At 38.1% G+C, this 60588-nt stretch overlaps 2 protein-coding genes across 5 annotated transcripts; one reads left to right on the top strand and one right to left on the bottom strand.

The window, feature by feature from the left end:
* Nucleotides 1-24600: 24600 nt before the first annotated feature.
* On the top strand, nucleotides 24601-25537 carry LOC117330167. Its single transcript, XM_033888388.1, has 2 exons — nucleotides 24601-24605; nucleotides 24982-25537. The coding sequence occupies exons 1-2, from the start codon at nucleotides 24601-24603 to the stop codon at nucleotides 25535-25537; spliced, it is 561 nt and encodes a 186-aa protein (XP_033744279.1).
* Nucleotides 25538-31609: 6072 nt separating this feature from the next.
* Nucleotides 31610-51216, bottom strand: LOC117329680 (protocadherin-9-like). Of its 4 annotated transcripts, none has more exons than XM_033887754.1 (5): nucleotides 48134-51215; nucleotides 37944-38144; nucleotides 34921-35217; nucleotides 34163-34320; nucleotides 31610-32158 (listed from the first exon to the last, which is right to left on the bottom strand). In XM_033887754.1, exons 1-3 carry the CDS (start codon nucleotides 50789-50791, stop codon nucleotides 35209-35211), a joined length of 2868 nt encoding a protein of 955 aa, XP_033743645.1. In that variant the 5' UTR covers nucleotides 50792-51215; the 3' UTR covers nucleotides 31610-32158; nucleotides 34163-34320; nucleotides 34921-35208. The 4 variants fall into 4 exon arrangements, with proteins under 4 accessions (XP_033743645.1, XP_033743646.1, XP_033743647.1 ...); XM_033887755.1 differs by having other exon boundaries at nucleotides 31610-32155; XM_033887756.1 differs by having other exon boundaries at nucleotides 38060-38144.
* Between the last annotated feature and the right edge of the window lie 9372 nt (nucleotides 51217-60588).

Raw genomic sequence — 60588 nt, 5'->3', positions numbered from 1 at the left:
CTGAACTTAAGTTGCTTCATTTCAACTTTGCATTATATGCATGGATGTAAGTGACCTCGTAGTGATGATATTTGTAGGACGTAAGCGGCCCCGTAGTGATAATCGTAGTATATGTAGGCTGTAAGCGACCCGCGACCTCGTAGGGATGATAGCGTTATTTGTAGGATGCAAGCGACCTCGTAGTGATGATCGTAGTAAATGAAGAATGCAAGCGACCTCGTAGTGATGATCGAGTTATTTGTAGAATGCAAGCGACCTCGTAGTGATGATAGCGTTATTTGAATGCAAGCGACCTCGTATTGACGATCGAGTTATTTGTAGGACGCAAGCGACCTCGTAGTGATGATGGCGCTATTTGTAGAATATGCAAGCGACCTCGTATTGATGATCGAGTTATTTGTAGGATGCAAGCGACCTCGTAGTGGTGATGGCGCTATTTGTGGAATGCAAGCGACCTCGTAGTGATGCTCGAGTTATTTGTAGGATGCAAGCGACCTCGTAGTGATGATCGCGTTATTTGTAGGACGCAAGCGACCTCGTAGTGATGATAGCGTTATTTGTAGGACGCAAGCGACCTCGTAGTGATGATCGAGTTATTTGTAGAATGCAAGCGACCTCATACAAATGTAGTGATGATCGCGTTATTTGTATGATGCAAGCGACCTCGTAGGGATGATAGCGTTATTTGTAGGATGCAAGCGACCTCGTAGTGATGATCGTAGTAAATGAAGAATGCAAGCGACCTCGTAGTGATGATCGAGTTATTTGTAGAATGCAAGCGACCTCGTAGTGATGATAGCGTTATTTGAATGCAAGCGACCTCGTATTGACGATCGAGTTATTTGTAGGACGCAAGCGACCTCGTAGTGATGATGGCGCTATTTGTAGAATATGCAAGCGACCTCGTATTGATGATCGAGTTATTTGTAGGATGCAAGCGACCTCGTAGTGGTGATGGCGCTATTTGTGGAATGCAAGCGACCTCGTAGTGATGCTCGAGTTATTTGTAGGATGCAAGCGACCTCGTAGTGATGATCGCGTTATTTGTAGGACGCAAGCGACCTCGTAGTGATGATAGCGTTATTTGTAGGACGCAAGCGACCTCGTAGTGATGATCGAGTTATTTGTAGAATGCAAGCGACCTCATACAAATGTAGTGATGATCGCGTTATTTGTATGATGCAAGCGACCTCGTAGTGATGATAGCGTTATTTGTATGATGCAATCGACATCGTAGTGATGATCGCGATACTTTTACGATGTAAGCGACCTCGTTGTGATGATCGCGTTATTTGTAGGATACAAGCGACCTCGTAGTGATAATGGCGCTATTTGTAAGATGTAAGCGACCTCGTAGTGATGATCGCGTTATTTGTAGGATGTAAGCGACCTCGTATTGATAATGGCGCTATTTGTAAGATTTAAGCGACCTCGCAATGATGATAGCGTTATTTGTAGAATGTAAGCGACCTCGTAGTGATGATCGCGTTATTTGTAGGATGCAAGCGACCTCTTAGTGATGATCGCGTTATTTGTAGAATGCAAGCGACCTCGTAGTGATGATCGCGTTATTTGTAGAATGTAAGCGACCTCGTAGTGGTGATCGTAGTATATGTAGGACGCAAGCGACCTCGTAGTGATGGTGGCGTTATTTGTATGATGTAAGCGACCTTATAGTGATGATCGGAGTATATACAGGCCTCAGACCACAATTATACTTCCGGGTCGTTGTACACGAATGTAGTACATATTGAAATTTCAGGACTGTTGCTAAATATTTTTTCCTGACTTAGCTGTTACAGATATGGACATAATTTTAGCATAGATTTATAGTGCAATATTTAATCTAGTTGCAGAATTTTGTTTTGACACCATTTCCATGTTTGTTTGTGAGGCAGGACACGGGGAGTTATAAGGCTGGAGTAGTAATATTTTGTGATTTTCCGGATTTTCCTACAATATGGCAGGGTGGTTACACTTAAATATAAATATCTTTGTTAAATGCCGGTCATGGGGTACTTTCCAGCTCACTGTATGTTCAGCTTGAATAGTTCTACACGTGATGGAAAAACCAGATTTTTTGCAAACTTCTGAAATATTTTAATTTCGATATTTCTTTGGTAGAACAAAGAGGGAAATTAATTGTGGTCTGAGGCCATATATAGAATGTAAGCGACCTCGTAGTGATGATGGCGCTATTTGTATGATGTAAACGGCCCCGTAGTGATGATCGTAGTATATGTAGGATGTAAGCGACCTTGTAGCGATGATTGCGCTTTATGTTGGATGTAAGCGACCCGCGCCCTCGTAGTGATTAGCGTAGATTATGTAGAATGTAAGCGACCTCGTAATGATGATCGCGTTATTTGTTGGTTGCAAGCGGTTTCGTAATGATGAAACAGGATGTGAGCAGCCTCGTATTTTTAATATAGGATGTAAGCGGCCTAGTAGTGATGATCGTGCTACTTGTATGATATAAGCGGCCTCGTACTGATCATACAAGATATAAGCAGCCTCGTAGTGATGAACGTGCTATATGTAGGATGTAAGCGACCTCGTCTATATGATGTAAAGCGGTCTCGTAGTGATGCTATATGATATAAGCGACCCCGTAGTCATGTTATAGGATATAAGCGGCCCCGTAGTCATGTTATAGGATATAAACGGCCTCATAGTGATGTTATGGTATGTAAGCGGCCTCGTGGTGATGATCTTTCTATATGAAGGTGTAAGCAGCCTCATCTTCCCTCCCCTATGTCTCGTTTAGCCTTTCAAATTTACTTCAACCCAAAAGGCAACAGAGAGAAACACACACTATAATTATCTTATAAAAAAAACCTGTTTCTCGCAAAGTAATAAAACCAGGCAACTCAAAGTTTACAGTTGAATGTTGTCACCTCGGAACTCTCTCAGACACATTCTATCGCGTGCCATTTTCACACAGCCGATTTTTAAAGATAGAGTATTGAGTAAAGACCATTTTGATTTTATCGTCCTACTTCGGTAGAAATTTAATGCATTTCCAATGTACACTGAAAATAAGGATACCGTGCTGTCAGTGAGGTAATAAAATAGCAGGGAAAATGATTTATAAAATTTTGAATTGATTTTAAAAAAGATCTTGATATAATCGTTAACTGAATATTAACACAAAATTGTGTTTATGACATTTTCGATTTATCCCACTCCTAAAATGAATTTCAAAATTTAAAAAAATAAAACTAACAAACAAAATAGAAATGACATGCTCATATTTTTAAGTGCAAATAGAGTCAATACAATCAAACAAAATCCTGGTGCTATGTTGATGCATGAAGTTGTAGCGTCACCCACAAAAGGGTTAATTTTGGGTGTTTAACTTCAATTAGGAGGAATTCCCCGTTTTTCACGGGGTAGTAAAACCGATATATCACTAAAGACGATGAAAGAGGAGTTTATGTCCACACTGATAATTGTCGTCTGGTTATCGTGATGGCTGAGAAATTACAGGGAAACACAAGGTGACAGTAATTTAGTCAAACAAATAACAGGCCAATGTCTCACGCCATCGGGTTCACTTAGACGCTTTGTAAAATAAACTGCCTCTGTGACCTTTACTACCGGAAGTGGATGCTGGGTTAATTGCAGCTGAACCCATCACCTTTTTAACACCGGAAGTCGGCGGAATTTTATGAAATGGATTTCTTACTTTGTAACTCAAAAGTCAGCTTGAAATGATACATGGTCGGTCTGCACGTGAATGTACTATGCATCTGTCGTTTTGCATATCGAAAATTTCAAGCTTAACCCACTGACACAAGTAAAGATTCCCAAATTGGTCCGTGGCACGTGGTGACAACAGTTAGTTGATAGCTCCTGAAGAGAGAAAGAAAAATACGATTAATACATACGGAATGTATAGAATCTCATGAATCGAATGGTATCAGTTTTTGTTTTCATTGCAACCGATTTTGGTACAAAATTTAGGATTGGGAAAATGATTCATTTTCACTTCTTTCAGTCCAGTCTAGAATATTCACATATATCATCAACGCTGAATATGAAGGATTATAAACTACATTGGTCAAAATGTGGTCAAGGACGCGTTTGTCTAAAGATTATCAGACTTGGGCGATTCTGTACCCGTACTTTTCCATCTTGTGTATGTATATTACAAAGCATGCTTAGGGTCAGCATGACCTCATGCCCTGCATTCAAGCGTTGTGATGACCAGGATATTAAGGTCAGCGCCGGGAGGAGACTCCAAACATTATTTATGGCCGGGGAGGTGTGTTTTTTCCCAAACACCGCCCCTCTCGGATCGGCTTACAAGATAAGTAACTAATGGTCACTTTCTTTGACCATTGGTCATTCACAGACTAAACATTGGCGACGATAATCTTCGGACAGACACCGTCGTAATTTCTCACTTTTATCGTTAACTTACAAAAGTGGACAATACTGACCACTGATCTCATTACCTATCTCCTCTATCTGTAGAGATTAGATCGAATGACCACTGTATACCTGACCTCCGGCCAATGGTCAGTTCATGGGTATTAATCTGGATACTGTGGTTTATCGTTGGACCATGGTGCTAACGAGCGGGTTTCTGTAATCCCATGATGACCGGGATAAATAATACAGGCACGGTTGGGAGCAAAATATAATACAACGTTTTAATGACTTTTGAGGTTGTTAGAAATTTGAGACTAGTGTATTTTTTGTAGCGAACAGTTCCCGCTTCATATTTTCAATGCTGACGTTGTATAATAGTTTAATGACAGCTGTCTATAGCGTTTGCTGATAAATGTTGTCATCTTTCAAATATTTTCCACACTGTAATTTGTTTCGCTCATTTAAATTTAAATTGTTTTTGTCTCTTTTGTTGCTTTTGTTATTGGTGTTGTTTTTATTGTTTTAACATGTACGTGTGTTCCGGTATCTCGATCCTTTGTTCCTATATGGCCGTTTTGGTATAGTCTTAGTTCTGGATTCGCTGCTGTTGATCGTAGTACAATGTATATGTAGGACGTAAGCGACCTCGGTGTGATGATCGTAGTATAATATATGTTGGATGCATGCGACCTCGTAGTGATGATTGTGCTATTTGTATTATGTTTTTCTCTCTATGTCGTTGTTGTTCTGGATTCCGCTGTTGTTTTTCTCATATTGATCTTGTTCTGGAGTTCGTTGTTGTTTTTCTCTCTTTGTTGTTATCGCTGTTGTTTCCATCTTCAGTATGTCGCAATAAGAGTTTTGAGGGGTGATAGGTTTCGGCCCGTACGATGTATGTATACTACACATTTTTGTCAGCGCGCTCACGAATTCATTTCTCAAGGGAATTTCATTCACTCGAACTTATCCTTATCAGCACGCTTGTAACGCTATGTCTCAATGGAATTTCATGAAACTTGATACACGAGTTTATTGTGGCAATATCTTGGACAAGTTCGTTTCAGAGTGATTGTCCTAACTTCAGTTCACTCAAATTTAACTTAATCACCGCTCACAAGTACACTTCTCTACAGAATTGCAGACAATACAAACATTTTCTAGCTGCCTTGTTTAAGCATCAAACAGGAAAAATTAAGTATACATTTACAGTTTATAGCGAGGAGATTGTATCACTTATGATACATTGCTTTTGTTGTTTCGGTATACTTTTGTTTTCATCATTGTTTATCTTCGTTGTAGTATTCTCTTGTCTGACCCACGTGCTTTTCTCTGTGACATGTGACAATAAGTTTCTATATTTTGGGTTCCTTTGTTTTACGGTTCATATATATCTGTCGAGTTTCGTATTCAGATTTTCATATTGCTTTTTCTTTTCCTTTTTTTTTTTTACTATCCGTGTCTTTTTTTCTGTTGTTTCGCAATTCCTACTTTCCAATGCCTGAGTCTCATAGTTGTTTTTCCTTTAGTTGCACCAAATCTGTTATTATAACCGTATACCTTTTTATGCAAAACTTTCCGCTTTGTGTTTCATTCTTCCTATCGTCTATATTTAAACATTAAGCTTCCTAGAATCTTAAGTTGATGACATTATGTGAAATATATATTTTACCGTGAATTCGGAGCCATTGTTTCAATTCTAATTCAGCGTTAACGATATTCATATTGTCTTCTTCATCACCAGAGACGCCAAGCAGGCAACAATCGATACACGACCCCCCGGAAAAAACATTCTTGTAATTAAAATCTTCGTGGATTAGTATGTTTGTGATTGCACGCCAGAACACCCAGTTTGTTTACACATATTGCTAACAGGTGTCAGATTTGTATGTTACATTGTACCTTGAAAATGTGGCTCTTTTTTCAATAAATCTGTATCAATCGGACTCTTTACAACCTTAAGCTATCAACGTGTTTGCAACAAGCATATTTGTCACGTTGTAGCTCAATCTGGTCCCATCAATGGATTACATATTGACACGACACACAGATTACCCGCGAAAGACGACACTCGTCGGCTTTATACAAACATTTACTTTTCTTTACGAACAAACAAACAGACAATGAGAAGTTAGCTGTTGTACGATTAGTAGACAGATGTCACCACTGTCCGTATCTTCTTAAAAGTCGATAAAACCGACAGAAAGTTCAGCTTCAGTATCAGAAGGCAAAGGACCAGGCCTAGGATTCACCAGCGTTCCTTACTGAAGGAAACTCTATAACTTCATATTTTCCCATAGGAAAGCATTAATGGATTTAGCTAAGGATCTTTCTTTAAACTCTGTAATGCTTTCATATGGAGAAATTTACGTTAAGAATTTTGCATAAGTTAAGGATATTTATAAAACTTGGACCAGACCAGGGGTCCATTGACGATCCTAGCTAGACTGGCCACCAGACCCTAAGTTATTTTAAGTTAAGAATTGCCAAGCTAAATTCTAATACAATGTACTAGATTATCTGCCCCTAGTTTAAAACTTAGAATCAGACAAATCCTAGGGACGAAAATCATGAAGCTAAATTTTATTTATTATTTCATATTCTAGAGACAGGGGGCGAGTCTTCGTCCTAGCTCAAACTTCCCAAAGGCAAATTATTATAAGAATCGAGGGGGAAATCTTAGTTAAGGTTTTGTTTCTTAAATTTTGTTATGCTTTCCTTTTAGAAATAAGTTAAGGAATTTCCTTCATGTAGTATTGAAATAACAAGGGCCTGGTCATATAGGGTTTCTGCACAGGGGTTTGTGGTGTTTATGAATTATTATATTTTTTTATTAATATCTTTTTATTCCAGCAAAATATGTATATATTACAAATGTTTATAAATTATATGAATTTATAAGTAAAACAGACCGGTTTGTACAGATACATATATTCAAACAACTTAAACACGGCTCCCTGTGTCCTGTAGAAGGTCTTGATCGAGTATTACACGTATATATATGGAATCAGTCATGAATTATAAAATGATGCAGTTTTTATAACCATGGACAGCTGATGGGTCTTGGCCCCATGACAGTGACACCAGAGAACGGTCTACTAACACACTTAATCTCTCTGTTTTTCTGAACGGTGTACTTTCTAATTACTCCAGAGAGGGAAAATCCCTCTCCTCTTATGATGTCTTTGCATAATCAAATAATTTGCGCTCTCCATTCAACTTTGTTTATCTCGACACCGATCGATAGATATATTATAGCTGTGATCTCAAATTTCTGCTCAATTGGAACTCAAGAACAATACTGGGTATAAGATGAGTCGTTTGCTTATGAAACTGACTGGATTTTGATATCTTTCACGACAGCGAAATATTATCAATCCTCCACAGAAGTTTTAATTCTTTTAGTGTGTTTCTCGAAATACCAATCTTGGTACAATGAATATCAAGATATACGGTGCTATTCTATGCTATGATGATATGATATTAAGAATTATTCATTTTCATAACGGACCATGAAAGTGTTGATCTCATGATGTACTCTGTTCTGAGTAGACTTGCACAAGTTCCACCATCTTGCGATGAGTGACAGACTAGTAATTACGCTCTACAATTACAAACTAGCGTGCACAATTGAAACTTAATGATTAAATATTGTTTTTATCGATCTCTTTAGATGATGGATTGAGTTATCTTGAGACAAAATCCACATGAACTCCTTCATTTAATTTGTCTTAAGAACACCAACCCTTGGTATGGAACTCACAATAAAGAAAAATCGCAGAAAACAGTAATTATGTTCCAATATTGTAACCAAACTCTTGGAAAAGGATGTTTGCATGCCAGTGAGTGGGCACTCGAATGATGAATTTATCGGTAGTTCGGCAGGTCGATTTTTTGTTTGCGCTGCAGTGCAGTCGAACTTAAGATGAATAAGTTTTTCCAGGAAAAATATATATTCATTTTTATTGGTTGTGCTGTGACATTTTTTTCTGTTTATGAGAGAAATGCCAGGTCATGAATTACACCAGGCCGTTCTAAATATAGCCACACGGACACAATGAGGAATTGTCGCTTATGGTTTTCAGCTCTACCATAGACAACCGTTTCCTCCTTGGAGATCTCCATTATCTTACTTTATCAATATTATTACTATCACAGTATGTTAAGAGACATTTTCATCTTTACCAGCCGGACACAGACGCCTGTGTCCATGCAGAAACAAAAAAAAGTTAACATAGACGTCTTTAGGACCAAGTTGAAACTCAAAATCGATAAAAACGAGCGCAAAATCGTGCGTCGGGGATCTTCCTGAGTCGATAAGCACGCGACGAGGGAATTCCAATCAATTGATTATTAGGATAACATGTTGTTGGTTATTTCATTTAGGGACAATATTTTATAGGATTTTCTAATCTAGCCAAGATCGACATTTTCAAAATGTTGATGAGTCCCAATGCTAAAAGATAAACTTGTAAATATTACTCAAAATTTGAGTAAGTCCCCTTGGAGAATCACTGAGACGCCGAGGGAACAGCAGCCAAACTGTCTATATCCATCTATGCATGTAACGTACATGCAATGAGCTTTATCATTACCAGGTTAAGACTGGAATGAAAATGGGCGATATATTTCATATCACGTGCAAGTTTGTAGAAACGAAATTCTGCATCACCTAGCACTTTCCATTTTGCTTAATAAGTCAAAGGACACTCTCGTTAGTGGTTCCATTTGATACAGCTTTCTGGCGGATTCAACTTGATACAGCTGTTGCTGTAGGTTCCATTCCGATCGACTCTTAACTCCTTCTGGTTCGCGACACCCCTTTCTACAACGCTGTTGGTAATCATTCCACAAATCGCACATGTTTGGCTTCGACGTGTCTCCCATGTGCTCAAACTGACAGTCATGTTTCCTCGTACCTTCTGATAAGGGACTATCCCCCGGGGGCCTAGAAGAATGAAAAACGCTGAACACAACATTAGGGATTGGTTTAAGCCTGTAGTATATACCGTCCTCGGAGATGACTCCTGTGTCTGATGTATCTTTACACTTCCAACACTGTTCCTGAAGGAAATGCGTAAGAACTGCACCTGCTGCCCCCATCACAGGATTCGAAATAGACAGCTATTTGTTTTCATTTTAATTTGATCTCTTCTTTCTTGACACACTTTTTTCTTCTTAAAGTCTCATTGTCAATATGTCACATTTGATCTTTGCATTGAGTGTTATACCTGTAATTTGATGCTGGGGTAGTAGGGTTGCACATTAGTACATTCAAAAAAACAAACAAACAAACATACAAACAAACAAACAATCAAACAAACAAACAAACATACAAATAAAACTGTAACAACCGTACCTTTCATCTAGGCAGGCGGCCAGGTTTCGATTCCCCTTTCGGACGGGAAAAGGTATATGGTCATCTGCGCATGCCCGACCAATTGGTTTTTTTTTCTGTGCAAATAGGAGTGATAAACATATATCTTTATTACTTGTTGTGCAATTGTTGCAAGATAAACAAGGCTGACAGTACGATGGCGGTGTGATGGGCCGGGAAAGGTACCCACCAAAAGTGTCTGCGACATGAAAATTTAGCGCAATGGCACAATAAACTTGCAATGAAGTTGGCCCCATTGAGGTAGGCACCGAACTTTAATGACCAAAAACTGTTGATATGGCTTTAAATCGTAACACCCTCCCACGCTTTGTCGGAAATGTAGCATGAGTTTATGGCTCCGGCAAATGATTAACTTTTTAATGACTTTTTCGACCAACAGCAGCACCACCCCATCCTTCACTATGGTTGGATGACTGTTCTGTCGGTGGCTGTATTCATGTGATTGTCGCCCATTTCTCGACTCTTTCTCTCCTTGACCTTTACTCAGAACCTCAGATAGTTCGGTCAGTTTCGCTTTCTACGTAATTTTCTCAAAAAGTTTCAGGACCACTATCACCCGCAGTTTTAGAAAAAATATTTGCCAGAAAACCTGTCCTGTACAGTAAATTCAGTGTTTTGTGGTTTCGTGCAATGTCTTCATAAACACACGGACTCAACGGGGGACTGGATGCGCGAGTGAAAATGCGTCCGTTCTTGAATGATGTTTCATTTGGGAATCAGAATTTTGTCATTCTTTAAAACACCTTTTCCTTATCGCCAGTGAAATTTAACACTAGAATTTTAAACAAGTGTTCTGCCTGGATGCCCATGCATAAATCATTGCACTTATCCTAATTGCATGTTGATACTAAGGCAAGCAAGTAGCTGTCCGATAACACGCAATCCTGGGTGTTCCAAACCCAAATGGTCGAAAATAAAATCGAAATTTTCTGGAGACTAGAATTTTATCTTTCCTTTCAGACAACACGTTTTTACTTTAATTTGGCATCATGCGGTAATATTCCATGCAAATCGTCTCCAGAAAAATGTTCTGTTTGAGATCATCTACTGAACTAAATACATAATTATGATCACTTATTACATCTGGTATACATGTTACTTAACACAAGTATTTTACGTAACAACTAACACCATACGATCATCAGGCAAACCAAAACTCCCATTCTAAAAATCTGCATTATAATAGAATTCGTGATTTCAGCTGATCTTATATTGTTAAATGACCTATCAACAGTTTTGGCCATTCAAGGCGTGCGTGTAGTATACAGCATGTGCGCTTCGTCAGGCTTCGGTATGTTTGTCCTTGTGACAGCGCGAAACTGGTGTGGACTATATATAGTGCTACCTCACTGAAGCATACTGCCGAAGACATCCAGCAGGACACCCCACCCGGTCACATTATACTGAAAACGGACGAACTAGTCGTCCCACTCCCAAAATACTGAGTGATAAACAGGAGTAGCGGCTACCATTTTTAAAGACTCTTGTATGTCTTGGTCAGGAGACAGGACCCAAAGCCTTCCTCACAGGGGCGAATGCTCAAATAAAGGCCAAAAGTAAGGCACTGTTAAGGGGGCATTAGAAACAATAACATTGTTTAGAAAGAAGAGAAAAGATCCCTAATTTAGTCGCCCCATCCGATCATGTAATAGGGGCAGCAGGTACAATTATTACGTCATACCTTCACTCAAGCAGTGATAATATTAGAGCGCTGACTCAATATATATATTCGGTGTTTCCTGTCGTAGTTGACTGTGATGAATATTTATGATATATGTACAGTTCGCATCCATGTATGTAAATACATTGCGATCCAGGTATTCGTATCATCTTATAGACGACTTCTACTATGAACATGTCAGGATATCGGGCCGACCATTGGACCAAGAGCGGAGAGTGTTGACAATACAGACTGGTCAAAATTATAAACATAGAATTTTTATCTGGGAAAGAGCCATTTTCTTTGGGCGAATTATCAGACGAAAAACAATTATATTTTATCAAAGTGTTTGTCTCCACTAAACTGTCACAAAAAACAACAAACAGACAATGCAAAAATAAAAAAAAAACTTCTTCCATTAAATTATATTTTTACAAATAAATGCTGAGTCTTTTTATATAGCAGCTAAAGTGTTAGTCTCTCACAGAAAAACAGATATTTTTTTATTAATTCAAGTTTGTTAATTGAATACACAATCTATAGAATAACCTTTTATGAATACTTTCACAAAATCATACGAGGACATTTTTTTTAGATTAGAAATAACAGACTTTCAGCTAGAGGTATTATTAGATTTGATTTTCAATTTTAGATAAAAGAAAATGAACCTCAAACGGAAGCGTTGATTAGTCTCGGAGCTAGCTTGAACAAATTGAATTTAAATATATTTCAAATATATATTTTTTGCGAGAAGAAAAAAATTTGTAAGAATTGCACTTTCCATAGTACTCTGCAACCCACTCTACTGTCGTATCAATATGTACGTAAACTTACACCTTCAAAGGCAGATTTATTCCAGAGCTCACCACTTCCTCCTTTAATCCCTTGCGAATAGGTTTTCGAGATTCTCTGGAAAAAAATATTGTTTTCCAAAAAACATATTTTGCATACGCTGCACTTGAAACATCTCAACAAATACGGTAGAAACACGATTTATTTTATTTTCCCAGCCATTTATTGCGACACAACAAATTTCGTTCTGTATAAAACATTAAAGGTCTTGAAAAGATGCTGTACTTTGGCGTAACTTTTTTTCCTCTTGGAATTTTATTTCTTTACATAAGCAGGTGCGTGAAGTAATAAATGCATCAGTATTTGACAGCCATGGAAACAATAAATGCTCCCTGGTCATGATTCTGCGAACAAAATGGCTTAAAAAATACTCTAGACATCGAAAGTACATCACAGCGTAGCTCCGACCGAAGCGCCGCCATCGAACTCCGGATTAATGCTCTTATTTTGACCTCGATTTAGAGTAAGAATTGTGGATCTGCTGTTGTGTCGATATTCTCAGTTATACCCGATCAGTATAGGGCATTGTTAGTCCGGATTGTCTTTTATTTTACATTCTCGCTAATCCGAATTCTGACAATGCAGTAGACCATTATAAATCTGGATTTTGACATCATAGTAGACCTTCGTTTAACCGGATTTTACACAACAAGTGTATATTGAAAATCATATCGAATTATAAAAGTACAGAATACCTTCATTAGTCCGTACTGCATGGCTCATTATATCACCGTTGATACAGAATGGTTTCATACCTGATAAATACATACATATTTCAGTGAAAATAGCATTATTAATCCGGACTGTGAAAATACACTATACCCTCGCTAGTCTGGACTTTTAATTTACGTAATATACCTGTTAATCCGGATACTTGTAATAAAATAGAACCAGCACATGTTACCTACGTTATTTTGGTCCATATATTCGAGTTTCGATAGTCCGAAGTACGGTAATAGAGTGGAATCCGTTTGTGCGGCTTCTGATATTGAGAACCTGATTGTCTCGTTTGTCCAAGTTAGGAAATGAAAATTGGGTCTTGTTCACGCAAATTTTGTCAGGAAATTTGGACCCCGTTATTCTGGAATATGACAATAGGCTTATTATATTTCAATCAGAATCAAACAAGTAAATCACACACTTTAATACGGACTTTGCCAATACAATACTTACCAAGAATTTCGACATTACGGTAAACATCGTCGCTATTAAGTACAAGCTTCATTATCTCAAACTCAATAACTAGAGAACCCTGCTTAATCCGAAGTAAGATTTTAGTCAAGATAGATAAAATCCCATACAAAAGATGCTTAGTTGTCTCAAAAACTTGGGATACTTTTCCCGTGACCTCATGTACTTTCTTCGAGATAACAATATTCGACTGTATTAGAATTCAGACAGGACTACGAAATGGTACTAGTCCACATCCTGACAGCACAACAAAATCTCGTTTATCCGGATTCTGATAGCACAGTGGACCTTCATTTATCCGGAAGATTGCAGTAAAGTAGGCACTGGTAAGGACACATTTGAAATATATAGACTCTCTTGTTACTCTAGGTTTTGACAGTTGCATACAGATCCTAGTTTCCCTACAGAGCAATCTCGTTATTACGGATTCGGAAAGTTTGTTTCCGCACAAAACAGAAGACTCTCGGTATTCTGGACCATAACAGCTGAGTACGGATTCTCGTTTCCCCACAGAACAGCACAATCTCGTTATTCCCGATTAGGAAAGTTCGTTTCCGCACAGGACAACAGCTTCTCTTTATTCCGGATTCGGACACTTGAACACGGTTCCTCGTTGCCCCATCATGCGGCACATTGCTAAATCGGTGATGTTGCCACGATATTTTACCTACATATGCGTAATTCTAAAGTTCAGCGATTATAGTTCTCAGATGGTATCAGTACGTTTGCATATTATTTTTCTCTATTAAAGCTACGATTTTTCCGTGTCGGTTTGTGTTTCTCGGGAAGTTGCGAAGTGGGTCTGTCTGTTCTGTCGTGGTTGTGTCCATGGGCAAGACACTTTACCCTTATTTATCTGGATAGCATGCGATGGGCCTTCCGTATGCTGTTCAGTGAGGTAGTCACCAACTACTACAAGGATACCCCACCTCAAAATGACCCTGGCTGTTCACGGGCGATAAACCCAGCAAACAAACAAACAAATGCTTCCTATCGGATAGAAGTTCGTGTTGATGAATTACCATTTGTAACTCCTAGACGGTTTATAGGAGCCCATCTTCAGTCATTGACCGATATGTTTGACTGTCACGTAATTTTCTTTCGTAATACCCATTCTGTCTTCTATATTGACAGGCGACAGATGACAAAATACAGGCATTAGGCGACCATCGATTCCAAATTTCTGCACATTTCTAAAAAAAATTAGGCTTTGTTATGTTTTTGTTGTTTTCTACTATTTTTTATATAATCGTCCAACTTGCCATTAACATATTTTTCGTAGGCTCCATCCTGGGTTGGGCATTTATAAAGAATCTCACCGGGAGGGCTATGTTTTATTAACCTATTAATAACCTAACTAGTGTATGAATATCCCTCGTCAATTAAATCCACCTCACACAAAATACCAAAAACATTACACGAGACGATGTAGGTCCTAAGATATCATTACTTAAATTAAATATATTTATAGAATTAAAGATATTTTTGATTAAAATTATGTATTATATAGAGTATATTTTATACAAACAACATCATTTGCCATGTGAAGATAACAGTATGTGTCTTTATTGTAATATATACACATGAGAAATTGGTGATAAGGAGGTGGCGAACGAACGAACGCTCGAGACAGGTTTTATAAAAAAAAAAAATTGCAACACTTTATGCAATTTATATCGTGAAATAGCTATTGTTTCTCTGAAACCTATTAAAACCAACATGTGATTCTTAGACCTTCTGTATAAGACAATTTCTTGGGATACGTGGGTGTTGGATTTAACACAGGCTGCCTAGTCTGCAATCACAGCAACAGTTGAAGACAATTCATGATAATGGCGCGCCTGGAACGCAATCTGTCATACCATGACAGGGAATAATTGTAAAACTAAAATGGGAGACAGGCGAGCTAAAAACTAGTCATAACCTGCTAAAACATAGCCCCCGTGTATTACTGAAAGACATATCGAGAAGTCGAGATTACGTCACTATGATGTCATTATTACGTCACCGTGAATAAAAAGGCGAGAAAAACCTTAAGGGCACAAGTGGTTTACCCGGTGTTTAGTAAAATATTGAATCTTCAGATATGCACTCTAACAAAATGGTGTCTGACACCTTACAACATTCCATCCGGGTCCTTTACATATAAATACCGACTTATCGGTTAGTCACAAAGCATTAACTTAAGCCCGTTTAAGTAATACTATATACCACACAATACTCTTCTGACTCCAATCATTAATGCATTAATGGGATAAACCTTCAAGTCAGATATACTCCCCCTGTAGTATTAGGGGATTATCAGTACTTAGACGCCTGCTAATTGTATTATATATCCCTAGATTACTGTCCGGAATTGAAATGAAAATGACTCAATTTTATAAACGAAACAAATAAAGTTGCTTTAATCTGTCCAAGAATTCCGGACATGTTGTTGTTTGAAAGACGGTAACAACATTTGTGTTTTGGTAAGGTGGAAGGTGAAGGAGCCGATTATGACGTCACGCCAATATTAACTAAATATGGCGTCCTTGAATGTGAAAATTCATACATTTTATGTATATATATAATATTATACCGAATGACATTCAATAAATAACTCTTTTTCTCAGAAACAAAGAAAGTAAGTTAGTGGGCTGGTGAATGAGCGAGCGAGCGAGTGAATGAAGTGTGTTCGTCATTCTCAATTGGGCCGTGTCTTCGTCCGTCACTTTCAATGTGTCAATCCTGTCGTCCGTATTTTTTTTCTGACACCGTGGACGAAACTTTATTATTGGACGTACGCCATCAAAAATAAATATTATCATGGATAATAAACAATTGATTAATCGATTACATTTAAATGAATATTCATGAATTATCAGCATAATTCATTATACATATTTAAATAATAGTTTCCAGGGCACTTCCATTTGGAAACAGGAGATTAATACCCGTGGTCCGAATGGTAAAACATGTTCCTTCCGAACCGGAACTTCTATTTAGCCTCGATTTGGACACATTTCCCAGTAAATAAATCCATTCGGAGACAATTTACAAGCCACGTGTAATTGGCTGAAGAACGTAACTCTGCGTTTAGTTGACACTTCGGAATTAGTTGTTCTTGGCAAGGCCATCTGAATCTATCAATCAGTCTTATATCGGACCCTTATTCCATCCTTGTCCTCGTCTGTCCTAACTTCCTATCCCTTTCCTAATTATTGTGTAAGTGTCCGTCCCCCGGGAAATCTGCGGCTTGAGACAATCAATCTGGTGCGACAGAATTTCTCATTTTGTCTCGGTCACGGGAGCAACACACGGGCCTGGCTTAGATCGATTCTGTCTTTTCTCTGATTTAAGGATGCAGGTAATTTTCCTTTTAAAGCATTAACACCATGATTTTGGTTATCTTTCACAATATTCGCCCTTATCAAGAAATTCACAAAGAAAAATAAATAACAAAAGATGTTTATTTAGTTACTTTTTTCCCATTCAGTGGCCTTCACAAAATAAAATATTCTGCGTTACCACAATATCCGTCTCAAGGGGTTAAAATGTGTATATACTGTACATGTATACATTTTTTTCAGCTAATACAATGCGTCTCCATCCAGCATGAACTAGAATATATTACTGACATGTCCAGAGCATGCATATGGAATTATTCATAAGACAATATAATGATCGAATATGCATATGAATTATATGCCTGGTATGTCATGATGGGGAGATAATACTTCAGGTTTCCCTAGGGGCAACTGATATCGTGCATCAATAATTGACTTCGTCCACAATTGCGCCAAACCTCGCGTAGGACAGTGAACAAATGATAGGCTAAACAAAAAGACGTCATTGACAGCGGTGTGTATACTATACAGACCACCCCGGAATAATTCTCCGGATAAAGTTTCACAAATAAACCCATCGATTCCATTTCACTTTGTCTCCATTTCAATGACGGTTTGACCGGAGCCGAAGGAACAGAGATGCCTTTGATTGTGTCCGTCATTACAGGTGATCAGCGCACGTGGTCTGCTAATGTTTACCTGCTCAAGTGCGATAAAGCCTGATTACATGGCGGTGTCCGGTGGTCTGTCCACACCTGTCACTGACCACCTAGTGGTCAAGAAATCTCCTAATTTGTTAATAGATACCTAAAATATCTTGACCCTTTAATCGGACTCATAATCTGATGAAAAATTCCGGAGACGAGATGGTCAATAGCGATTTTTCTCGCTTCTCTTTATGCCTAGAGTTAATTTTCTTTTCTTTTCATTTAGATATTAACTTCATCATATTTTTTTCATTTTTATAGAATAATTTGTCGCAGCTGTGTTGATTCTATCAATTCTAATGAAAAGCATGTATGAAACAGGAATGAAATGAGATTGCAATATTATACCGGCATAGTTGTTAAAGTCGAATAAATCTATTAAGTATATTGAGTACAGTTGACATTAAATTAGTTAAGAATATTACATAGCGAACAATGTGTAATTATGATGAATTGAAGAAGAAGAATAGGGCATTGTTTATTTTATGCAATTCCATCAGTTACATACTTAAACGTTTTTACCACCCCCCAAAAGGTTGAGCTTCAGTTTTTATTCAAAATTAATAAATGATAAATTGTATCTCGAAGACATTCCCGCCTGTATATGCGATGTTTAATGTTAAGTCCGATAAGGGATCATTTTCGCATTTTCAAAGCGCTTTCATTTATTTATTATATATTAATTTCATTAATTAGAATTACTCTTTTCCCAAGTTCGCGAGAGCGTCGAGGGGGGTCATCAATAGTAAGTAATGCTATAGTTCCTTATAGGTAACGTTAATTATAAACTATTTTCCATTTAGGGAGTGTAGTTTACGTCTAGGGAGTGTAGTTTACGTCTAGGGAGTGTAGTTTACGTCTAGGGAGTGTAGTTTACGTCTAGGGAGTATAGTTTACGTCTATGGAGTATAGTTTACGTCTAGGGAGTGTAGTTTACGTCTAGGGAGTGTAGTTTACGTCTATGGGGTGTAGTTTACGTCTATGGAGTATAGTTTACGTCTAGGTAGTATAGTTTACGTCTAGGGAGTGTAGTTTACGTCTAGGGAGTGTAGTTTACGTCTATGGAGTGTAGTTTACGTCTATGGAGTATAGTTTACGTCTAGGGAGTGTAGTTTACGTCTATGGAGTGTAGTTTACGTCTAGGAAGTGTAGTTTACGTCTAGGGAGTATAGTTTACGTCTAGGAAGTGTACTTTACGTCTAGGGAGTGTAGTTTACGTCTATGGAGTGTAGTTTACGTCTAGGGAGTGTAGTTCACGTCTAGGGAGTGTAGTTTACGTCTATGGAGTATAGTATACGTCTAGAGAGTGTAGTTTACACATAGGGAGTGTAGTTCACTTTTAGGGAGTGTAGTTTACGTCTAGGGAGTGTAGTTTACGTCTAGTCTATGGAATATAGTATACGTCTAGGGAGTGTAGTATACGTCTAGGGAGTATAGTTTACGTCTAGGGAGTGTAGTTTACGTCTATGGAGTGTACTTTACGTCTAGGGAGTGTAGTTTACGTCTATGGAGTGTAGTTTACGTATAGGGAGTGTGTTTTACGTCTATGGAGTGTAGTTTACGTCTATTGAGTGTAGTTTACGTCTATTGAGTGTAGTTTACGTCTAGGGAGTGTAGTTTACGTCTAGGGAGTGTAGTATACGTCTAGGGAGTGTAGTATACATCTAGGGAGTGTAGTATACGTCTAGGGAGTGTACTTTATGTCTTGGGAGTGTAGTTCACGTCTAGGGAGTGTAGTTTACGTCTAGGGAGTGTAGTTTACGTCTAGGGAGTGTAGTTTACGTATAGGGAGTGTAGTTTACGTATAGGGAGTGTAGTTTACGTCTAGGGAGTGTAGTTTACACATAGGGAGTGTAGTATACGTCTAGGGAGTGTAGTTTACGTCTAGGGAGTGTAGTTTACACATAGGGAGTGTAGTTTACGTCTAGGGAGTGTAGTTTACACATAGGGAGTGTAGTTTACGTCTAGGGAGTTTAGTTCACGTCTAGGGAGTGTAGTTTACGTCTAGGAAGTGTAGTTTACGTCTAGAGAGTGTAGTTTACGTCTAGGGAGTGTAGTTTACGTCTAGGGAGTGTGGTTTACATCTAGGGAGTGTAGTTTACGTCTAGGAAGTGAAGTTTACGTCTAGGGAATGTAGTTTACGTCGAGGGAGTGTAGTTTACGTCTAGGGAGTGTAGTTTATGTCTAGGGAGTGTAGTTTATGTCTAGGGAGTGTAGTTCACGTCTAGGGAATGTAGTTTACGTCGAGGGAGTGTAGTTTACGTCGAGGGAGTGTAGTTTACACATAGGGAGTGTAGTTCACGTCTAGGGAGTGTAGTTTACGTATAGGGAGTGTAGTTTACGTCTAGGGAGTGTAGTTTACACATAGGGAGTGTAGTATACGTCTAGGGAGTGTAGTTTACGTCTAGGGAGTGTAGTTTACACATAGGGAGTGTAGTTTACGTCTAGGGAGTGTAGTTTACACATAGGGAGTGTAGTTTACGTCTAGGGAGTTTAGTTCACGTCTAGGGAGTGTAGTTTACGTCTAGGAAGTGTAGTTTACGTCTAGAGAGTGAAGTTTACGTCTAGGGAGTGTAGTTTACGTCTAGGGAGTGTGGTTTACATCTAGGGAGTGTAGTTTACGTCTAGGAAGTGAAGTTTACGTCTAGGGAATGTAGTTTACGTCGAGGGAGTGTAGTTTACGTCTAGGGAGTGTAGTTTATGTCTAGGGAGTGTAGTTTATGTCTAGGGAGTGTAGTTCACGTCTAGGGAATGTAGTTTACGTCGAGGGAGTGTAGTTTACGTCGAGGGAGTGTAGTTTACACATAGGGAGTGTAGTTCACGTCTAGGGAGTGTAGTTTACGTCTAGGAAGTGAAGTTTACGTCTAGGGAGTGTAGTTTATGTCTAGGGAGTGTAGTTTATGTCTAGGGAGTGTAGTTCACGTCTAGGGAGTGTACTTTACGTCTAAGGAGTGTGGTTTACGTCTAGGGAGTGTGCTTTACGTCTAGGGGTGTAGTTTACGTCTAGTCTATGGAGTATAGTATGCGTCTAGAGAGTGTAGTATACGTCTAGGGAGTATAGTTTACGTCTAGGGAGTGTAGTTTACGTCTAGGGAGTGTGGTTTACGTCTAGTCTATGGAGTATAGTATGCGTCTAGAGAGTGTAGTATACGTCTAGGGAGTATAGTTTACGTCTAGGGAGTGTACTTTACGTCTAAGGAGTGTATTTTACGTCTAGGAAGTGTAGTTTACGTCTAGGGAGTGTAGTTTACGTCTAGTCTATGGAGTATAGTATGCGTCTAGAGAGTGTAGTATACGTCTAGGGAGTATAGTTTACGTCTAGGGAGTGTAGTTTACGTCTAGGGAGTGTGGTTTACGTCTAGGGAGTGTACTTTATGTCTTGGGAGTGTAGTTCACGTCTAGGGAGTGTAGTTTACGTCTAGGGAGTGTAGTTTACGTCTAGGGAGTGTAGTTTACGTATAGGGAGTGTAGTTTACGTATAGGGAGTGTAGTTTACGTCTAGGGAGTGTAGTTTACGTCTAGGGAGTGTAGTTTACATCTAGGGAGTGTAGTTTACGTCTAGGGAGTGTAGTTTACGTCTAGGGAGTGTAGTTTACGTCTAGGGAGTGTAGTTTACGTCTAGGGATTGTATTTTACTTATAGGAAGTGTAATTTACGTCTAGGGAGTGAAGTTTACGTCTTGGAAGTGTAGTTTACGTCTAGGAAGTGTAGTTTACGTCTAGGGAGTGAAGTTTACGTCAAGGGAGTATAGTTTACGTCTAGGGAGTGTAGTTTACGTCTAAGGAGTGTAGTGTACGTCTTGGGAGGGTAGTTTACGTCTAGGAAGTGTAGTTTACGACGAGGGAGTGTAGTTTACGTTTGGGGAGTGTAGTTTACGTCGAGGGAGTGTAGTGTACGTCTAGGGAGTGTAGTTTACGTCTAGGGAGTGAAGTTTACGTCTAGGGAGTGTAGTTTACGTCTAGGGAGTGTAATGTACGTCTAGGAAGTGTAGTTTACGTCTAGAAGTATAGTTTATGTCTAGGGAGTGTAGTTTACGTCTAGGGAATGTAGTTTACGTCTAGGAGTGTAGTTTACGTCTAGAAGTATAGTTTTCATCTAGGAAGTGTAGTTTACGTCTAGGGAGTGTAGTTTATGTCTAGGGAGTGTAGTTTACGTCTAGGGAGTGTAGTTTACGTCTAGGGAGTGCAGTTTACATCTAGGGAGTGAAGTTTACGTGTAGGGAGTGTAGTTTACGTCTAGGGAGTGTAGTTTACAACTAGGGAGTGAAGTTAACGTCTAGGGAGTGTAGTTTACGTCTAGGGAGTGTAGATTACGTCTAGGGAGTGTAGTTTACGTCTAGGGAGTGTAGTTTACGTCTAGGGAGTGAAGTTTACGTCTAGGAAGTGTAGTTTACGTCTAGAGAGTGTAGTTTACGTCTAGGGAGTGTAGTTTACACATAAGGAGTGTAGTTTATGTCTAGGGAGTGTAGTTTATGTCTAGGGAGTGTAGTTTACGTCTAGGGAGTGTAGTTTACGTCTAGAAGTGTAGTTTACGTCCAGGGAGTGTAGTTTATGTCTAGGGAGTGTAGTTTACGTCTAGGGAGTGCAGTTTACATCTAGGTAGTGAAGTTTACGTCCAGGGAGTGTAGTTTATGTCTTGGGAGTGTAGTTTACGTCTAGGGAGTGTAGTTTACGTCTAAGGAGTGTAGTTTACGTCTTGGGAGTGTAGTTTACGTCTAGGGAGTGTAGTTTACGTCTAGGGAGTGAAGTTTACGTCTAGGGAGTGTAGTTTACGTCTAGGGAGTGTAATGTACGTCTAGGAAGTGTAGTTTACGTCTAGAAGTATAGTTTATGTCTAGGGAGTGTAGTTTACGTCTAGGGAATGTAGTTTACGTCTAGGAGTGTAGTTTACGTCTAGAAGTATAGTTTCCATCTAGGAAGTGTAGTTTACGTCTAGGGAGTGTAGTTTACGTCTAGAAGTATAGTTTATGTCTAGGGAGTGTAGTTTACGTCTAGGGAATGTAGTTTACGTCTAGGAGTGTAGTTTACGTCTAGGGAGTGTATTTACGTCTAGGAAGTGTAGTTTACGTCTAGGGAGTGTAGTTTACACATAGGATATGTAGTTCACTTTAAGGGAGTGTAGTTTCTGTCTGGGGAATGTAATTTCCGTCTATGGGTGTGGTTTCAGTCAAGAAGTGTACGTTCCGTCTGAGGGTGTGTGTGTGTGTTTTGGTTTTTTTTTCCCGTTTAGATGTGTAGTTCAGTGTCACCAGGGAAATAGTTTCCTCATGGGAATGTAGTTTCCGTATTGGAGTGTAGTTTCCTCCTGAGAATCTGGTTTTCGGGATGTCAAAAACTGAAGTATTTTAAAATTAAAATAAAAAGATAAAATATATTGAAACGAAAATAATAAATTACTTTACTTTTATTAAGATTTAAAGGAAAACGTGTGTCTCATCAAAATACCCAACTGCATGTTGTCAGTATCGATGTTAATTTCATTTCGAGGCCTGTATATCAATTATGCAACTTGCTAATCAATTAGAAAACCATAAAAAATGGTGTTCAAGGAAAAGAAATACACATGATACTTTTCACGGTTCTTTAAATTCTCTAAAAATTGTTTATGCTACAATAGATACTACAATGCAGATGAGACACAGCTTATAATGGATTAACCTTCACAGCCGAGAGGAGCGGCAGCTTGCCGACAGCATTCTAGTTACAAATTGAATTTGCAATTTAACAAATTGAAATCCTATTCGAAGGTGTTTTTTTCATTGCTGATATAATCATTTATTACTTTCTTATTAATATGCATTGATGTAGATTGCATTGTATTATGCTTAATACGTAGTTATGAATAAAATAATACAGTTCTTACTTGGAAATTGAATTAAAAAAAAAACAAACAAAAAAACCCCATACAAACAAGCAAACGAAACTTATGATTATAAGGAATGGTTTCATATACCATCTACGGGCTTGTTGTTCCGATTTTCCTACCCCTCTCCCACCTCTCCCAGATATTGTCCCTATCAGTTGGTGTCATGGTTTTCGTCAAGGAATTCATTACCGGGCACTAAAACCCCATTTTACGAGGGGCCGAGTTACCAGTGACGATAGTTGCTAGGAGGTCCATGTCTCAAATTGATAACCCTTGCAATCTGGGCGTAAGGGCCGGTTATCACGCGGGATGGGGTCAGAGGTTTTGAAAAAAGGTCACTCTCTAATCCTTTCAATAGAGTTTTATATCAGTATTTGAGTACATGGTAACCTTCTCTTTCCACGACTACTGACAAGCTGGTCCGAGATAAGTAACTAATTATAATAATTTACAGGTAATATACAGGTAACACAACACTGACTGGTGTTCACAACAACGATAAACAGGAAGTTTGATAGATGTTTTAGTACAGTTATAAACAGCGACTTGGTGACACGTTTTCGGTGTATTATCAGTTGTAAAAGAAGTTGACAATTATCTACATCTAATTATAAAGATAAATTTACTTTTGTCCCATTCCACTTTACAGACGAAAACCAGAATTCATCTGGAAAATAACGAAATATCAAGATTTACTTACTTAGACGAGTCCGTACCGTCAACTCAGTTCTTACACGAAGTAATCAAGTTTGCACCTTTTCCAACGAAGGTATCCCACATCTGTCATACTGCTGAAATGAATTTTCTATATTTAGACAGCTTTAATTTGGACAATTGTACTTTACTAGGCGAGACAATACTCGCTAATGTAGATGACATATCGATTACCATGGGAACTGTTAGGTGTCTATTTGGTTGATGCGCTTTCATTGTCTTCTGTTAGAGTTGCGCCCCTTACTGCCAGGATTCCATGGAATTGGTCCTGCATCAGGCAACCGTTTTAAGCCATACACTGAGATAAATATCGATATTTTTGAGAGAAGCGGTTCTGAGAATGGATTCGATAGCTATGACAGAGTTAACTCCCCTGTTTTCCAGGAAAGTGAATTCTAAATACTCCAAATACTTTATCATAAAATCGTCATCCCTGAGTTTGGCACAGGGTTACAATGTATGATGTAACTAGCTATTAATGTATTGGTCACGTGATTCATTGTAGACCAATGGATGAGGTACGTAGTGTTAGTGTGGGTGGTCGGGTGGCACAATGGTACCACACTTGCCTTTCACCTAGTCAACTGGGATTCAATTCCCATTCTAATGTGACGTCATAGCACACAGTAAAGGGGAATAATCCTATAGTATTCTATTTTCAATATAATGTTTAAAGAAAGAAAGATGATATATTACTTTCCTACGAGAATTTTACGTCTGTAGACCCATAACAAAGGGAGATAATCTTATACCTATTCAATGTCAACCATGTAATACCGTAAGACATGTCAAAGAAGACATTTCTAGGATTATCAATAAGGTACGATCTTACCATCCTCGATACTCCAGGGGTCACGATCATATACGCTCTCTTCACGTTCTTCACTCCAACAGATTGTTTGTGATCGTAACCCCCCCGAGTTCCCATGAAAAGGGCGTGTGTGATCGTAACTCCCGGAGTTCCCGTGAAGAGAGCGTGTGTGATCGTAACTCCCGGAGTTCCCGTGAAGAGAGCGTGTGTGATCGTAACTCCCGGAGTTCCCGTGAAGAGAGCGTGTGTGATCGTAACCCCTGGAGTTCCCGTGAAGAGAGCGTGTATGATCGTAACCCCTGGAGTTCCCGTGAAGAGAGCGTGTGTGATCGTAACTCCCGGAGTTCCCGTGAAGAGAGCGTGTGTGATCGTAACTCCCGGAGTTCCCGTGAAGAGAGCGTGTGTGATCGTAACTCCCGGAGTTCCCGTGAAGAGAGCGTGTGTGATCGTAACCCCTGGAGTTCTCGTGAAGAGAGCGTGTGTGATCGTAACTACCGGAGTTCCCGTGAAGAGACCGTGTGTGATCGTAACTCCCGGAGTTCCCGTGAAGAGAGCGCGTGTGATCATAACTCCCTGAGTGTCGAGGATTTTGTTGTTGACGTTATAACAAAGGGAGACAATTCGTTATTTTCCTTCTGAAAATCGTAGGCCTAGTGATATTTATATTTTTGAACTACGCTCAAATGGTGGTAATGTAGTTGTCAAGAAGGGTAATTATATTGTAGGCAAATATCTCCCGATGGAGTGTAATATCCACGTTTTTGTAAAGAACTGACAATATGAAATCTTACACTAGCTAAATTCAATTGATAATAATTATATTTTATAGACATGTGCCAGTCTAGTATGTATGGATGTACATGGACCGTCGTGTGTCAACAGTATAGGAACTTAAATGTGACCAAGCTTTGCATAAATTTAAAAAGCGAGAAACTTCATACTGCTGGGGTCAAGGTAACCGCTCCTATCAATAGAGCTATCAGTGTTTCGCTCATTGTTAGCACTTTATCATGCACTTTTATTTCTGAATGGTTTTGTTCATCAAACTGTACTCAAAAGATACCTTGAAGGCTTGAACAAGTTCGTTTTTCGGGTGACTACTGAACTGGGAAAGGTCAAATATGACTTCAAAAACTTTTTGACTAAATCTGTTTAAAAACTATGAATAAGTATTGGGATAAAATTCCTTCTCCTTGGTGCTGTGCTTAAGGTCAAGGTTGCCTATTGATAGAAATGTTTAGCTCCTAAATGTTGCAATTGGTAACTTCATTTCATAATGACCTTGGACTTTCATACAACGGTCAATATTGAGACACCTAATGCAATTTTATCTTCAAGGTTGACGAGTCGTAATTTCCCATAGCTATTTATAGAATTTTGTCGCCTTCTTTGGCTAAGGTCAATGTCAATGATTTCACAGCAAAATTTCCTCGAGACAACTACAACACAAGTTAAGAGATAATTTGTATCGTTTGCGTTGCTTTATCCACATGTACGGTGGAATTCTTTGTGTCGTGTTTTAAAAAGATGATCTCTCGACAGCGGCGATATAAATCATGTTTGATAAAAAGACAGATTTTATATGCCGCTCCATCCTTCCTTTGTAATGTAAACCGTTGATATGTGTGTGTACTAGCTCCGATACATCATTTCATGTCGCCTTAATATTATCTCTTTTAATACGTACGTGTGTGAACCGGAAATTGGACGTCAAGTTTTTGCATGGTTACATCATTTGAAACGAACATCTGTCGCGAGGATCGAACATCTTCGGAACAATGGAGAGGACACAGCGCTCTTTTGTGAAGAGATAGATTTTTACTGTTTGAAATAAAATACCTGTTTCTGATACTGTATAACATGAACGTTTTGTTGTGTATAAACCTTTTTTGTTTTCGTGGTTGTTATGGAACCACGAATATAAATACAACGGATATTGTTGTGTGTATTATTGTTGTATTACTGTTACAAGGGCTAACCGCGAAAATTTGTACCCACGAAATAATTTAAAAGCTCCGAACCACGAATGAAACTACACGCGAATAGTCCATGTAACTGTACTGGGATTCTATCCCAAGCACCAGGAACAGAATTTAAATATTTCAAATACATTTTTTTTTTAATTTATAGTTTATAGACTTCTGAAAAGGAATTAATTTTCAATACAGAGAAAGATTTTCAGCGAATAATAAGACTTACATGTATGGTAAAAGAATGTCAAATCTTGACAATAATCCTATACTATCTATTCGCTTGAGTAAAATATCAAATGTGTATTAAATAACCAAATTTAATTCTTATGTAGTGAAGCTGTTCAATCACGACTCCAAAATTTCATCAAAGATATTTAACCAATTTCCCTATTTTTTGGTCATTAAATACACCAAAGTACTGTTTCTTCTTAGAGTTTGGAGATTTAAATAATGTAACAGGAAACGATGGATGTTTTTCTTTTTAGTGAAATTTTAATTACACAAATATCGTTTTAAATACAGTGTCCGAGAATCAATACTAACGACATATCACAGGGGCATGATAATCAATATAACCGACACAGCACAGGGACATGAGAACCAATATAAATGATACAGCATAGGGGCATGAGAATCAATACTAGCGACACAGCACAGGGGTATGAGAATCAACATAAATTACACAGCACAGGGGCATGATAATCAATATAAACGACACAGCACAGGGAATTGAGAATCATGGAAGTTCGTTATATATATCATATCTGTCCGTTTACCGAGATTCACCTTTCGAACAAACTGTGTCCGTATTAACGAGAACCACCTCTCTTTCCAACTGTGTCTGTATTAACAAGACTCCGTTATGCAAACAAGGTCCACCTTTCTTTTCAACTGTGTCCGTATTAACGAGGTCAATATTTTTTATCAACGATGACTGTGTTAACGAAATCCCATTAAACATATACATGTAATCTCTGTCCGTATTAACGAGATTCCGTTATACATTTACGTACAATGTATCATCTCTGTCCGTATTAACGAGGTCCGTCTTTGTTATCAACTGTGTCCGTATTAACGAGGTCCGTCTTTGTTATCAACTGTGTCCGTATTAACGAGGTCGGTCTTTGTTATCAACTGTGTCCGTATTAACGAGGTCCGTCTTTACGAGGTCCGTCTTTGTTATCAACTGTCTCCGTATTAACGAGGTCCATCTTTGTTATCAACTGTGTCTATATTAACGTGGTCTGTCTTTGTTATCAACTGTGTCCGTATTAACGAGGTCCGTCTTTGTTATCAACTGTGTCCGTATTAACGAGGTCCGTCTTTGTTATCAACTGTGTCCGTATTAACGAGGTCCGTCTTTGTTATCAACTGTGTCCGTATTAACGAGGTCCGTCTTTGTTATCGACTGTGTCCGTATTAACGAGGTCCATCTTTGTTATCAACTGTGTCCGTATTAACGTGGTCCGTCTTTGTTATCAACTGTGTCCGAATTAACGAGGTCCGTCTTTGTTATCAACTGTGTCCGTATTAACGTGGTCCGTCTTTGTTATCAACTGTGTCCGTATTAACGAGGTCCGTCTTTGTTATCAACTGTGTCCGTACACTGTATTAACGAGGTCCGTCTTTGTTATCAACTGTGTCCGTATTAACGAGGTCCGTCTTTACGAGGTCTGTCTTTATTATCAACTGTGTCCGTATTGACGTGGTCCGTCTTTGTTATCAACTGTGTCTATATTAACGTGGTCTGTCTTTGTTATCAACTGTGCCCGTATTAACGAGGTCCGTCTTTGTTATCAACTGTGTCCGTATTAACGAGGTCCGTCTTTGTTATCAACTGTGTCCGTATTAACGAGGTCCGTCTTTGTTATCAACTGTGTCCGTATTAACGAGGTCCGTCTTTGTTATCGACTGTGTCCGTATTAACGAGGTCCATCTTTGTTATCAACTGTGTCCGTATTAACGTGGTCCGTCTTTGTTATCAATTGTGTCCGTATTAACGAGGTCCGTCTTTGTTATCAACTGTGTCCATATTAACGTGGTCCGTCTTTGTTATCAACTGTGTCCGTATTAACGAGGTCCGTCTTTGTTATCAACTGTGTCCGTATTAACGTGGTCCGTCTTTGTTATCAACTGTGTCCGTATTAACGAGGTCCGTCTTTGTTATCAACTGTGTCCGTATTAACGAGGTCCGTCTTTGTTATCAACTGTGTCCGTATTAACGAGGTCCGTCTTTACGAGGTCTGTCTTTATTATCAACTGTGTCCGTATTGACGTGGTCCGTCTTTATTATCAACTGTGTCTATATTAACGTGGTCTGTCTTTGTTATCAACTGTGTCCGTATTAACGAGGTCCGTCTTTGTTATCAACTGTGTCCGTATTAACGAGGTCCGTCTTTGTTATCAACTGTGTCCGTATTAACGAGGTCCGTCTTTGTTATCGACTGTGTCCGTATTAACGAGGTCCATCTTTGTTATCAACTGTGTCCGTATTAACGTGGTCCGTCTTTGTTATCAATTGTGTCCGTATTAACGAGGTCCGTCTTTGTTATCAACTGTGTCCATATTAACGTGGTCCGTCTTTGTTATCAACTGTGTCCGTATTAACGAGGTCCGTCTTTGTTATCAACTGTGTCCGTATTAACGAGGTCCGTCTTTGTTATCAACTGTGTCCGTATGAACGAGATCCGTCTTTACGAGGTCCGTCTTTATTATCAACTGTGTCCGTATTAACGAGGTCCGTCTTTGTTATCAACTGTGTCCGTATTAACGAGGTCCGTCTTTACGAGGTCCGTCTTTATTATCAACTGTGTCCGTATTAACGTGGTCCGTCTTTGTTATCAACTGTGTCCGTATTAACGAGGTCCGTCTTTGTTATCAACTGTGTCCGTATGAACGAGATCCGTCTTTACGAGGTCCGTCTTTATTATCAACTGTGTCCGTATTAACGAGGTCCGTCTTTGTTATCAACTGTGTCCGTATTAACGAGGTCCGTCTTTACGAGGTCCGTCTTTATTATCAACTGTGTCCGTATTAACGTGGTCCGTCTTTGTTATCAACTGTGTCCGTATTAACGAGGTCCGTCTTTGTTATCAACTGTGTCCGTATTAACGAGATTCCTTATACAGACAAGGTCCGTCTTTGTTATCAACTGTGTCCGTATTAACGATTAACAGTTAGTTAAAGTGTTATCTCCTACATGACTCCGCTATTGCTAGAGTTCGTCTCTGTAATAATGAGATCAATCTTTCTGATAAACTGTGTCCGTATTAACGAGATTATTTTATACATATAGCCCCTGTCTGTATTAACGAGAACGACAAGTGGATTTATAAGTACTCCTTATGTGTCCGTATTAAGAACACATAGTACATCATACACTTAATTCGTGTACCATTTTGATGGAATGTAGATACATGTACAGAATGTTTATCCGTATCCGTATTGACAAAATTCAACCATGCATTTCATCTGTATTTGTTTTATTGAGCTTCCACGACATGGAAAGCAAATCAATGGTAGTGTTTGTACCTGTCCTGATGTTTCGAAGAATTAGTTGTTTATACTTGATATTTTGGAGTTCTAGATTAACATGGTGGCAGGAAACCCGGACTTACATGTGAGCCTTTGATATGTCTTCATATTGATTATCCGGCCCCTGTGATGTGTCGTTTATATTAGTTCTCGTGCCCCTGTGATGTGCCGTTTATATGAGTTCTCGTGCCCCTGTGATATGTTGTCATTATTGATTCTCGTGCCCCTTTGAGGTGTTTATATTGATTCTCCGGCACCTGTGACGACACGTGTCTTTTATATGGGTTCTCCGGCACCTGTGATGTGTCTTTTATATTGGTTCTCGTGCCCCTGTGATGTGTCGTTTACCTTTAATCTCGTGCACCTGTGATGTGTCGTTTACCTTTAATCTCGTGCCCCTGTGATGTGTCGTTTACCTTTAATCTCGTGCCCCTGTGTTGTGTCGTTTACCTTTAATCTCGTGCCCCTGTGTTGTGACCTTTAATCTCATGCCCCTGTGATATGTCGTTATTTGATATTGTTTTCTATGCCATTGCTATACATCATTATGACCTTTTGAGAAACGAAGGTGAAATGGAACATTCACAACGAACACCTGCAGTTCTGTCAGTATTGTCTGATTCAGGTATTCACAATACTACCTTGAGTAGAGGTCTGTGACACGTGTATAAATTAACTAGCATAACTGAAGCATTACATGTATTAAAACTAATTAAAATATGTGTCACTATAATTTGTTATATGCACTCCAAACGGACTAATTAGACAAGTGAGCTATAACAGCCCATACCTTAAAATCATACATGTATATTTTCCTGGGACGTAAATTTTGTGGTTTTTCAAATATATTTTTTTCGGCACTTGACTTCGTGGATTAAGAATATTCGTTAATATTAAAGGCATATCAAGACAAGACACTTGATAAGAATTTAGTGAAACACCCACAACAGAAAATAAAACGCCCACGAAAATTAATGACTTTACAGTACTTTATACAGACCAGTGTACTCTTAAAGCAAATAATACATTTCAGTGTCTCGTTTTCGTCCAAAACGTGCAATAGACAAAAGGTCCTGGAGGTATTCCGAATGTAGAAACGAATATATGTCTCGGATACTCTCTATTGTTTGTTACTAAAATTTGTGTATTAATAACAATAATTACGTTAATTTAAATAAACAAAAACAACACGGTAAAAGACAAAAACATTTCCATAATTTTATATAACAAAAAACTGACATGTAATATCATAACAGAATTAATATCAACATTTAGAACAGAATAAATAACAATTTACCTATAATCATGAAATATGATACATTCCATGTTTGTGAATAAATAATATATGAATATGATTTGATTGATGAGCATGTCGTTGAACGTGTGTATTTCTCTGTACTACACATGATATGCTAATTATATTTTGGCAGTATTTTGGTGCGAGATCGTCTGTTTTTTCTGACCCAGTTTCTGGCTCAGTAGCCGATTGATGACGTCAGCAGTTTTGTTCACCTAACGACCCATGGACGCCAGATTTGCCGTCTGTGACTTCATTTGTGACGGTAACGAATGGCGCGATATATGTCGTTGTATTTGTCTGTGATGCTGGCGGTTTGTCCTCCGTGACCTCGTGGAGACAGGAAATCTGGTGACTTTCTAGAACACAAGCTTTAAGTTCTGTGACGTCAGCAGTACCTGTTCCCCGTAACCTCGTGGTGGCGGTAACTATGGTAACCATTCTGTTCGACAGCTACTGAAATCAAATAAACGAAGGATCAATTTGGTGGGTTTTTGACGGCAAAATAATCATATTTCATTATGGAAAACTCTGGGAGCCTGTTTGAAATAATTTGAATTGTAGAATTTTGATGATACATCTATAAAATCAAACATGGCGTTGTCTCTTATTGAACAAATAGAAACTAAACGAATTTTTGACGCTTGCATTGCTAAAAAAAATGCTTCTACATGGGAAGCTTTTCCACATGTCTTAAGACCATCTCACACAAGCGCGATAGATATTGGAAACAGATTCTAAAGTATTTGTACTTTCACCAAATTTTCAACTGACTTGCATATCCTCATAAAATTGTAAACATCTTTCATGAGATGGTATCATTTTATTTCACAAGAGTTTCACGGAAAGAAAGTCTGTACCACAATATTGCATTAATAATTCAGTTATTGCAACCTAATTGCAAATCTGATCAGGAATAAAACATGTAATTATGTATAGCGATTGAAATATACATATAATATTGGCCATAGAATGTGGGCTGGTGTAACCACCAAAATGCATCCATATGAATTATCTTGACTAGTTAGTTATGGTATATCTTCTGAAATTTTGAACCATGACAAAAATCGAAATTATCCCAAAACAGCAAATTTAGCGGATGACGTCACAGTGGAAATTACGTCATAGATACTAATTAAGTAATTTGCTCACATATTTCCCGATTTCATGCAGTATTATCTTGTGAATAATCCTTAATATCATGAGGTTCATGGGGTTGATAAATGCAGTTAGCCAAGACACAAACTCGATCTGAACCACCGATTTCACAATATACAAATTCATCACAGCATGATTAAATGGAAGCATGCACTTTTGTGTCAGGGAAGGGCACTTTTTCCTTATATAATTCAAAATTATAAAAAATGTATGTTGTGACATTAAAATTTATTGACATTTGACAAAAAAATTGCAATTATAATACATGGCTTCAACAATTTCCAATCTGAAAATGTCGCTATAAAAATTAATTCAACAACACATCTTCATAACTTTTCATTCAAACTTCTTTTGAGGAAGCAATAGTAATATTTTCGATTATGATACAGGATCAACAAGCTACAAACATGCATGGCAATCTCACTTAACCGCCAGACCTTACACTTAATGCTACCACGGCACAATGTCATTGTGGTCCAATAAACACTAGATTCCTATATAACCGTACTGTTGTCACTGTGGTCAGATAAACACTGGATACCTATATAACTGTACTGTTGTCACTGTGGTCAGATAAACACTGGATACCTATATAACCGTACTGTTGTCACTGTGGTCACATACTGGATACCTATATAACCGTACTGTTGTCACTGTGGTCACATACTGGATACCTATATAACCGTACTGTTGTCACTGTGGTCACATACTGGATACCTATATAACTGTACTGTTGTCACTGTGGTCAAATAAACACTGGATACCTATATAACTACTGTTGTCACTGTGGTCAGATAAACACTGGATACCTATATAACTACTGTTGTCACTGTGGTCAGATAAACACTGGATACCTATATAACCGTACTGTTGTCACTGTGGTCAGATAAACACTGGATACCTTTATAACCGAACTGTTGTCACTGTGGTCAGATAAACACTGGATACCTATATAACCGAACTGTTGTCACTGTGGTCAGATAAACACTGGATACCTATATAACCGTACTGCTGTCACTGTGGTCAGATAAACACTGGATACCTATATAACCGTACTGTTGTCACTGTGGTCAGATAAACACTGGATACCTATATAACCGAACTGTTGTCACTGTGGTCAGATAAACACTTGATACCTATATAACTGTTCTGTTATTTAACATGTTAAAGTCTCTGAAGTGTGGTCAAATCTATTTGCACCAACTTTCACGAAAACATTCTTCCTATATGAATGCTTAATGGACAAACGAAAACCTTAAAATTTGTTGACTGGCAGAGTAGAATTAATATTTCTTTCCTTACCTTGGCAGCCTTGACCTTCTATTAACAGTTCGAAGCGTCAATGTGCCCTTGAAACAACGTCTGACCTTGGGATGACTTGGGTTTTGTGGCCTTGGAATTTCCTTGAAGAATTGTAACGTTGAGTGTTGGTAGCCGCGTTAGTGCGCGTCATGTTCCTCCTGTAAATTAAAACCGAAAGTCAATATTACCATCACAAAAACATAAAGTCATATTATGGCCCGCCATTAAATATCGCCATAACGGCTGCATAGAGAAATGCTTGTCAATAGTTCTAAGCCTGTTTCCGTTATAAATATGTAATAAAAAGGAGATATTGAGACAGAAAATGATGTATGCATTAAACATCGTCAAAATTTTGCTAAAAAGGGCATTTACGACAAATTATATTCTGTCAATAAAGATTGAATTACGATTTTATTAAATTATATGCATCTGATGACATCCGATCTAGGGTAAGTAGGTTATCAATATCGCATGCAAAATGCGAGGTTGGAGCCATAAAAGGATTGACGGTCTATAGGGACCAAGACACAAGCACAATGCCAAGCAGCGAAGTCAAAGACCATCGCGTCTATGAGCCCTGAACACGAATAGAGGAAGCGCTCGGCAGTCCGTTGAATGGAACTTCGAAAACAATGGAGAATGATTTATCGCCCTGCCATATACAGTGTACATCAATATAATACCATTATAGACAAATGCCAACTAATATTTGTATTAATCATGTATTGAAACTTTCAGAGTCGAACAATAAATACCTTGGAGTTGACAGACGTGGAATCATTGCTGGCAGGAAGATCCAAGAGTTGTCATCCGGCAGAGAAACGTCATCGCATTGGTCATATTATCGACACCAGGGGGCGTTTACTACTCCACTATACGTCATAGAAACGAATTTTGATGACGTTTTATATGATATTGTTAGTTTAGCAATGGAATCGAATTGGTAATTTATACCATTTTTTGTCTCTAAGTTCAAAATATTATGCAAAATTCTTTGGTTTCATATGTCGAAATTTCTCTCTGTGGAGTCATTTACTTTCGTATCACACAACCTGTAAAGACAAAAAGTCATGAATATTCATTAGAACCGAGGCTAAGTCTCAGCGGGAACAGTTAGTTTTGCAATGGCTGTTAATTTTATAACTGCTTTCTTTCTACGCCCCAATGTCGTCAATTAAACTTTTTGTGTTGTGTTCAACATGAATAATTATGATTAGAAATTAAGTAATGAAACGAGATACCTTGTAATAGCTTTATCGATTTGGGTTCGTTAGAATATCTGCACATCAATTTTCATTTCCTTTGCGATTTGAAGGACATTTGATAAAATAAGGAAACAGGTAAATTTATCAATTTTGTGGATGAGAGCAGAAAGCATCGCAGTTGTCTCATCAATAACATTTTCTCTTGTATTTAATTAAAAATGATTGAATTTTCTTTATCTTTTTTTCTATCTCAACTCTCTTCCTATCTCCCTCTACATAACAATACGATCATTGTTTAAATCGTGCTGCGTAACAATTCGTTTCTTCATTCTCGAACTAACCGCCAGCTATAAACTTTGATAAAGCAGTTTTGTTCAAGCGAGATTATCACTTGTTATATTCAAAGCCGAATGAAATTTGATTAGATCAGAGAAGATTTGATGGTTTAAATTACATATTTTAAAATTAAAGTTCAATCTTCTCTAGAACAACGATTTTGATCGTTTCTTTCTTTCTCCAGTTACGCCTGAAATTTCAGCGTCAATTATTTGCACATGAAAATGAGGTATGAACATTATTCATTCATATATTTATCTTTTTCATGTTAAAATAATCGAAAATATTAGTTTAAATGGATTAGAAAATATCAACAAAAGAAGAAAAAAAAGTTTAAAAGTGTGAAATCATCATCGAAAGGTAAAATAATCTCTTAAGCGTAAAAAAAACAGAGACAAAACAAATAATACGGACAGATAACTTTTGTTATAGAAGACACACTCGCCCCATCAAACTGTAATTTAGTAAGACAACGTCACAAAAAGCTGTTCATGAAGCCCGGATGAAAAATCTCGATCACGTGACGTAACGTGACATCGCCTTTTCACAATGTTTCATTCGAACTACATGCATTATTAGAAAGTTGCAGTTTTAGTTCTAAATCAGGTAGACAAGCTGTTACAATGAAGCATCTTGAACCTAGTACCTGAAGTACGATCTGATGCTTAAGCAAATACATTGTACTATTTGTCGTCATCGCGTTGCCGCCATCGCCAAAAAGAGATCAAAGCTTTGTCTCAATAGGCTCCTCCAAATCGCTGACGTATTGGATTCAGACTTTGGTGGAACCAATATTTGCCAAACCATTACCTGGACTTGGACAATCAAATTCTGGACGCCGTATCGATCGAGCGATAAAAATCTCGACGGCTTTAAAATATCAAGGATACAGTTTCGATTTGCCACCGCGATGCATGATTGTAACATAACTTAAATTGACATCATCAAACAAGCAATATGTGTTTTACTGATTTTGTATTAGAGTACCAGGCATTCTCTTGTCACTATGTTGTCGACAGAGAGGACACGGTACCACCAAAGCATTGTCCACAGTGAATAGGTATTGTAACTTGCATTCGGTGCACAAAATGTCTATCGATTTGAAAAACAAAATAGTGTTAATATTTATACTTTTTACGATCGTTATATATGTATTATCTGTTTTAAGGTAGCAAGTATGGCTTTTTATTATCTCGTTGGTTAGTTTCATGCCTTTAAATTTACCGTGGAATATCGCGGTGTCATTCTTCTCCGGCTAGACGCTTATACAAAACAGTTGGGCTTACTTTTACCGGCCAGAACAAGACGATTTGAACATTTCACTGTTAGTATCGGGCTCAGTTCTACGGTCCTAATACAGTTGAGCGACAATTTTATCACGTAAACTGTGGAAACGCCTCGAATTTTCATTGATTTCTCCTTCTGTGTGTAATTGTTAGAACGAGTCGGTGTTTATTTTAATCGGTCATTGTAAATCTTAAATGAAGCAAAGCTGTTTATTTTATGAACCTTGGCAAGTCAAAACAGATGACGAATATGTACTGTAGGCTTGTGTGTAGGTTGTCAACTCGTCGGCTCGCTAAACTACAATATAAATATCGCCCGTTTAAGCTGTATGAGTAACTTCCGGACTCTGGTCTGCTATTTCTGTTAATATACATATACAATATACAATATGTATATTTGTTAAGAAAAACTCGACAACACTTCCTTAATACTTTCGCCGCATCTTGGAGATTCTTCGGACTGTTTACCGAATAAACAGTCTGGATAATCGCCAAGATGCGACGAAGGTTGTCCAGTTCGACTTTTTCATTACGTATTACTTCGTCCGTAAGGATCATACTCATATATTTGAAAACAGTTATGGAACACGTTTTAACGAATCATTCTAACTCATATTAATGAAGGAAAGCGTGCCGGGAGTTTGACTGTGCGAGGAAACCGAAATTCTTGAAAAAAAAGCCTTTGTGGTCGGATTAATAACCTCTATACCTTTTTACGTCCCGTCAACGAATTTAAATCCCAGACGTTTTGGTACATGTACATGTCGAGCGCGTTACCAGTGCGGCACCGGGGTAAACTTAAATGAGGGGTTATATTCAAGATTGGCAAACATGCACAATACAATATATTACATATTTATGATATTAAACCGGAAGTAGGGTTATGAAAGGTTAGTAGTTTAACAGGAAGCAGGTTATATAAAATGTTAGAACGGAAATCGTGGTTTATACCTCCGCCGTCTGTTCGAAGCTTGACTGGTCAGGATAGAGGGTGATGAAGGACTGGGGTATATGGGAGGGGTACGAAGGCTGGGAGGGGCGGGTTTGGCGTATGATCCCTCCCATACCGTCTACAGGCGGTTCTTGTTCACTCCAGTCCCAAATCGCCACGGAATCCGAAATGATCTCCGGTTGAGTCCGGCTCGGAGACTTCTATAATGACAAAAAAAAAATCATATATTTATAGGTAGGTATATAATAAAGGAGGTATGTGACATTTCACATTTTAAAATTCCGTAAACGTATGTACCGGAAATAAGGCTATGTTATTTCTCAAAAGATCCTGAATAATTGCACTGGTTTACGACATTACACCGCCATTTTTCTTCTCTCATTTCCTGTCTGATCCTGCCAGGGAGACGGAGTGATATTTTCGTATTTATGGTTCAAAGATACATGTCTATTATTCTTGCTGTCTATTGCAGACACCATTGGACAGATAACCGTGTTCTCGGTACTATGGCCGGCGAGGCTGCCGAAACGGACTAGAATCGATTTCATTTCCATCTTTCAACGTACTCGGGAAAGAAATGTCAACAACACAAGGTCACATTAAGGATCAAAATTGATATACTAGAACGAAATTTCACCCCAGAATACCATGGCAATGTTCCATATACTCCTGGTATATTTCCTACAGTAGTTTTTTCTTGATTTAATTGTATTTTAAAAATGTCGAGTTAGCAGTAAGCATAGGAGTGTGATTTAAGACCGCATGGTCCTACAGTATACATGCATGTTGGTGTGTTTGTTAAATCGAGTCTAGTTGTTTGAATAAACGAACGTTGTCCTATGCTTGGACAATTCAGTGAGTTCCATCCATGCGGTCAGGCATGAATCCCGATGGGTTCCGAATGGCATCTGTGAGTTGCGTGTTCCTCTGGTTGACAAAACCATTACAATGAATATCAACCGCGTGTCTCTTCTTGTACAGTCGATCTACATGGATTACTAAAATGCACATTAATCAGACACCAAAGTTTATTTAATGGAAAAACACCATTACGAATTCGCTATTTTCCAGGATGACGTCATGATCAAAAGGTAGAGCGTGACGTCACAATGGGTTCCCCTCTACATATCACAACGGAATTGCCATTATTTTGATGAAACGAGAACTGTATTCAACGAACATTGTTTGTTACTAATGTGGCCATTAAGGTAAATGAACGTGTGGACTTTTATGAGTTTGTTTCATATTAACCTTCTTTTTTTATTTTCGGAAAATAAAACTGCTCCAACATGTCCCCGGTGTAGGTAAATGGATATGTATTGCGCGCTGGCGTCAAGAATGCCTTGCTAGATCTACTTCCTAGCGGCCATCGTTAGAAACAATCACGCCGAACTTTCGAGTTTAATCCGAGAGCTAGGGAAGCTGGATGTCAGAATGAACGCCTCGATTCGGAAAACAGGTCGCCTGAAACAATTAATTATTTTTCCAACATCAATGAAGCTCCAATGCCGAAAGCTAATTTTCAGAAAGAAAAAAATACAAACCTGTGACATTTTTTCTTTCGTTCGAAGAGTGTAGCCGGCGTGGTAACAGTAAATGTACAATTAGGGAACGAGGTTTAGAAAATTACCCACAATTCCAGTATAATTACCCACAATTCTACTGCATTACAAGGACGAGTCAATACATTTATCAGCTATAAGCATTTTCTTAATCAAATTAAACGCGGCCAGTAATTTTGCTCGAAAGTACAGCAACACTTTTTCTTACTTGTCGAGACGCGTGAAACAGGAAGCGTCATTATTGTTTCCGTGTGTTGTATTTCATAATTCTACAGTCACGTGAAAGTAAAAGAAGGAATAATTGTTTAAAAGGTGGTTATTGATCAAATTAGTATGAAGGAAAGCAATAAGTTGTGTTTTTCGTTTTCAAAGTAGGCGTTAAAATTCTAATTGTACTCGACGAAACGTCTTCCTTTTTAGATACAAAGAAATTTAAACGACCAATTCGTAATGCAAGATTTATAGGATAATTCTTAAAACAGCCCGTTTATTTTTTCTACAGGAATTCTATGGAAACCCGTTATAATTTGTCGCATCAATATAAATTTCCTTGTCTCTCAAAGAAAAAGAAATTAAGACGATAATTGCAACAATTTGTCTAGAGGAGATTATATTTACGACACAGAAATTTGTTTTAAACTCCTTTGAGCGTGATGGATATACCGACTTTTCAAAAGACAATTTACGTCTTTTAAAAAGCGACCAAAACGAAAATCTCAAATGTACAGACATATCTACCTGGATTTTAGTCAGATATTTTCTCACGAATGTCTCCGCTCTCCTATAACTGACGGGTGTCATTTTAAGTCAAACGTTCGACTCTTTAGTTCTGGTAATTACGCTGTTTTCGTGTATTCGTCCACTTACGACGGATTTGTCTCGTATTTAGACTGACATCATGGCCACTTATCGGTGGCAGCCAAGCCCATTGTGGCACGTCTTATCATAATAACACCACACAAAAGCTAATTCCACGTCGACATTGAGACTCGTTTAATTTTTCTCGTGTCTAATGCACGTCGAGTAGTTCGATAAATAGGGTCGATAAAAACCGAGATAAGGTGAAGTCATTTTAAAATTGTCCAGTTTATAACGATATATGAAATGGGCAGTTTTTTTTTATCTTTTTGATCAATGCTTACTTCCGGACCGAATATTCCGGACCGTAGTTTTCCAGAACTCCGATATACATGTATGTATACTATATATATAAATATATTTCATATATGAAAATGATGAACAATTTTATCGCAAGGAGCGTCTATGTTGAGAGGTAGGTATTGATATTCAGATCAAGCTCGATGACTTCGTTTAAAAAGAATGTAGATATGAGGTTAGCTTGTGACATAGCCTAGGCTATTCAGAATACCGCCAAGACACGGATGACCAATCATGGGCTAGTTTCTCTTTGAAGGATACGTAATTACCATAAATCTACCCTAATATAAAAATGGCGATGAAAAGAAATATGAAATTGATATCTACGCCAAAGAGTCTAGTTACGGAAAGACATTATATACAGGTTTGGCAAAGTATTTTTTATATTCGGTATGGTGTTCTTACATTCAAATTCATGATTAATTTCAAAACCATTTCGAATGCTTTTATTAAATATGACTAAGAAAAGTTGAATGTGATATATTATCTACGCGATATTCAAAAAATTGTATTTGTGCTGAAATTAATATTTTGAGGATATTTTAATGAGTTTTATAGAGTTAACTCTTCAAAACCTACATGTAAGTACAAATGTACGAATGGCTGTCTGCAATAAACTCATCCACAGAAATAAACTGTTTGTACATGCTCAATAATTCTATCCTGAATGAATCTTACTATTGAATGTCTTTTCTTAAATAATGGTAATGGCGAGTCTCTATGGAACCATTATGATGGATTGACGCGAGCACTCCACGTGATTTCTAACCATTATTCCATATGCGTGTGTCAATTAATATCTGTACTGTTACATAACACACGCAGATCACAATTTGAAATGCATTTATGTACCATCTAGCAGGAGATATAACGTATAAGTTTAGGTTTTACTTGATCGTCACAAGTACTTTATAGACGTAAGCGTTCGGGGATGAGAATGATAATCGTTTTATTTACATATGACTTTTTGAGTATGTCTTAAAGCACCGTGTGTCGTTATAGGGATCGATTGGAAATCAAGTTGTGTGTGAATATGAAATAAGGATGAATGATGAATCATTGTTCAAACAAATAAGCGAAATGAACAAAACATTGCAGCTTTTAAGTGTTTATATACGTTAATATCACTTGAATGGCGACATTCAAAATGTAAAATCATTTTGTAACACTATAATGTAGTACATGTACATGTATTTAGCAGTCATAAAAACGCAACCATTACCTTTATGTAGCATACACTTGTCTATAACGGTCACCCCGTATAACAAATATATGTATCAGCAATGTCTCTATATTAACAAACACCTGTCTATAACGGTCACCCCGTATAACAAATATTTGTGTATCATCATTGTCTCTATATTAACAAACACCTGTCTATAACGGTCACCCCATATAACAAATATCTGTATATCAGCATTGTCTCTATATTAACAAACACCTGTCTATAACGGTCACCCCATATAACAAATATCTGTGTATCAGCATTGTCTCTATATAAACAAACACCTGTTTATAACGGTCACCCCGTATAACAAATATCTGTGTATCAGCATTGTCTCTATATAAACAAACACCTGTCTATAACGGTCACCCCGTATAACAAACACTTGTCTATAACGGTCACCTCGTATAACAAACACTTGTCTATAACGGTCACCCCGTATAACAAACACCTGTGTATCAGCATTGTCTCTATATAAACAAACACCTGTCTATAACGGTCACCCCGTATAACAAACACTTTTCTATAACGGTCACCCCGTATAACAAACACCTGTCTATAACGGTCACCCCGTATAACAAACACTTGTCTATAACGGTCACCCCGTATAACAAACACCTGTGTATCAGCATTGTCTCTATATAAACAAACACCTGTCTATAACGGTCACCCCGTATAACAAATATCTGTGTATCAGCATTGTCTCTATATAAACAAACACCTGTCTATAACGGTCACCCCGTATAACAAATATCTGTGTATCAGCAGTGTCTCTATATTATCAAACACCTGTCTATAACGGTCACCCCGTATAACAAATATCTGTGTATAAGTATTTTATCTATAGTAACACTAGGTTACACAGTCTAGTAACAAACACCTGTCTATAATGGTCACCCCGTATAGCAAACACCTGTGTGTCAGCAGTGTCTCTATATTATCAAACACCTGTCTATAACGGTCACCCCGTATAACAAATATTTGTCTATCAGCACTGTCTCTTTATTAACAAACACCTGTCTATAACGGTCACCCCGTATAACAAATATCTGTGTATAAGTATTTTATCTATAGTAACACTAGGTTACACAGTCTAGTAACAAACACCTGTCTATAATGGTCACCCCGTATAGCAAACACCTGTGTATCAGCAGTGTCTCTATATTATCAAACACCTGTCTATAACGGTCACCCCGTATAACAAACACCTGTGTATACGTATTTTATCTATAGTAACACTAGGTTACAGTCTAGTAACAAACACCTGTCTATAACGGTCACCCCGTATAACAAATATCTGTGTATCAGTAGTGTCTCTATATTATCAAACACCTGTCTATAACGGTCACCCCGTATAGCAAACACCTGTGTATCAGCAGTGTCTCTTTATTAACAAACACCTGTCTATAACGGTCACCCCGTATAACAAACACCTGTGTATCAGCAGTGTCTCTTTATTAACAAACACTTGTCTATAACGGTCACCCCGTATAACAAACACCTGTGTATCAGTAGTCTCTATATTATCAAACACCTGTCTATAACGGTCACCCCGTATAGCAAACACCTGTGTATCAGCAGTGTCTCTTTATTAACAAACACCTGTCTATAACGGTCACCCCGTATAACAAATATCTGTATCAGCATTGTCTCTATATTATCAAACACCTGTCTATAACGGTCACCCCGTATAACAAATATCTGTATCAGCATTGTCTCTATATTATCAAACATCTGTCTATAACGGTCACCCCGTATAACAAATATTTGTGTATCATCATTGTCTCTATATTATCAAACACCTGTCTATAACGGTCACCCCGTATAACAAACACCTGTGTATAAGTATTTTATCTATAGTAACACTAGGTTACACAGTCTAGTAACAAACACCTGTCTATAACGGTCACCCCGTATAACAAACACCTGTGTATCAGCAGTGTCTCTTTATTAACAAACACCTGTCTATAACGGTCACCCCGTATAACAAACACCTGTGTATAAGTATTTTATCTATAGTAGCATTAGGTTACACAGTCTAGTAACAAACACCTGTCTATAATGGTCACCCCGTATAGCAAACACCTGTGTATCAGTAGTGTCTCTATATTATCAAACACCTGTCTATAACGGTCACCCCGTATAGCAAACACCTGTGTATCAACAGTGTCTCTATATTATCAAACATCTGTCTATAACGGTCACCCCGTATAACAAACACCTGTGTATCAGCAGTGTCTCTATATTATCAAACACCTGTCTATAACGGTCACCCCGTATAACAAACACCTGTGTATAAGTATTTTATCTATAGTAGCATTAGGTTACACAGTCTAGTAACAAACACCTGTCTATAATGGTCACCCCGTATAGCAAACACCTGTGTATCAGTAGTGTCTCTATATTATCAAACACCTGTCTATAACGGTCACCCCGTATAGCAAACACCTGTGTATCAACAGTGTCTCTATATTATTAAACATCTGTCTATAACGGTCACCCCGTATAACAAATATTTGTATCAGCATTGTCTCTATATTATCAAACACCTGTCTATAACGGTCACCCCGTATAACAAACACCTGTGTATAAGTATTATATCTATAGTAACACTAGGTTACACCATCTAGTAACAAACAACTGTCCATATTGGACACTATAATTATACCAAGAACACCTTTCCATAACGGTAACTCTATTAAACGAACATCTGTCTATAATAGGCAATACATGCACATATATTACGTTATAGCAAACATCTCTCTATAAACACCATACTATCTTAAGCCTCTTTATAACTTACACTTGTGTATTAAGGCCAAAAGCACCTGTCTACAAAGACAATATCTAATCGTATAAGTTGTAAAATTTTGAAATACAATTGTATTTAATTGAAACGAATATTTACATTGTAACAAACACGTCATGTTTCTATTTTATTGACCTCTATATAACTAGCACTTGTGTATAAAGGCGTAAAAAAAAACCTGTCTACAAAGGCAATATATATGAAAAACTAATACCTCTCTTTAAAGACCACCGCTATAACTACAAAGGCGATATATATATAAAACGAATACCTCTCTTTAAAGACCACTACTTTAACTACAAAGGCGATATATATGAAAAACTAATACCTCTCTTTAAAGACCACCACTATACAAAACACGTGCTTGAAAGACGATACATTTATATATATATATAACGAAAACATTATCTACAGATCACTTCTGTTTACTCAATGCATGTACTTATCAACGTTCACGTGAAATAAAAACAAGACGTCTTCATAAATTTCAATCACCTGACAAATGGAACCTCTCGACATGAATCAAAGATATACATTTAAATGAAACAGAAAGTACACAATATGCGCATGTAACCTCTATGTGTACGCCTGTCTGTAAAACAGAAGGTTTGACCACTTAAACGACCAATCATCGCAAGAGTCATCTCGTTGTCACGTGATATACTGGCGCATGTTGGTAATGATATGTACATGTCGGGGACATTTGACCTGTTCATTTATCAGGATAATTTTACCTGTCCGGAGAGGTGTACGTATCCGTAGTTCTATTATTACCTATAATTCCGGCCAATCAAGCCTAAACACTGACCATTATCTGACCATTACTGGGATCGTATCTACAAGACGGTCACTAATGACCCCGTCATATCATCAGTCTATATCTGTATGGAAGGAGCGTGGGGCTGGTTCAGACAGGGGACACGTCTCACGGAGAAATAACACAGGGGAAGTTCAAACCAACGCGACAAAATTACTGGGACAAGGATCCCCATTCGGACCCCTTAAATAGATCGACCAGAATCGTGGTTCCGGGTGTACTTGGCTTTAGACCATGGGTTCGAGTCTCAGCAGGGTGAGACTATTATCAAATTAAAACATGAATGCATATTTCTTTTACCAAATATTGATTTATGTCAAACTATTGCAAAAATATCCTATCGCAACTGATATTATCTTTATTTCTATTAAACTGATGCTACTAGTATCTCGGATCTAGATTAAAACAATGATATGGCCGGGATGAAACATTTTCAAAGAAATAAATGAATTTTTGTGAGCATGTGCTGTGTTTATTTATTTTTGAAAATCTCTAATGAAGTTTAGGTTTAGCACAGGGGCTTGTACGAAGAAGAACAGGCTCTTGACAGAACGTTTCTCGGAGTAACATGTTCCGGATGAGTTACTCTGTTATTTCCCATGCAAACTCGTCCATGTTATAAATAGAAGCATCATCAGTTTGATGCCATTTCAATACACAGGGTTTATATGTTTGTGTGTCACACCTAAATTAAATCTCGTGAACATGAATTATTCAATAAAGTTGAACGCTATAGTACATGTATACTTGTCGTAATAACAATATCTGTACGAAAACGTATACGCTAATCTACGTTCCCATTACAATGTAGCGTCATATTTACATTATTATTACATAGAATTTACTGTCGGACTGTATTTATCGTCATTTTACAGCAGAGCAGAAATAAAAAAAAATATATAAATATATAATCTGAGCGTGCAGACTTTTCGAGTTCCGGATAATAACGGTCCGGTCAGCCGGTTTTCTATTTAGGTTTATCGTCCCTCAGCATCAGTACCTGGTCGTATCATACGATGGCAGGTGCTAGTACGCATGCGCATTGTTCAGATCAATTTAACACTAATTATAGACATCACACTTGATTACATCTGTTGTTATTTACCGTCTCAAAACACAAAAACCTACTAAGCTAGCCTTTGTTTCGGTTCGGACTAGTTTATCGATCTTTCCCGTAAAACTGGAAGGAACAGACCATGGATTAGCTGGCTACGGGCTCGTATTATTTAAGTACATCGTTAAACATCCAACCATGGAATAAAAATGTTGAAGTCGGTCATTCACGACAAATGCTATGAATAAGTTGTTACATTATTTTCTTGCGTGTTAACATTAAATTTGCGTGTATGTTGACATGTGTTGTTTGTTTTATTTATTTTTTCAAACATAAATCCTATCTAAATAAATTAAGTCGATTTTAAGAAAATGGCGTTCCATGTTGTGTATTTTTTTTATAAATCCTTATTGACTTATAAACATAATCATGGCAAATGGTATCCAAATGTCTGTTTAGTTATTTTTGGAAAAGAAAATGACAAAATGAAATGTATTACTCCCACGTTACATTAAAATTGGACATACACATTTTCAAATAAATGTTCCTGACAATTTTTAATGTCCGCCATCCATCCTATTCGAATTTAATTAAGGTAAGACTTTTAAATCGCCTCAAATCAATTTTGACCCAAGTTTCAAAATTGGCAATATGGCAATTAGTGGGCCTAATTAAGAAAATTGTCATGAAATAAACACATAAAAGTGGGGGAAGTACATAAAAAATTGTTTCTCGGAGGTTGTTCAAATTGACACCGTGTGAAGACATAGGTAGTCAAACTTGTAGCAAACCATCGCTGGTACTTAACGATCTCCCTGTCTTAATGGTTTCTGGGATTAATTAGTCTTAATTGGTTTGCCGGAGGAAATTCACGAGGAAAAATCTTAAGACGTTATCTTCTAGTAAAATTAGATTCTTCTAATTAAAGGGATCAAGCCATCATTTTAACTACAAGAGTTTGTCTCTTTAGGAAGGAATTTGAAATTGATTATAAAATTCGAACTGCAAGGTTATCTTCAATCCCACGCAATGTCGATCTATCTGAAAATTGCGATAACAAGGGAGCAATTAAATTGTTTCTCAAACAAGAAATTAAAAATGTTAACTCCAAATACTAACTGTTTTCCATCATTTTTGTCTTCTGTTTATTTTTTATTTTTATTTTTACCTTTATGCAGTAAAATTTTCCGGTTTTCCGTTCCCATGAAGACCTGATTTTTATTGATGAAGATAGGGGATAACCCAATGTTGAAAACAATAAATATTAGCGAAATGAAATTAAGGAAACGAAGTGTATATAGTTTTCTAGGAGCAAGACGCTCACGGGATTGTGTCAACTACCAGTCCTACCGATTTTTAGGCGAGAAAACCGATCTTTCCCAATAATTGTATTATTGTAAACAAGTTTATGGAACAATAAACAGACCATGAGCTTTGTCACTTACGTATTTTTCATTCAACTTACGTCAGTAATTGTCACAACTTCAAGAATAAATACGAAAATATTTTTTGACACGTGATGTCTTATTGACAAGTTTCTATTGAATTAGGCAATAAAACTTACCGTTTTCTTGATACGCTCCAACGTAGCTAGTGGCCTTGGGGAGTTGTCTGTTCTCGCAAAGGTGTCGTTATTGCGCGGGAGGGTGTCGGTGAGTGACTTGTGAATTGTCTCCCTTGTGTAAATCCCATTGACCTTGATATCCGGATTATTTTGTTCCGGGACCGTATCTATTGTTGAGTTTGTAGACACACTCTCTGGATATTTGGAATCCCGCTGTCTGTCTTTCCTTCTGATCAGACAAATCGCCAGAATAATGAGAATTGAAAGAACTATGGTCACACATGAAATAGCAATAGCTATGGCGAAGTATTTAATCTTTGCCGATGGGTCTTCTGACGGATTTCTGCTAGAATCTGTGATTATGATTGTCAGTGTGCGAAACCTTGACCTTGGGGGCTTGCCGCCATCTTGGACTAGAATTGATAGGTCGTAAGTACCAATATCAGAAAGACTCGCGTGACGAGATAACGATAATTGCCCCGTGAACTTGTTCACAGTAAAGAGTTTTGTCATATTGCTGTTCTGCGCGAAGTAGGAAAGTTTAGCATTGACATCATCATCGTTATCATAAGCTTTAATGGTGGCGATGACAGTATTGGGGAGGGTGTCAGAAGATAAATATAAGAGGTCCCCGCCAATACTGGGAAATGTAATGATTGGTGCGTTGTCGTTGATGTCTTGTATGATGATCGTGACCTCAGCGGTACTGGTCAAGGGCGATGACCCGTGGTCATAAGCAATAACCGTGAAATTATACTGAGCGATCAATTCTCTGTCTAATGTCCGAGTCCCCAGGATAGTTCCATTCTTTAACACATCGAAAGGTAAATATATGTCAGCACTTGATGTAAGTGAAAATGACACCTCGCCATTGTCTCCTGCGTCGCCATCCTGGGCAACAAGTTTACCTACTGAGACGTTCGGTAACTGATTTTCCGGTATAACGAACTCGAATGACGTTGGTGTAAATCTTGGCGGGTTGTCGTTCTTGTCAATGACGTTAACCTCCACAAGGGCGCTACCTGTCAATGAAGGCGACCCGCCATCTTCGGCAGACACTTGGAACGTTATACGGGGTGTTGCCTCCCTATCCAAAGACACTACGGCCGTTATCACACCGCTGTTGGCATTTATCCTGAAAAAGTTTTTGTATTCTTCGGGTAGAGTAAGAGAATAATTGTAACTACTTGGCACAATGCTATCACTGTCAGTAGCTTGAACTTGAAGTATCCCACTGTTGGCTGCATCGTTTTCGGGTACATTGACGTAATAAATCGCCTTGGTGAACTGTGGTGGATTATCATTAATATCCAGGACTCGAACCAAGATCCGAGAGCTCGTATTTAATCTAGGAGTTCCATAATCGCGACATTCTATCACAACAGTATGCCATTCGACCATCTCTCTGTCCAGAATTCTTCTCAAAACAAAATTATATTCATCAGGCCCATCGGCGACCAACCGGAAGTTGTCATCATCTATTGAGCAAGTGACAACGCCATTCTGCCCATTGTCGGGGTCCTTGACCGATATGATTGCTAGGACGGTCCCAATGGCCGCCGACTCCGAGACTTCCGCGTAGTAGCTCTGTGACAGAACGTTGACAGTGATTTCTGGCGCGTTGTTATGCGTGTCTAAGACAGTGACGTAGACTTGCGCCTGTGAGATTAGTGGCTGAGTGGCGTTATCAGACGCTTCCACAATAATTCTATATGAGGTAGTCCTCTCATCAATAAGGGAACTGATAACGCTTAACTCCCCTGTTGTCGGGCCGACTTTGAAGAGTCTTCTGATCTCCTCCGATTGATGAGAACTAAGCCGATATAATACCCGACCATTTTCATTTTCGTCCGGATCAGTCGCATTGAAAGTTAAAAAGACACTATTTGGCACAATATCTTCCGGTATAGTCCGATTGTAAACTGCCTTCGGGAACTTCGGGGGGTTATCATTAGCGTCAGTAATGGTGATGTTTAAAGTAACGGTACCTGTTTTGGGTTCAGCGCCTCCATCGATCGCTGTGATCTTTACAATATATTTATTTTGTGTTTCTCTGTCAAGTTCCTCGTCTACGACTAATCTCAGTAAGGCTCTTCCGTCTGCGAAGTCAGTTGTTTCCAATATAAATGGGACATTGCTTGTCTCTATTCTGTAACTTTGGACAGCGTTCTGCCCGCTGTCTTCATCAGTAGCTCCATCTAGCGGGAAGGACTTTCCTTGGCCGGAATTTTCCGATATTTCCATGTCGATATTACTTTCTGGAAACACAGGTACATTGTCATTTATGTCGAGGAGCCTCACGTGCACTTTTATCTTTTCGAAGAAGTCGTTAATTGGTGAAATGGCGGTGACGTCTAATCTTAGGATACAGTCTGAAGACGTAAAAGGGCAGAGTGTGTCTCGGTCAAGGACGGAAGCTGTATAGAGAGCGGATGTTCTCTCGTTAATATGGAATAGTAAAGCGTCTGGGTTACCTGTGGTGAGGAGGCTGTAACGTAGCTCAATATTTGTCCCGTTACCTGTAATCAGCTGTGCGTCCGAGGCCACCTTTCCCAGGTAAAAATCCTTGTCCTGTTCCTCTTCGATATTATACATAATCTCGAAACATGACGTCACAGTGAGGACAAGCATCAGCACCAAAGGAGACCTGCGGTCCATGTTGGATGTTTAAGTGAACTTACGGCTTCTTAGTCATTGTCCATATCTCACCAACCGTTGACCAGTGGTCACTCACAATATATTGTTTACAAGTTGTATAGTACTCACCGAAATCTCTAATTCAATTCACACCCTCTCCGTTTGACTGTAATCCCTCCTGGTCTTAATCCAAAAGTTAGCTCATTGAATCACACGGTAGCTTTAACTTATCACAGGTGAGTTCGTAAAAGAAACTGTTTTGTTTGTGTTATGTATATTTCATTTTAAACTGACCACTGTTACTATCGTCCAGCCATCTCTCCGTTACAGCCATCTCCGGTAAGACACTGTCGTTCTGTTTTAATTGTTGTTACTTCACATCTTGATCGTAATGGTTTGTAAGGCCTATATGTAGGGGACTCCTCTCTCTACTATCAACACAACACGCTGTATTTACCTTGCGATCAATGCCTAAGCCGTAAGCCACGCCTACTCTTACTGTATCGACCAATCAGAACGACTGTTGTATCGTCGAGTCTACACACTCAACCGGTGTATCGGTAGAAAGCAAAGACTGGTAAGCTGTCATTGTAAATAGGGAAAGGTTGACGATCTTTTTATAAATTATAAGGCTGTGGCCCATTACAGGTAATTTAAGTACATAATTCGCTCATATCCCCACATACACCACCACCTGCCTTTTGACTGTCTCCATGTACCAAACCCTTCTATTACGTCGGCTAGCTGCAAATAAACACTGACCCGCTACCATCCACTCTCCGCGCGCTTATATCTGCCTTTCATTTTCATTTCATACAAGCCGATTATAGCTGTGTTGACATAAAGCCGTTCCACCGGTAACAGCCCTTTTACTGTTTTTAAAATTGTATTTGATGTTCTTTTGTTAGGGGCACTTTCCTTGAAAATATTTCGCTTGATATTAAATGGATTTTTTGTTCGTTGTGTGTGTTTGTCTTTCATAGGGAAATCATATTTTGGATTTCATTTTGTGGAAAACCGCAAGGTCGTTTTACACGTGAGTCGAGTTGAGCAGTGAGGCACTATTGACTCAGTCGACCTACTCAGTAAAGCTATTCTCTGACATTGCTCACTTTGTGACAGAGTTGACCGAGGACACTTGCTTGTCAATAGCGGAACCCTTCCAATAATGTATCAGTCAAATGTATGATTCATTTATAGATACAGATTTCTTAAAAAACTATTGGATATACCAAAATTGTTGATATCTATGATTTCAACATAAACATAACTTCTTATGAATTTTGCTATAGGTATATTTCGGCAAACGCTTTTACATATATTTGTGGTAGGGGATTGTGAAATAATTGGTTTTGACAGGAAAAACGAAAGAAAACACGCTTTTATGTATGGATAATTTACCTTCAAAGCATTCAACAACATATTTATGTACAACACATGGCGTTGAAAACATCATTAGAGATTTTGAAGTAACCACAGGGATTTGACAGACATCCCTAGCCCTGTTTCACGGTCTTTATTTAACACTTAAATGTAAAATCCCTATGGTCCATTTGGTTATTTCGCAAGTGAATTAAAATTTAGCGGGCTTTAGAATGCTCCTAACAATAGCGAAAAATGATTGATAGTATTCCTAGCACTTCGATTTATAAACCATCGATAGCCGTTTTGTGTCTTTTTTACCAAATACAACACACGCATAGTATTATCATATGACGAGCGCGGGCATTTTTATGTTACTTGTCCTAAAACTGAATTTATATAAACAATTTTTAAAATTTTAGAAATAAAACATTGAATCGCTATTTTGTGTTGTAATATTTTCTTTCTTTCTCTCTTTTTTCTGTTTTATTATTATGTTTTTTGACAACAGTCAGGAAATTCACTAAAAAGACCCATTACCGGTTATCTCTATCTGCTCCATGTAAAATGTCGCACTCCCCTGGTCCTAACGTTGCGAGAATCATCAGCATGTCTTTAACTGGCGATTAAATCAATACTAAAATTTAAAAAAAAACAAAAACCCGGAACATTTGTTATATGTTTTTAGTGCCTGTTATGACGTCACCAGATTTATGTGACGAACTCGTATCGCGTTTGCATTGTCATCTTTCCAAATCAATTTGTTAACAAGGAATTCTGCGAACGACTATATTTTTATCTACCCTATATATATCCTCAGTCACTAGACCATTTTAATGCCCCATCACCTATTTCTAAATAAAGAATGTTCCCGAGACTATCTCAAGCCTATCTATTCCATCATATTTATTTACACTACCCATTGCAGTCAAATTCACATTATTAAATGCCTTCGTTTAAATGTTGAATATTTCATGTCAATTATATTGAAATAAAGTCTTCCAAATCTAATCATTTATTTCTTCCTCCATTTATTTTCAAATAAAACCATTACAATTTCTCTTATCTCTGCTACTTTTTGTCAAACTTTTAATTTCAAATAAAAAACATTCTTTATGATGTTTTGCAGGTGTTACATTACTTGTGCCCCACCTCCCCCTCCCCTTCTCTCTCTCCCTTTCTATACAACTTCTTTGTGTGTGCGGTCTAGATAGATAAAAAAAAAACATGTTTTGATCGTTACACATGTGTGTAAATATCATGTTACTAATAATGAATCATTAGTTTTATTGCTGTTATTTTGAGTCGAGTTTTTGTTGTGATGGGGTTTTTCATCAATCACGGCGCAACACAAACGGGAGTCCCGTTCAGGTACACGCTGGCCCAGGTGAGGAGTGGGGTCCTAATGACATTTCATTGTACAGACCTGTCACTGGGTCCTGTTAACATCTATCCCTTAATGTGGAGACACGGGCCCTAATGTAGACTCAACGGGAGTAACAAAAACAGCTCAAAGGGCATTTCATTCTCGGTGAGATTTGTTAAAAGCCGCACGTCAAACTCTTGTATATATCTTACCTGGCTTGGTTAAAAAAAATGAAATTTAATGAAAATGAATAAATAGATAAATTAGTTTTTTCAATATCCCACCTTTGAAATGAATATTTCGAAATTAATTTTATTACAACATCGGCATATATGTATTGCTCTCTTGGAATGTTGACGGAAATTTGTCACGAAACAAAAAATATATATAAGAATTCCTGCAGTTTAACGACATTTTAAACATATTAGGATAATCAGTTATCTACCACTTTCGAGTGAGAATCTATTTGAATGGGAAGCCCCAGAGTGGCAATGTCAGATAAATTGCTTGTGTTTTTAAAGTTTCGCGGAGAGTTCTATATATGGCATGCTTTGAGTATATTAGCATTTATCCCACAAAAATTACGTCACGATTGAGATATATAATCGAATATATCGTCTCAAAACCGATGAGGAGGTGGATGAAGTTCAGGGAGAATGTACAAGGAGTCAAGGAGAAGTTATCACACCCCGACCTTCAAAAAAATGTACCTCTTTTCCATGGGTGGTCTCTTGTCTGTCGTTGGTGACATTTTGTCCCAGGGGGTCGGGCTGGGCGGAATACAATTGTCAAAGGGGCCATACAAAATTAAGAATACACTTGTCGACACGGATTTCTATTAACTATACCTTTTAGAAAGTTAAATCGGGCGACTACCCCAGTGCATCTATCTCTAGTCCCTAGAATCCATGTTAAACGTGCCGAGTGTAAGCGCTATGTAGCATAATACCTTAATTCCATGCATTCAATACCCGAACGGGCCCCTGATCTTTGGGAATACGTCGGGTCAGCCTTATCGACAAGAGGATTAGGGAATGTCTTCCGTCTAATGGAGCTTTATGCGTTCTTTAAGCAGGATTTTCTGGTTTTATTGGTTCGGTAAATACACGGATATCTGCGAGTTTTGTCTAATGTATTGGTGTCCGTCAGGGGTATCCATTGAAGTCACGAACATTAGGGTAGTGTTCTTCTGTGAAACAGCATAGGAAGATTTTGATGTTAGTAGTAAACAGTTATCTGGTTCAAATACTAATTTTGCTACATTAGGGACTTATTCTCGGTTTTCACTTAAAACCCTAAATCCAACTGCTATGAAATTCAGAAACTTGAATGTAATACATGTACTGCAGACGGGAAATGAGGAGGTGGGGTGGGGATAGGGGATAGGGATCGGGCTGGGGGAGGGGGGTGGGGTTGCTAAATACACGTAGATGACTTTTTCGTCAGCGAGGCCCGTTGGACGAACACGTATTTGTCCGAACCCACAAGCGTGATTGATATAAGCTGATATAACTTATTTTGCAATTATTTTAAAAGTTTTCATTTACATCGCGTTTAGCTTCATTGTAGCTTCACTATTTCTTACATCACCAATCTGAATAGTTCATCAACATATTTATATGTATATCCCTCGTTTTCGCAACACGGTGCTTTAGATGCACACAGGATATATTGAACGTGCACCGTATTTTCACCTCTCTGAACACGAGGCCGCCAGTTCTAACGTCACCATCCGGTCAAACTTTAAACTCGGGGATATGCGTTGGTTTTGTCTTTCGAGTCTGTGACGTATTCATAGAAAAAAGATGATTGTATCAGATGCTTCCTGAGAAGGTCAGTCATATAAACATACATTTACTACACTCCTGTCTCCAATTTGACGGTAGATTTGATTTGTGACATATTGTTATTTCGTTATCCAGCTGAGAGAAGTAACAAAATAATGAAATGTCAGGATAAGCTAGTGCCTCGCCTTCAACCTTTCACAAAACAGGAATAAACAGTACAGGCAATATGTGAAAGAGATCCAAATATGTGTCTGCTCTGGTTTTAAAGCGACATAAATCAAGATGTCGTAATGTATATTGATGTGTCCGTTTCATTTGACGTGTGTGCATTCACCTACAGTAAGTTTTATTGTTTACCAGCGAGACGTGTACCGATAGGTATATCTAGTCAATATACACAAGGGAGAAAAAATAGATAGCCGACGTAATAATAGTCATTGATTTCTTCGTTCAAAATATCCACCGATCTCAAAGCGTCCAATTTCTGACCACATGCATGACCCACGAGTTTATTTAACTTTAATTAAAACGATATTGAGGTTCTGAATTCGTCGGATTGTTTATCTCCTTCTTAGCCGGAGTTAGGATCCCCTGAACTCGTTTTAACAATTTTCCACGACCTTTACTGACAGCAAATACCGTTATGAATCTTTCATCTACGACAGAAATTTGTCTTTACGTAAAAATCGATGAGGAAAGAAAGGCGAATTATGAGGCCATGTTGCACAGATAATGGGAAAGCGCGTGCGGTTTTTGATGTAGCGATATTTCTTTAAGCTCGCTCTGAGGGTCATGACCCTATTACGGCACTGTTTGTCCAGGTGTAATCAGGTGTATTGGGATGTCGATTACTTTGGCTGCAGTCACGTGATATTGTCATATGGTCCGCATCAGCCCAGCCTCCGTATCAAGCACTAGGAGGATTGGTTAGCTTTACGGATATTTTTCTCTAGTTTTGTTACGATGGGTGCGTAATGAATATGGAAATATTGTCAACGCATAATAAAAGAAATGAAAAAAATAATTTATCTTAAATTCGAGTACAGGGTACAGGATATGACGTCATAATTGCCACGAGGTATTTTCACTCTGTTATCCCTCATCGTCCATTTAGATCGACCGCCACCCTTTAACCCCCTAACAACGCCACCACACCGACTATTTCCAAACATACTCTCCTATTGTTTGTGTCCGGAACAATAGTCTTGATAATTATGACACGTGCTAATCAAATGGTGAATTGTTTGAATTCGTTTAACGTTGGCGTAAAGATAAATGTTTAATCAACCTCCTCACATTATCATCTTTTGTCGCACAAAAATGAGAATTGTAATTGAAAAGATGGTACTTAAATTGGTTTCCTGGAATTTCTGAATGTTCGTCAGGAATATCGAATTACAGGAAGAGAACTGTTTAAAACAAAGTGTGACGCCCTTAGCCCGAGTTTCTTCTGGATGTGGTGTCAGGGTAAGAAGAAACTCGGGCTATGCTGCCCTATGCTTTTATGGATTATATGAAAGATAACCATACTTTTCATCTCAACAGTTCCCATTCTAACATAGTTACCAACAGGACGTCCCAATCATTCTAAATGGACGGATATTTAGCCAGAGAGTATAATTCATAAATGGCTGAATGGAAATGAAATGTTGTCCATACCTACTAAACAAACTCATTAACGTTGGGGTATGTTTGGACATTCTTCATACATAAAACAGATTTGTCTCCCAGCCAGTTCCGTGTGACGTCACGCCGCTATACTCGTCCGTCTCGGCACTAATGGACTCAGCGCGTGCCGCCTCTCGAGATTTCTTAGCTGCCAAAGATACCATACAAGATGGTATCACATTGTTCCTACATAGTCACACCTGTCTTATCATATCAGAACTTTCGATTTCAGCCGTCAGATTGAAGGAAGGACAGAACACGAAATTGCGCTTACGAAAAAAACAAAACACGACTCCGAAACTATGAAGAAGGCAACACAAATGCTTACTTTAAACCGTTCGGAACTGAACTAGCGGATTTCTAAGGTGTTATGAACGATTTAATTGCATTATTCAAATACAGATCAATATGCTATTATTCCTGTCTTGCAAAACTGGAAACATCATCGTCGGATGTTCCATTGCGATTGGAATTTTAAAAAGCTGCGAGTGTTGTCGTCCCATATTTCATAGAAATTGCACTTTGTAAATCATTTTGATTAATGCATAAAATGTAGCTTAAAGTTAAGTTGCATTCCAATTTCACTCACGGGTTATAATAATAGTAATCATAGCGATAAATATATTAACCCTTCCCCCCCGTAATTTCTTTTCCTTTTGGAATCAGAAATAATTGTAAAACAGTATTTCTTAGAAACTAGGTATATATGTTCTGTAAATGTGAAAAGGAGTTTATGAGTGAGTGAGTGAAGAAGGGGAAGGGGAGGGGGGGGGGGGGGGGGGGCAAGATTAGGGGAAGAGTGAATGGGCTTCATTCTTTAGGCAAAAACTTCAAGAAAGAAAATAATTGTTCATTGTTTTACAGAAAAGAAAGGCTAATATCGATATAAAGGTCCCTCTCTATTTATCGTCAAGTCGACAGACGAGTTAAGGGTGTCAGACGTCTTATCGGATACAGACTTCCAGGTTTTTGTTAGCAATTAGAAATCGTGGCAGACTGAAGTAGCATCTAAACACCAGATCGCTTCGTTATCCCTTCTAAAAAGCGGATCGATGGTTTCCGAGAGGCTACATCGAGCCCTATTTCTGTCCCCAATTTTCAACCCTGTTGCCTGTCTTCACCAATACATGGAACTACAATACATACTCAAAAAACAGCAATGGTCTTGTGACTGTTATATACCAATGTCGCCACCTTTAGCGATAAAAATTCGAAGAGAGAACATGACTCTCCTTGACATTTCAGACCTGCCCTTGGAATAAGCAAAAACAGCGTCGTATAACTTATTTTCCATGAAAGACAAAATCTGTAAAAATGCCTGTTATTACGTAAACAGCTAATCATGATTGCTTGTGAGAGAGATTTCAAACTAATAACCTGCAAAGTCTCTAATTTGATCTGGCGAATGCTTGGCGTCTGAGTGTAATTTCCCCAGCCGGGGATATTGTAAATTTTGTGTAAAAACATTTTATCTTCTTTAAAAACGATTAAAGCTAGTTTGAAAATAAATTGAAATAAATATTTACGGTTTACTATCATATACGGGACACAGTGGACTTTGTTAAGTTATTGTAAAGATGATTCATTTAAACACACATCATACTTTATATTCATTGGGAAACATCGATCATAATTTAATTGACTGATATAGGAGGTAATTGGACAGATAGCTTAAGATACAGCTAACTCGATAAATATAAATCTGTCGAAAAGAAACGCAGATAGGAGTTTGATTAAGCAAAATTTCCTCATTCTTTTTATCTTTTTTATTCATACCACACTGTACATAAATCTAAAAGATGGCTTGTTTTGATTTAACAGGCCATGGTTTTACTTGTTCAATGGAAACCTGCGTAACAAATGTCATCTGTTTTCATTTAACACTTTACCTACGAGGAGCATTACTTACGAAACGCGCAGTAATACAAATGGATCACACAGTTCCGGTTGACATGCGCCTTTGTGGTTTTGTTGACTAATCGGATCATAGGGATTAGACTTGTTGAAGCTACAGCTTGAGTAGTTTAGTTGGGACTTCTGTATAAAAAACAACAACTTTTGCTGACAAACCTTCAATCCGATCAGAGAAAGTAAAATATATATGCAAGCTTGTTGATACAAGGTATTAAATGGAAAGCTTCCGTAACACGAAACCTTTGTGTAGAGAAAGCGTCATACACCTGTCATACTAAAACAGACATCAACATAAACAGATTAGTCGCCGTAATTACACAGGACAAATTAATGGAAATGTCATTAAGCAGAAAGTCCATTTCATTTTCCGCTAGTGTTTACGTCGCGGATTAGATCCAGACTTGACCTAACACCTAAGGTGTGCATGTTGATACATACCCCGGTAAAAGTATTCCCCCTTAACATATAATGCGTCGGCGCATGTGGCTTTGATACATCGCCTTGTTATTTCTGTCGATTAGGCTCGGTCAGTTGTCACGTAATTAAGTCCATTATCTATGTTGAGTATACCGGTATTAACCCCCAATCCCCCACACACCCCTTTATTGGGGTACAATTTGTCTCGACATGAAAATGATGACCTTGTCACTTAAAAAAACTTTGACAGATACTTTTAGATCAAATTCAAAGACAACATTGTTAACTTTGCTATTTCAAGTAAAAGAAAACATAAACAAGGCCAAATTTAATGTTAATTTTATTTAATTTCAGAGCGTGCAAATTAACCAATTAATGGCAATCACACCTGAGTCGATAAGGTGATACGGCTATTAGGTTAGCCACACGGTCATTTCTGTTTCTAATTAACAGGTAAGTATATATAAACTGTACGTATTTTGAAAATTACCCTCTCAAATAACACCTTATCTTAAATTCATCAGCGCTTTTCCCTCTACACAAATTACAGTAACGTTCCAGTGAATTACTAAATGTTTTGCCGCAAGAAAATGTTACTCGTGGAAAACCTTGTAATTGACTTGCCTATCATCAAATTAGTGTCGTTTTGTTTACTTGTTTACCCGTGAAACTCTATAAATTAAGACACCCAGTGACACGTGTCCACCCCGCAGCAAATATAATCAACTACAATTAGAAGGTAAAATAGGACCTACATCCCCGTTTTGAACAATGAGACGCCTCTGTTTCTGTGCAATTTCACAAAGGCTGCGTCAGCCATATACATGTATACCCATCAGCCCCAGGGTCTACGATAACAGAAACTGACATTATTATTATTTTACACACATTATGAAGTTATATAAATGAAAACGGGCAGTATATTTGTGAAGAGATATCATTGATCCTACGGTCTTAAAACAGGAAAGAAATTGAAATTGAGAATAATTTGAAGTTGTTTTTAAACAGTAAACAGCAATGATTAGATGTATATTAGGTTGTTTAATCTGAAGGTAGATTCTTTCAAGAGAAAACTGGTCCAAAGTTCTTGGTGACGTAGTCTATTATAGTATATGATGACCTCTGTCCTAATTCCGGTCCGGCCTCGAGCTAGAGAGCCACGCCCACATTTGCCTGTGCCCAGTGGGCCATGGAGCAAGGTGATTTGACCGGTCGTTACAGATATTTGGTAGGGTAATAGGCTAATCAGCATTCATCCCAACCCCTCATTACTAAAAGGTAACGCCGTCACGCCCAGGTAAGAT

The sequence above is a fragment of the Pecten maximus genome, chromosome 6, assembly GCF_902652985.1.
Source record: "Pecten maximus chromosome 6, xPecMax1.1, whole genome shotgun sequence".
Classification (NCBI taxonomy): Eukaryota; Metazoa; Mollusca; class Bivalvia; order Pectinida; family Pectinidae; genus Pecten; species Pecten maximus.
This window is presented reverse-complemented; position numbering and strand designations above follow the sequence as displayed.

What these genes read in the sequence shown, in the direction of transcription:
- LOC117329680 (XM_033887754.1), bottom strand. Translation starts at nt 50,791, where the DNA reads ATGGACCGCAGGTCTCCTTTGGTGCTGATGCTTGTCCTCACTGTGACG. An exon ending in TGGAGCGTATCAAGAAAACG is followed by an intron (nt 38,145 to 48,133) that starts GTAAGTTTTATT and finishes TTGTCATTATAG; the next exon opens with AAGTCTCCGAGCCGGACTCA.